The 52,772-nt window shown below is 36.6% G+C and overlaps 2 protein-coding genes across 3 annotated transcripts; both read left to right on the top strand.

The window, feature by feature from the left end:
- Positions 1-5,993: 5,993 nt before the first annotated feature.
- LOC140150458 (cytochrome c, somatic-like) lies at positions 5,994-14,001 on the top strand. Of its 2 annotated transcripts, none has more exons than XM_072172477.1 (3): positions 5,994-6,113; positions 10,926-11,134; positions 12,778-14,001. In XM_072172477.1, the coding sequence occupies exons 2-3, from the start codon at positions 10,942-10,944 to the stop codon at positions 12,927-12,929; spliced, it is 345 nt and encodes a 114-aa protein (XP_072028578.1). In that variant the 5' UTR covers positions 5,994-6,113; positions 10,926-10,941; the 3' UTR covers positions 12,930-14,001. The 2 variants fall into 2 exon arrangements, with proteins under 2 accessions (XP_072028578.1, XP_072028577.1); XM_072172476.1 differs by having other exon boundaries at positions 6,004-6,311.
- A 460-nt stretch (positions 14,002-14,461) lies between these two features.
- LOC140149618 (uncharacterized) lies at positions 14,462-51,916 on the top strand. Its single transcript, XM_072171698.1, has 11 exons — positions 14,462-14,501; positions 26,186-26,396; positions 29,119-29,297; positions 39,844-40,002; positions 40,505-40,780; positions 44,144-44,308; positions 44,881-45,156; positions 48,972-49,193; positions 49,796-50,080; positions 50,827-51,042; positions 51,618-51,916. Exons 1-11 carry the CDS (start codon positions 14,462-14,464, stop codon positions 51,914-51,916), a joined length of 2,328 nt encoding a protein of 775 aa, XP_072027799.1.
- Positions 51,917-52,772: the final 856 nt, after the last annotated feature.

Raw genomic sequence — 52,772 nt, 5'->3', positions numbered from 1 at the left:
AACACAGTCATATCAATACATCGGTGTGATTTATTTCCAACTACCGGTATCTCATATTTCCAAAAATTCAGTAGGTAAATTTTTATTGTTGTCAAAAATGGTTTAAATTACAAAAATTATGCATTTCCTCTCAATATTGCATACCCTTGTTTCTTATCTTGCAAAGTGTTATTACAGTATTTGTGATATTATCAAATTAACATATTTACTACTTATCATGGTTTGATGATAATATGCTGAGATACCTAGATATTATAGGCTTAATCGCATTTAAATTTGCTGATACGTTCGTACGCGTGAGTACTAATTATGACAAAAACACATTTACTTGATTGATTGACAAATTAATATCTATACATGCCTGTGCAAACGGGACATATATAGCTATTGCATTTGTTGTGTTTTAGTCTATCCCTTCTTCTTAAATGCGGCCCGGGAAACAGGGCAATAGGGCATATTGTATTTCTTGTGTCTAGTTATCTATGTCCGGACCGCGATATATTTTTCAGAAATTTTTTTATTTTTACTGAGTTTTGCTGTATTCCGTGTTGAATTATAAAAACGGGGGAATCAAAATTTACAAATAAATTATATATCGCACCCGGGCCGTATCTTAGCAAATAAAGCAGTCACCGGGTCCTAAGTCGATACACTGATAACCTTTAAGTATTAAACATTCATACATGAGCCCACAGCCCGGGGGGGCACTCCAACTTTGGAGGTGACGTATATGTAGGGCTGTTAAGACCCCCCTTTTCAGCATCGCTGTCACCCAAAGACCCCATATTTTTTTACGAACACATGCTCTGTCACCCGAAGACCCCCTATTTTTGGATTTGATCTGTCACCCAAAGACCCTTACAAGTTCAATTTGAACAGCAACTTTCATTTATCACTGATTTTGTTACTTATTTTGAAAAAACAATGAAATTTGAAGCCATTTAGAACTGGAAATTCGATTTTCGAGGTTTTTGCGGCGCTGTTTCGGCTCTCACCCAAAGATTCCTTTTAAAAAAAAGGTCACGTTCTCACCCAATGACCCCATATTTTTTACATTTTGCTCTCACCGAATGCCAAAAACCATGCTCTCACCCAATGACCCCATATTTTTTACATTTTGCTCTCACCGAATGCCCCTTAGTGCGAAAGTGCCAGCCCTACACCTATATCCATTTCATATTGAATTGCCCCCCCCGGGCCCACAGTGCCCCAAATGCTAACGAGCATATAAATCTTGTTCAAAGTGTATTGACATTGGTAATAAAATGTGGCAAATTTCACGAGCAACATAATGGTCTTCATTATTTCAATGGATCCTTCCAGTTTTGAGCCCATGTAAATAGGCTTTACAACATGTTTTAGACCAAAATAGGGTAACATTGCAAAATGCCCAAATTCATCTTCATTTTGGACTGAAATTGAAAAATATAATATTTTTGAAAATTTAAAACACCACCCAATGATCCTAATTCTTTTAGCAGTTCCCACCAAATAACCCTTATACTTACATGCATACGTATAGCGATTACCATTACAGATATATGGACATGGCAGCCTTAATACATTCAGATGTGTAATCGATCAGCAAAAGCATTCAATTTATTTAAATGAAGCGCCTAAAGTCAGGTGGGTGGTAAAGATGATTGCATCGACAGCTAAAGCCTCCCTTGTAGACTCCAGACCCAAACACGCACACATTTGGGATACATGAGAACAATGGTACCACTTTACACATGACTACCCTTACACATGACTGTATTGTGGTCACTTATTGTTGTGTAGAGCGTTAATATGATGCCGGATCAGTGACCAATTTAATGGCGGAACCCCTTTGTTCGAAACAATGGTACCACTTTTATGAATAGCCTGTCGCAAACTCTAATCGGCATCAAACGAACAAAGCATTACATAATCTATTGCCACTCTATTTCTATTAAAAGCTCTTTGGTCAACAGTGCTTATTATGTGATCCTGTGTCATATACTGGGGTACCCAAAAAGGGGGTTTTGTTACATTTTGATGTGCAGCTTGGACTTCAAAACAGTGTCGCTTGAGTATTCCTTCACTTAGAAGATTCAATTAGGTCTTAAATTGAGACTAATTTATTCTATATTACTCATGTTTTTATCCTGTTTTAAAATAATTTATAATTATTTTCTTATGACGTTTGGCATGAAATGTGCCAAGGGTGGTTGAGGATTAGGAGGAGGAGGATTAGGAGGAGGGATTCGTATCGTAAATTTGATCTAAAACCCCCATTAAAAATTTGAATCTAGTAAAAAAATGTCTAAATTAACTCCCAGACATCTAAACCAAGTAAATAAATACAGAGGTCATGTAAAAGACTAATACTTGCTCAGAATGATTGTAAATGTGGAAAAAAGAGGTGGGGTTAAATCCCACCTACTTTGTGATTGTTTTTGCCCGCACTCTCTCGTTTTTTAACCGATATCCATAAAAAAGGTGTCAAAATGCTCAGGAGGATGAACCACTTCAAATGAGACGTGTAGGTGAAATGTTTGAAACATTTCATTTTTTTACTATGTAACACAAAGGTACCCCAGGTTGTGACACAGGACCATGTATCATCTTGGTGTAATACATCTTTCAGACCTAGTCGTGATCAATACAATGTCTGTGTGGGCTAGCCATGTATACCTCTGATGGTATTGGTAAGAGGCTACATTTATGAAAGGTGTGAGGTTAAAGTGCATTTTTAGCTGCGGGTAGCAGCTCTATAAGTCACCATGTCTCTCCGTTAGTCCGTCCGTCCGTCCGTCCGTCCGTGCGTCCGTTAGTCCGTTAGTAACAAACGCTAAAAAATGCTGTTACGTCTACATTGTTTGTCGCATGGCTATGGTACTTGGTGAGGGGGAGGGCCTATACCGGCCCCATACTGGAAAAGAGTTTTGTCCCGAAATTTGGGAAAATGAGGGGAAATTGAGGGAAGTTAAGGGAAATTGAAGAGAATTAAGGGAAATTGAGATTTTTTTTCTTTTTTTGAATTTTTTTTTTTGAATTTTTTTTTTTTTTGAAATTTTTTTTTTCGAAATTTTTTTTTTTTTTAAATTTTTTTTTTCCGAAATTTTTTTTTCCGAAATCTTTTTTTCGAAATTTTTTTTTTTTTTTTCGAAATTTTTTTTTTTTTCCGAAATTTTTTTTTCCCAAAATTTTTTTTTTTCGACATTTTTTTTTTTTCAAAATTTTTTTTTTTTTTTTTTTTTAATAATTTTTTTTTTCGAAATTTTTTTTTTCCGAAATTTTTTTTTTTTTATTTGTTTTTTGAAGTAAGACACCATAACTGCAAAATTGAATTCCTTGTCCCGCAGCGACCGCTACGGATCCGACGGTACTTGTTTTAAAAACAACTTGATTGTATTTGAACTGTTTGTAGATTTAATCTGATCAAATATACGAACAACTCAATTTAAAACCATTGTATTTTGAAAACAAAAATAGAAAAATATGAATAATTTATAAATGTGTTTGCTGTTTTATGTTTGCAGAGGCGGAATTAAGGATTCATCAACATGCAACAGTTTCACTGAAAGTAATAATTATAATGTATATTTTTAATTTCACATGAAACAATAATATGAAAAAACACATTTTTTAAGTAGTAGGGCAGATTTTATCGACGTTATGAATATTCATGACCTCATGAATATTAATGAAGTGGGCGTGGCTAATTTGCATATTCAGGAAACAGGCGTGGTTAATTAGCATGAATATTAACGAAGAAGTTTGAAATATTTTTCCGTGTAATTTTAATTTGTGTAAAATATTTTTTCGTGTTGCGGTAAAAACGGAAATATTTTTTCGTGTTACGTTGAAAAAATTTGTGTAAAATATTTTTTCGTGTTGCGGTAAAAACGGAAATATTTTTTCGTGTTACGTTGAAGTTTGAAATATTTTTTCGTGTAATCTTTAATCGTGTCAAATATTTTTTCGTGTTACGTTGAAGTTTTAAATATTTTTTCGTGTACTCTTTAATCGTGTCAAATATTTTTTTCGTGTTGTCGTTAAGAAATATTTTTTCGTGTTTGGGGAAGTTTGAAATTTTTTTGTGTAATCTTTAATCGTGTCAAATAATATTTTTTGTGTTACGTTGAAGTTTGAAATCTTTTTTCGTGTTTGAGGAAGTTTGAAATATTTCTTCGTGTTGCGGTGAAGTTGAAAGTATTTTTTCGTGTTGTCGTTAAGAAATCTTTTTTCATGTTGCAATAAAGTTTAAATTATTTTGAAAATACTAAGAAGGAATCAATTACAGGAAGTAATTAATTAAATTTGATTTCCGTGGTTTGGAAACCTAAGACAGTCGGACTGAAATAATTAATTAGATGTCAAAACTTTTTAGCAGCATGTTCACGAGGTATTGAATGAGTTTGAGTACCTTTGTTTCTCACTTCAATCCTCATTTAACCGCTGTAACTTATCCGACATTATTAATAATGATAGGGTCTCTAGTATCAAAAAACGTACATAAAGAAAAACAATAGGCATAAGAGGGAAGAAGGTGTCAAATAAGGCTGTGTTTTGTCCCCTATCCTCTTTTGTTTATATATAAATGAATTTTCTAAGATGTCCATGCCAAAACAGACTGAGTGTACACCCATCCTCTTGGATTTTCCTCTCCTTTGGTTCAAAGATAATAATCCTGGTGTCGTCACTGACTTTCTTGAATTGTCATGTCACTCATTTATACACAGCAAATTGTAGTTAGCAAGTATCAGATTGTGGTTAAAGAAAAAAAAGTAAAAAAAAAGGAACAGTTATATATTTGCTGTTTACTCTTGATTTTTACTCTTGTACTTTTCACAGGGAAAGAAAGAGGCAAGGACAAAAAGCAATTGATAGCAACAAAAAACACCTCACTCCCTCCTCACTTTTCCAAAAAGTGAGGACGTGAAACAAATTGTTAATTTTATGTGGCGTTAATCTTTTATATTGAATAAATTGTCAAAATTTACATTTAATTTTTTCAGCAACAAATTAGTCATATAAATAAAAGTTATATTAAAATAAAACGATTTTTTGCTCAATTTTAATTATGCTTAGGAGTATTTCGTGATCCTAGCATCCTCTTTTTATGACATTTTCCAGTAGATATTCGCGAAAAAGCTTATTCCTAATTCTAAAATTCAGTTGATTCCCATTTTGCGAGTTATGCATGATAAATGTGTATTACACTGCTCCATAGGCCACTGTTGTAATTTCGTTCTGGTATACCAGAACGTAATTCAAATTTCACGATATTTTTGCGAAACGAATTAATCTGCAAGAAACATTTTGTACATAAACATTATGTAGCCAGAGGATTCCAGTGGAATAAAATCTCAACTTTTTTTGAGAAAATCGTGGGATGATGCCCGGGATGCGAACTTTTTTCCGTAGTAAACATTTGAATAGGGGGGCAATTTACAAAACCTTTATTAAATGTATGGTGTCCCACCTCCAGATTCAAGTATTATATAAATGTGTCCCCTCAGCACAACTGAGCCCGGATCATGTCGCCAGTGCCACTATTGAGATATGCTCCATCGAACTTAACAATAAACAATAGGAAACAAAGGATTTATTGACTGTTTTATTGATTTTTCACTACTTAAATGTCAAGTACTATAGACATGATATACATCATTTTAAAGCTAATTTCAAGCAGAATATTTTGGTTGAATATCTCAAAAATGATGATTGGCGACTTCAGGGCTCAGTTGTGCTGAGGGTCACAAATATTATGTCTCTTTATAATATAAATCCCATGTGATTTTGCTCTGTGTCTTGGTGTCTTTGGTGTCAAAACCTGGATTCAATCATCCTATACATAATTATAAATATGTCTTTATTATAAATATGCTGTGGATCACGAAATGATATTTTGCAAGGCAATCCAAGGCAAGGTAAGTGTACATTAGTACACACGTGTCTCAACTGCACGTTAATTCAACGGAGTGGCGTACGTGCAAATGTCGTAGCAGGTCAAATGTCTATAGCGTTTTGTATAGCCTTCGAAGGAGATAATAGTGTGTGTAATACTATTTCTAGCAACAATCTCATAGCGGACTACTCAGTGTATAGTAAGCTTCTATACTACATGTTCAATGTCATGACAGGTAAATGTAGTGAATAAATAAATCTACATACAATCACGATTTGCATCAGAACCAGTTTTGCGTGATCAAAGGTTGCGTTAAAAGCTGTTCGTAGTAGCCTACATGCATACAATCCTTATACTACTGCTGCTGCTGCTGATGCTGCTGTAACAGGTGGAAGTGTGTGTGATCACAAATTCTGTGTTAAGAAGTTTCCAGGTACGTAGCTATATATTATCCGGGGAAGCAATCAGGCCCGCCAGGATTTCTTTTAGGATTAGAGGGGTGCATAGACATCATCATAATTATAAAAAAGGGGGCAAGAGACATTTTTGACAGTCAAAAGGGTGAGGAGCAACAGAGGCTACGGATTTTTAATATTTAGGGGGGGGGGGGGCAAAATGTTAGGCCTGCTCCGAAACGCTGAAGGGGTGGGTGCGAGAGGGGGTGTGCACCTCCAGTGCTTAAAGGCATACCTAAAATTATGAATATTAGTTTACCTTAAAATTATGAATTTTATCCTTTTTTTTTAATTTTACCCTAAAATTATTAATTTTACCTCAGATTTTTGGGAGGGCCCTAGGTTACACGAGCCCCATTACCAAAATTATTGAGGGGGCCGGCGGGCCCCCCGGTTCCGGAGCCACTGGGCAAGATATTTCTGGCAAGACAAAATAAAGGGGGGAAGAGATTTTTTGGCAACATTTATGGGGCACCTGAGACACGAGCCCGTCCTCTATTGTGTTAAGGGATCTGGAATGAGCGTTTTGAGCGTTTCGACAGTATTTTTTGTGGGATATGAGAGCACATCAGACATATCGAATTGCATTCTGAATACGAAGAATGTCTTTCTGATATCAAATAATTTTCATTTTTGAAATTCACGATATAATACAAATTTTATGACAAATTATTAAAATGTGATATTTTTCACATTTTTGATATATAAAAGTCCTCGAGGTAAATTTTATGAATCTAATGACATATTCTTAAAGTGTGTGTAGCTGGGAGGAAAAGCCGATGATCAATTGAAAATGTTCACCTTTCATATTGAAGATACGGATTTTTTCCCAAAAAGACCTTTTTTTTTTTGGTGTTTTGGGAAAAAAAATCCATATCTTCAATAAGAAAAGTCAAAATTTTCAATTGATCGTCGGCTTTTCATCCCCCCTACATACACTTAAATTATAAATCATCAGATTTATAAAGTTTACTTCGAGTACTGTTAAATACCAAAAATATCAATTTTAATCATTTGCCATAAAATGTGTATTACATTGCGAATTTCAAAAATCAAAATTATTTGATATCAGAAGGACATTCTTCGTATTCAGAATGCAATTCGATATGTCTTATGTGCTCTAATGTCCCACAATAAATACTGTCCAAACGTTCATACCCCACCCCTTAATTTCTGTTGCATCAAATTTAAAAACGGAAATAGCAAAAACAATTTTGATACCTCATCTGTCTTGATAGGCCATCGAGGTCGCGTCACTGTAGTCATGATAAGATTGTTTGTATTGTTCTCAGAAAAAAACTCGTTTTTGTTCACGGAGTGAACATTTCCCCCCACTTGAACCCATATCTCATATGCACAGCTTATCCCTTACATACACTGTGTCTTGAATAACTATTGCAGCCCGTCAACCCATGGTTAAGAGGCTAGGAAATAATTCCTAATGTCTCATACCCAGGTGTGTATCCCTTTATCTAATCTTGCCCCACATGACAAGGACTTTTTAGCACATCTTATCTTGTATTGAGACAATGGCAGCCAGGACTATTTTTTTGCCTTTTTTCTAAGCATGTTTACTATTGGATTGAGCCATTACTATAATAGGCTTTACTGATTGGTGGGTAAGGTCAATGCTATTGTTTATTTTGGGATAAGGCTGAGCATATTACTGCATATATCATGTATATGACAAATAACACTGCTATTTTGATACAGGCGATTTACTCAATTTAATACTTCCAACTGACACAATTTAGTTCTTGTTATCTACCCGGTAATGTTTGCTCATCTTATTATTGGAACCTAAATAATTATTGGACCAAGGTTATTATATGCATGGTATATTAATTGAATTCCATGATAGTGATAGGCCTATTGATTTGAAAGTTTGTATTTCAATGAGTTTCTTGCTGGATGGAGAGTTATAAGCCAGAGTCAGGATGTAGGTATCATTATGCCTCAAATCACTAATTTATTGTAAGATCAGTGCAGAGTAGGTTAGATATGAAAATGGAAAGTTAGAACAAATTACTATACACCTGATCCGTGAACTGTGTCTTTTTGAAAAACTCTATTCTTGTTTCTATTTATGGCGCTCTAGCTGAAATACAATACAGCAAGATAATGTAAGATAAAGTAAAATCATGAAATGTAAACCTTTATTTTAGCTAGAGAATCTCGAGCTAGGGCACCTGTTAAATAAAATTCAAAATTCAATTATTGGCCCGTACCCTCTCCTCTTTTTTATGAGAGTAAATTATTGTTTAGTTGGTTGTTGGAAGTGGTTTTCTTTGCTATGTTCTTCGTCTTCCTTTTCCTTGTTAACTGCACTGCATAAATATTGTAAGACGCGTCTTTGAAGATGTTTTTGGGCCACTTCCTCATGCAATTCCCCAAGTCATGTCTTGCATATGGGGACATAAAGTCGTATCGACAGACGAAACATGCACAATTTCTTAATTTAAAGGACATAGCTATATGGCATGAAAAAGGTATGTAGCTAGACTTCAGTAATGCCTTAATTATAGGTATAGAATGGACATAATACTTCATGACCTATTAAAGACATAAGATTGAAATAATAACTTTGATTTCATCAAGACATGTCTTAGCGCAATTTAACTATAGACATAATTTCTACTAAGCATAACGTTTTGACTAACCACTTATGCCAAGACGAATTAAGACATGTCTATTAAACACATCTCCAGACTGGACTCAACAAGTCGCGCTGTATACTTTCGGAATTTTATAAAATTGTTCATATCAAAACACAAAATCTACATTTTGTCTTAAAACAAAGAAAATAATAGGAGTTGATTTTATATTGTTATAATGCCTAATAATATTAATTAGTACAACTTTACTATTAAAGTACATACTTGTGCCTACAGTCATGCAGAGGAAACAGATAATTCAGACCAAAGATATGCATGATATGAGACAAGAAGCGGAAACCTGTTCAAGGGAAAACAGATAATAAGAGCATAAACAAAGGTCATCCATAGATAATAGGCTAATATGCACGGTATTGTCCTTCATAAGTGAAAGAGTTTTTAACATACTGATCATTTTTATAAACATCTACCAAAAAGTAGGGGAGACCGGGGATGGACGTTACAAATTTTACATTTTGCCCCATATAATTCCAATGAAAGAACTCAAACACTCCATCTTGGGTCTGTGGTTAGCCCATTATGTTTACTAAAACTTGGGGCATACAAAACATGAAAACATCAAACAACTAATTAACTACTAATTAATTAATGAAGGTAATTTTTTTGTAACAACTTACCCCGCATACCGGGTAAGTTGTTACACCATGCCGGGTAAGTTGTTACAATGTTACAAATTTTTATGGACCTTTTATAGGCCTTTAGAAGCATTTAGATCATTTTTATTTTATAATAAGTTCATTTATATTAAACTATGATGCTCTTATATTATGGTCAGCCGCTGCAACTCGCAGAGAATCACCATATTCCAACACACGTAGGGCAGCAGCCTCCATTTACATTATATTAAGAGGTGTTTTCCCCCTCTCTGTCTTCCTTTTCCAGGTCCTTGGCATCTTTAACAGTAGAGCATTTGCAGCTCTAGGTAAAGCAAACTACACAGTTAACATATGAAATATTTAAACTGAAAATTGAAATAAAATTGATTTCAACACATGTAAAATGTAATTGGGGTAGGTTGTTACATGGGGTAGGTTGTTACGGTGTAACAACTATCCCCATAGGGAGTTTTGAACACATAAGCCATTATAACACAACCCTGAGGCAGAATTACAGGTCATGACTCGGAGATATATTAGTAACCTACACATACTATATTTACCATATCAAGCTAGCATTATGCACCTCCAGTTGTTGGAGTTATTACAATATTACAGTTTTGTCAGAAAGTTACTAGGGAAGGACAAAAAAAGTTTTTTTGACTTAACTTTTTAGTAGAACAATGGAGAAAGCTCGCGATTGGCAGTATACCCCTGTGATGTGTATAGGCAACATATGGATGTCAGTTAGCCTGCCCTCTCTTATTCCAGCTTGGCACATTGAGAGGTGTAACAACTTCCCCATGTAACTTCCATCCCCGGTCTCCCCTAATTACCCCTCTTATTATGAGATAATAACTAAAAATTTTAAAACTGAAATAACAAACATGACAAAAGAAAACCCAGTCTTATTTTACAAATTGTGACGCCTCATGTGTCTTAATAGCCCAAAATTTGTTGCCATGGTGACCCTTTGAATGAAAAAGATGCTCATTCAAAAGTTGCACCGAAACCAATTGACAATGTTGCTTTTGTTGCTAGAGTGCCTGGTCGTCACCCCGGGGGGAGGCACTCTCACTTTGGAGGTGACGCGTATAGGGCTGTAAAGACACCTTTTCATCAGCGTCGCTGTCACCCAAAGACCCCATATTTTTTTATGAACACATGCTCTGTCACCCGAAGACCCCATATTTTTCCATTGGCCACATTTTCCCACCGGGGCCCTGGCTACGACTCTGCTGTACAGTATACATATTCAATTCATACCGTAGTTTGTAAGCCTATGATATGATATAGACAACATGTTTCTGTCTTTTTTCAGAATCTCAGCCACTACTATGACTTTCGATGACGACGCGCCGGTGGGTGACCCCAAACGTGGAGCCATAATCTTCAAAGAACATTGTGCCTTTTGTCACAGCTTAGAGGAGAAAGGGGGACACAAAAGAGGTCCAAACCTATGGGGATTATGGGGTAGACAAGCTGGATCAGCACCAGGATTCAAATATGTACAATCTGATGAAAAGAAAGGTAGGTTCACTGTCACATCCGTGGGGGATTACACTGGTCCTTGAAGTACACTTTTATATAATTATCTATACTATAAAATAAATGGCAGAAAGCCCAGTACTCAGCAGCCCCGCGACTCACAAAATTCTGACGAGCGGACTCTCTGACTAGCAGGTCTTCTGAGGTATCTTTGATCAAATGTGGCCGTACACTACGAATGAGCCGTAAAGTCGGCAAATTGTATTCTGAGTTACAATATAAAATGTGCGTGAAGGTCGTATTCATAGGTACCTCAATTTGTTGCGACAAGTATCTCATTTACACCGTTTAAACCAATCAATAATCCTATTGCTGAATAGGATAATAAGCTTCTACCCATTTCTATAGAATCATTAAATAGTTCTAGTCTTTGTTTGCTTTGGCTAAATCCTGTTCAAGTGGAGGGTTACAAAGCAGTGTATTTTGTCTAGATAACCAACAATTAACAATGAGAGCTTTCCTGAACCTCTTTGACTTGAGGATGATTTGATATGACCAGCAATTATAACTGTTTGATATTTATTACCAGCAATGTGGAAAAAGAGACACACGTAGAACCGAAAAAAGGTACCATTTTGTTGAAGGAGCAGAGTTCAACAATCCATAACCCCGCTTCTGGATATCGTTTGAAGTCAAATGATATACCATTTTAAAGCTTATGATATATATTTTCTAAACACGAAATAAAACAAAATTGACCGGTGCCGACTTAACAGCTGATTCGTTGTGTACGATCACATATCTGTTTTGTGTATTGTTTAACATGAAATACCCCGTAAATCTGCAGCGAGTTTTAAATTATTTGTTGTGAGATTTGAAGATTAATCAAAGCAATTAATGAATGCACTGTGCGATCGACAGGTAATGTGCAGCCAGATTAGGGCCATTTGCCTGCTCGTCAAAGTGCCATCTGAGAGTGGACTGCACATTTCACCCTCCCCTCCCCAAGTCTCAGCTTTAGCCTCGTTGGCGAATAGAATTAAAATTTTAAAAAGATGTTATAATCTCATCAGATCACAAGATAATGGTATTATTTGTTTTTAAAGTGAATTAAATTCAAGAATGGTATGGTATTTTCTGCATGTGTTATAATCTACTTGCATGCAAAGAAATAACAGAAAGCGCAACTGATTTATACAAAATACTCTACTCAAAATCATCTACACACCGCACCGCTTGTGTCATGCATGTTTAAGGGTAGACGCGGTATTGTTGGTTGAAGCAGCCAAAAAATTCGATTTTCATTATCTCAATATATTATTGAAATGAAAAATAACACATTGATGTTTTGCAAAAGTTCTACAAATCATATACTTTGAAAACTTGCTTGATTTATTGTTGTTAATAAGTTATGTACGTTTTACAAAAGTGTTGTTGTTTCAGCCTTCTTTACCACATAACTCAAGGACCACAGGACCTACAAAAGTATATATGTGACATTTGAATTCTTCTACACACTTGCAATGCAATTTATGCCAAAGCTCACCACCATTCGCAAGATGCTGTGAACTACTAAATCGCAACAGTTTAAAATAGTTGCTAACCTTCATAGGCAAGCAGAATTTTCAGTAATTATATCTTGTTAATATGTAATTATATCATGTTCTTATTTATATTTTATGCAGGTATTTGGGGCGATAAAACTCTATGGCAATTCTTCACAGGACCACATATACCTGGAACTAAGATGGTATTCAAAGACCTGAAAGAAGACAAGCAAGAAAGGGCTGATCTACTGACTTATCTCAAAGAAAATACTGGAAGCAAGAAAGAGTAAACATTAAATTTATCAAGGCATGATCTACGGGAGTTTATTCAGAAACCAACCTCTCTCGGAGGCTGAATGTTTTAATTTTTCCCGACATCTGTTAATAATTTTATACGCCCAGCCCCAGGGCCACTTTGGCCCGTAGACATGGTAGGTCTACAAATCTACGAAGCCTCATCAATTTGTAGGAGTCCGAATATAAGGAGCATTTTGTGATCCTAGCATCCTCTCTTTATGACATTTTTTTAGTAGATATCCACAAAAAAAGCTTATTCTCAAAATTTCAGTTGATTCTGATTTTGCGTTTGCGAGTTCAGCATGATTATGTGTGTTACACTGCTCCATAGACAATGTGTTGTAATTTCGTTCTGGTGTTCCAGAACGTAATTAATCTGCAAGAACGAATTAATCTGCAAGAAATTTTTTGTACATAAACATTATGTAGCTAGAGGTTTCCAATGGTATAAAAATCTCAACTTTTATTGAGAAAAATGGGGGATGATGCTATGGATTACACATTTTGACTGTACTTTTTTGACGTCAGACTCATAAATCAACAAAATGGCATCACCGTATAAGGGCGGTAGGATATACACGAGCATCTGATCCGAGGGGCGAGGGCCCGACTTATTTCCAAAACTGTCCATGCCCCAGCGATGCTCGGCACTCATCCCCTGATATGATCCTTTATACGCAGGCCCAATGATTTAAAACAATGGAATTACCCATGCCATTCTTGATTCTTAATTAAAGCATCTAGCACTCTGACAAACTTTACTACCACGTTTCCAGCTTTGTGGTGAACTGTTTAGATCATGTCAACATTGTTAAGGCTGTAACAATTTCCATCCGTGTAAATATGAAATTATATTTTGGAATAGATGGTTTATAACAAGAAAGTTAAAATCATTATTCATTAATCAAGTTTTAAATGTCAATTTGATGACATTATATTAGAAAAAAATTAATATAATTATTTTGCTAACGATAAGCTTATCTATAAAATATATTCTTTCATTAAATTGTCTTGCTTTTTTGTGTGTCATATAATACAATTATGAAGAAAATAAATTATGTACTGATATACATGTTGATCGAGAATCTTCTCGAGTAAAACTCCTTGGTGTTTGTTTAATTTAATGGCAATTGGTAAACGACCAAATTTTCTAATGAATGTTAGGTTTGATACAAAAAGAAAAACACATGTACAAGCCAAAAAAAATCACTCTTGTATGCGGAAATCGTCATCCCCCACTACTAGCTCATAATGCTTATGCTTGTGAAGAAACTCGCCCATCATCACTTGTTCATATCCCCTGTACACTCAATCAATCCCACTCCCAACCGGTCACATCTGAAAACAAAACATTACTCCCATCCATCTTTTAAACAAATGCACAGTCATTGGTGAAGAAATTTGAGGAAGCGGAGATAATATTTGATCAACAAGAGGTGGACATTGGTGTTGTATCTGAATCGTGGTTTTCTCCGAACATTCCTGATGAACAGCTGAGCATAAGTGGTTACAATTTGTTCTCACAATGTCGGGACAGAAGACGTGGCGGCGGAGTTGCTATCTACGTGAGTACTGAGTTACCTGCCAAAGAGATTGATGTTCCTGTTCCTAATGAACTTGAATGCCTCTGGGTCAACATTCGCCCTAATAGACTGCTCCGTGGAATTTCTTCTTTAGCAATTTGCGCGGTTTATCAGGGATCGATACAAAGGGATGGGCATCCTAGTATTACGTAACAAACCGGAAGATGTAGTTTAAGTCTAGACAATAGGCGGATTAGCGGCCATTTTGTCTTCTACATGATTTTATTCACGTGTCCTTATACTTTAGTACACAAGTATATAAGTTAACAGGTTTACAATTTTAAAATTATATTTTGTGTATACAATATATTCTGTAGTAAATCGATCAAATGACGGTGATTGTTCAGGTATTATATGTGATGCGATCAAGCAAAATCAGTCGGAACTCGGCAATAATAAATTTTCAGTTTCTTACAGGATAGTAAAAAACATTTACAAAGCTGGATTTTGCAGAAAACCCCATTGAAATTGAACAACCAGTTCCAAATATATGAGCAATTAAAGAGTTTCCAAAACAAGAAGAAACAAAAGGAAATATTTCTTTTATTTGGCTATATCTCAAAATCAATATTTCCGAGTTCCGACTGATTTTGCTTGATCGCATCACATATGCTTGATAGAATTAAATTGTCTGACCAGCCAGTATTCTCCTCCGCTGTCATTGTGATTCCAGTCACTCCACGTACCGTGTTGCGAAGGTGGAGGAGACTAAAGCTGTATTAACGGAAACGGAAGGGGTTAAAAATGATGTAGTTTAAGTCGAACAATAGCGTGACGTAGTTTCCGGCATTGTTCCTATGCACTTTCACCCTCCTGGGTTTTTATTGTAACCGACTCCCCCTATCAGGATTTACTTAAGATGCATTTGTTAAAGACTGTTGACTATTTAAGAACAAAGTATCCTGATATTGGTATAGTTATCCTGATATTGGTATAGTTATCTTAGGTGACTTTAACAGAATGAATATACAGCAAATTGTTAATGGCAATGACTTATCAGCTTACTGACTTTCCAACTAGAGGGGATGCAACCCTTGACCTTTTACCTACAAACCACATGCTCAAGACTCACTACAAAAAAACCTGTTCCTTTGTCACCAATTGGTAAGAGTGACCATCTGTGTATCCTGTGGAAGCCAAGTGTTCACAACAGGTTGAAACACAAAAAGCTGCGGGGCCCGATCAAATTCCTCCTCGGTTAGTAAAAGAGTTTGTATATGAACTGAGTGTGCCCCTGACTGATATAATAAATAGTTCTTACTCAGAAGGTTAAGTTCCAAAACAATGGAAACAAGCAATAGTTGTGCCTATTCCTAAGCAACTACCCCCCCACTACTGAAAAACTGAGACCAGTGTCACTCACCTCTGTTGCCGAAGGTTTTGTTGCGGGGTGGGTCCTCGATGATATTCAGCATAAAATTGACGAGCGCCAATTTGGCAATGTTAAAGGTGTCTCAACATCCCATTACCTTGTTAGCCTTCTTCACCATCTGCATCAAGGCGCAGAAGGAAGTCACAATGTTGGAACGGTGGTATTAACGGATTTTTCCAAAGCGTTTGACTTGGTCGACCATACCATCCTTGTTGATAAAATAATCCGCTAGGTAGTCGGTGGGTCCATCGTTCCATGGATTTGTGATTTCCTTCATGATAGGCAGCAATGTGTTCGCTTTAATGACACTCTGTCAGATTATGTTCCACTTCATGGGGGAGTACCTCAGGGCACGAAACTCGGTCCCATTGGTTTTCAGATTCTCATAAACGATGCTGCTCACAATTCTACTTCTAGTTGTTGGAAATAGGTGGATGATCTGACATTGCAACCCTCCAGCTTTTTACAATCTTTTTGGAAGGAGATTGAAATGTGGATAAATGTAAAAATACACAGTCGTAGTCATATACAAATAATTATGGTAATGTTGGGACTAGAAAGGAAGGTATATGATTCGATTAATTATATTTATTCAGAAATATATTTTCTAATGAAGAACCATTATATTGGAGGTTTCAAAGAAGAAAAAAATGAATATTTCACGTAAGTATAGTTTGCACATTATATAGGGCCTCCTAAATACTTTTTAAAATAAATAGAAAAATATTTGAAATGCAAAATCTGGAGGTCAACTCCCCCAAGTTCTGTATATTTGCTGCTGTATACCGTTGAATCAGTACTGACCTATGGATGTTAAGCATGGATCATATGTAAAGACCTTGATAGAGAAAGACCTGGTAGACCTCCTCTCCCCTCTAACATATGTCGTACGTGTAGTATTGAAACAAGACACTGGACTGGATGTTATGGATTTTGGAATGGCCATGTAGGACAGAAAGATATGCATGGTCTGTGGCGTGCTATATGTTGTTCGAGGACACCTCTCATCTTAACCAAGCCCAGACGACTCTAATATTCCAATGTCAACTTGTCCAGCGAAGTCCATTGCCGGGGTCCATTGTAGACTTAAAGACAAAACATATATCCTTTAAACAAAAGTCTTTGTATATACATGTACAGGTGACTCTCTCCAGAACGGTATGCACCTCTTCTTCTATTGGGAACAGTTTCCGTGGGCTATTCCAATTTATTGACAGACGCGTTGTATCATAAACTAGACTTCAGCACGTCGAAAGAAGAGCCAATATAAAATCCCGTTTTGGGGAAGATACGCACTTTAAGCGTAATCCTAAATCTCATTCAGTGGCCAAATTAGTGGCACCTCGGCTACTTTAACTTGGTTTCAAGTACTATTTTGTATAATGACAGCAGTCCAGAGCGCGTAGCTTAAAGTTTCACATGTCACAGCACAACACTTGGTACGACTCTCCCAAGATTGTTGTTTTTCCTCAAACTATAAGCTTATATAATCAATTCCAAACGGGATTTTTCACTCGTGTATCTTTAATTAGAACATTATAATCTTGATGAAGAGAGTTAAACGGGTACTCAAACCTTTTCTCATCTTCTCTGTCAAAACATAAGTTCATTCGGTTGATGGATTGGAAGAGGGATTGGTGACTGATGCTTGTTATTGGGCAGAGATCGTCGGACCGTGACTGGAGTCACGTATCTGGCTCTAATATATTAGAGAGTTTGCGGAAAGAAGTTACTTTAAGGGTAGACGAGGTATTGTTGGTCGAAGCAACCTAAAAATCGATTTTCATTATCTAGATCAATATATTATTGAAAAATAACACCTTGATGATTTGCAAAAGTTCTTTCTACAAATCGTACACTTTGCAAACTTGCTTAATTTATTGTTGTTAATGAGTTATGTACGTTTTACAAAAGTGTTGTTGTTTCAGCCCTCTTAACAACGTAACTCAAAAACCGCAGCACCTATAATATCTGTGATATTTTAATTCTTCTACACCCTCGCTATGAATTGAGCAATGCAGTTTTTGCCAAAGCTCACTACCATTCGTAAGATGCTGTGAACTACCAAATCACAACAGTTTAAAATAATTAATAACCTTAACTGGAACGGCAACTTCAGAAATATCGATTGGATTTCTTGCTCAAATTTACTCCAACGCGAACGTATGGTTGGTTACTGCAACAACAGCGTCTTGTCGCTTAAACTCGGGACATGTGTATCAAAGTGGGTTCAAAAGAAGGGCATGTGTAAGAGCTTGTAACCGAATACATCCAAATGTCTCTCCTTTGTTTAGTCAAGTGGTTATTAGTCCCACTTCAAGACAAAAGACTCTACCTTAAGAGCTTCGTTTGAGTAAACATGAATGAACTCGCGATACCACTCAACATGGATTATGTCGGGACCCAGCGTTAATCTCCTTATCATATTATTTTGAAACTAGCTAGGCCCTATACGTTTCAATTAATATTCTTACGATAGTTATAGGCCTATATATATATAATATTATTTAATAAAGGCTCGTCAGCTTTGTCAATTTCATATTCCAATTTACTTCGCAAAGCCTAATGAAATACATATTCTTTATTTCTTTCCCTCCTTCTGAATCTCTCTCCCCCCCCTCCTGCTTCCCCTTCCCTACATTCTCCTTATTTTCCCTCCTTCTCCCCTCTATCTGTACTCGCTCTCTCAAACTTGACCCCCCTATAATTACCCACTCGCACTCCTGTTTCCCCCTCCACAGTGATTTTGTCAGGGTTTTTCTGTTAGGAGGGCGTGGGCCGATTCTCAAAGGGAAACGTTTTTACAAAAATGGGCTTAAAATGGCAGAAAAAGGCCTAAAAGCGTAAAATATCACGGCGGCCAGCATCCAAAAGGGAAGGGTCAAGAAGGAAGAGAAGATGTCCCACGGGGGAGCCCCCCCACACCTTGGCTACCAGCAAAGCACCTCCCTGTCCACTTCCAATGCCCTCCTCTCCTCCTCCCTACCCCTCTCTCTCTCTCTCTTACCAGGCACAACCTATGACATGTTATATATAAAAATGTTATGCACCTGATTTACTCTTCCAGAAGTATCGTACACTGCTGGCTCAAGTAAAACCAGACCATTTTACGGGAACTTAAGCACGTCTTTGAACCAAGTTTAATTTCTTTTCTAGATTAACTGTCTTGCCATTTTGTTTTGGAAAGCACTTGTTAATGAGTGTGAAGTACAAACACCCCCCCCTGTTTCAGTAGTAACAATTATGATCTTTTTGCATAGGCCTACTGAATATGCAGCAAAACGGCATCATGCAGATTAACAATGCCTATTAACTTTAAAACCCATTTTGAGCCTTTTGAAGATTTTTGGATACAATTTCTAGACTTTGCAGGCCCCTGCTCGGCCAATAAAGCATTTTTCCCAATTATAATTCATCAGGGTGACTTTTCGTAATTCTTGTTTATCATCATGATTGAAATAGAACACATTTCATGACGCGCATTTCTTATTTTAAGCGAAGAATGTAAAAAGAACGCGTTCATAATGACGGCCGTTACAAGGATTTAAAAGTTTTCAAAATCCACATTTGTCACTTATTAATTAAATTAGAGAAAATTTGTAGCTCAACACCGAAAATTTCATGTCTCTGCGACATTTCGTTCAAGAGATATGTTGTTTTAAAGATCAGTGCCGACACGCGGAAAATCGAATATTTCGACTTTTCCTCCAATATGCGAGAGTTTGCACAAAACTCACTAAAACTAGTGACAGACAACAATTTAAGCACGTCTTTGAACCAAGTTTAATTTCTTTTCTAGATTAACTGTCTTGCCATTTTGTTTTGGAAAGCACTTGTTAATGAGTGTGAAGTACAAACACCCCCCTGTTTCAGTAGTAACAATTATGATCTTTTTGCATAGGCCTACTGAATATGCAGCAAAACGGCTTCATGCAGATTAACAATGCCTATTAACTTCAAAACCCATTTTGGAGCCTTTTTGAAGATTTTTGGATACAATTTCTAGACTTTGCAGGCCCCTGCTCGGCCAATAAAGCATTTTTCCCAATTATAATTCATCAGGGTGACTTTTCGTAATTCTTGTTTATCATCATGATTGAAATAGAACACATTTCATGACGCGCATTTCTTATTTTACGCGAAGAATGTAAAAAGAACGCGTTCATAATGACGGCGGATTTAAAAGTTTTCAAAATCCACATTTGTCACTTATTAATTAAATTAGAGAAAATTTGTAGCTCAACACCGAAAATTTCATGTCTCTGCGACATTTCGTTCAAGAGATATGTTGTTTTAAAGATCAGTGCCGAAACGCGGAAAATCGAATATTTCGACTTTTCCTCCAATATGCGAGAGTTTGCACAAAACTCACTAAAACTAGTGACAGACAACAATTTAAGCACGTCTTTGAACCAAGTTTAATTTCTTTTCTAGATTAACTGTCTTGCCATTTAGTTTTGGAAAGCACTTGTTAATGAGTGTGAAGTACAAACACCCCCTGTTTCAGTAGTAACAATTATGATCTTTTTGCATACGCCTACTGAATATGCAACAAACCGTCTTAACGCAGATTAACAATGCCTATTAACTTTAAAACCCATTTTTGAGCCTTTTTGAAGATTTTTGGATACAATTTCTAGACTTTGCAGGCCCCGCTCGGCCAATAAAGCATTTTTCCCAATTATAATTCATCAGAGTGACTTTTCGTAATTCTTGTTTATCATCATGATTGAAATAGAACACATTTCATGACGCGCATTTCTTATTTTACGCGAAGAATGTAAAAAGAACGCGTTCATAATGACGGCCGTTACAAGGATTTAAAAGTTTTCAAAATCCACATTTGTCACTTATTAATTAAATTAGAGAAAATTTGTAGCTCAACACCGAAAATTTCATGTCTCTGCGACATTTCGTTCAAGAGATATGTTGTTTTAAAGATCAGTGCCGAAACGCGGAAAATCGAATATTTCGACTTTTCCTCCAATATGCGAGAGTTTGCACAAAACTCACTAAAACTAGTGACAGACAACAATTTAAGCACGTCTTTGAACCAAGTTTAATTTCTTTTCTAGATTAACTGTCTTGCCATTTTGTTTTGGAAAGCACTTGTTAATGAGTGTGAAGTACAATCACCCCCCTGTTTCAGTAGTAACAATTATGATCTTTTTGCATAGGCCTACTGAATATGCAACAAAACGGCTTCATGCAGATTAACAATGCCTATTAACTTTAAAACCCATTTTTGAGCCTTTTTGAAGATTTTTGGATACAATTTCTAGACTTTGCAGGGCCCCTGCTCGGCCAATAAAGCATTTTTCCCAATTATAATTCATCAGGGTGACTTTTCGTAGTTCTTGTTTATCATCATGATTGAAATAGAACACATTTCATGACGCGCATTTCTTATTTTACGCGAAGAATGTAAAAAGAACGCGTTCATAATGACGGCCGTTACAAGGGGGCGCAACACTAAATAAGCGTCCTGTAGGATAACGTGTGATTTTGGCCTACTTCGAGCGCCATTCCTGGCGTCCCTGCAATACTTGGCAAAATAAATTTAGTATCAAATTAAAGCTCTGTTTCTGTAGATTCCAAAACTTTTGTCGGCATATATCGATGACCGTTGACTTTTTCGCTATTTCGCGGTGCAAAAATATGGCCTAAAAATATACTAAATTCACCACTCACATTTCAAAATCGGAAGTTGTCTTCATCCGCCACAGAGAATTGCTTTTGAGATAAAATGTCCGGTTTTTTCTGCATGTTATCATTGAAGACACTTGTCGAATTCATATGAGCTGATATTGAGTGATTTAAAGTGAACATGTCGGTAGATATGGTCGCTACAATCTCATACTCACTATGGACTATATTAGCCGAATTTCGTTCTTACATAAAATGCGTAGTGATTTAGTGTTGCGCCCCCTTATAAGGATTTAAAAGTTTTCAAAATCCACATTTGTCACTTATTAATTAAATTAGAGAAAATTTGTAGCTCAACACCGAAATTTCATGTCTCTGCGACATTTCGTTCAAGAGATATGTTGTTTTAAAGATCAGTGCCGAAACGCGGAAAATCGAATATTTCGACTTTTCCTCCAATATGCGAGAGTTTGCACAAAACTCACTAAAACTAGTGACAGACAACAATTTAAGCACGTCTTTGAACCAAGTTTAATTTCTTTTCTAGATTAACTGTCTTGCCATTTTGTTTTGGAAAGCACTTGTTAATGAGTGTGAAGTACAATCACCCCCCCTGTTTCAGTAGTAACAATTATGATCTTTTTGCATAGGCCTACTGAATATGCAACAAAACGGCTTCATGCAGATTAACAATGCCTATTAACTTTAAAACCCATTTTTGAGCCTTTTTGAAGATTTTTGGATACAATTTCTAGACTTTGCAGGCCCCTGCTCGGCCAATAAAGCATTTTTCCCAATTATAATTCATCAGGGTGACTTTTCGTAGTTCTTGTTTATCATCATGATTGAAATAGAACACATTTCATGACGCGCATTTCTTATTTTACGCGAAGAATGTAAAAAGAACGCGTTCATAATGACGGCCGTTACAAGGGGGCGCAACACTAAATAAGCGTCCCGTAGGATAACGTGTGATTTTGGCCTACTTCGAGCGCCATTCCTGGCGTCCCTGCAATACTTGGCAAAATAAATTTAGTATCAAATTAAAGCTCTGTTTCTGTAGATTCCAAAACTTTTGTCGGCATATATCGATGACCGTTGACTTTTTTCGCTATTTCGCAAAAAAAAAAATATGGCCTAAAAATATACTAAATTCACCACTCACATTTCAAAATCGGAAGTTGTCTTCATCCGCCACAGAGAATTGCTTTTGAGATAAAATGTCCGGTTTTTTCTGCATGTTATCATTGAAGACACTTGTCGAATTCATATGAGCTGATATTGAGTGATTTAAAGTGAACATGTCGGTAGATATGGTCGCTACAATCTCATACTCACTATGGACTATATTAGCCGAATTTCGTTCTTACATAAAATGCGTAGTGATTTAGTGTTGCGCCCCCTTTATAAGGATTTAAAAGTTTTCAAAATCCACATTTGTCACTTATTAATTAAATTAGAGAAAATTTGTAGCTCAACACCGAAAATTTCATGTCTCTGCGACATTTCGTTCAAGAGATATGTTGTTTTAAAGATCAGTGCCGAAACGCGGAAAATCGAATATTTCGACTTTTCCTCCAATATGCGAGAGTTTGCACAAAACTCACTAAAACTAGTGACAGACAACAATTTAAGCACGTCTTTGAACCAAGTTTAATTTCTTTTCTAGATTAACTGTCTTGCCATTTTGTTTTGGAAAGCACTTGTTAATGAGTGTGAAGTACAAACACCCCCTGTTTCAGTAGTAACAATTATGATCTTTTTGCATAGGCCTACTGAATATGCAGCAAAACGGCTTCATGCAGATTAACAATGCCTATTAACTTTAAAACCCATTTTTTTTTTTTTTGAAGATTTTTGGATACAATTTCTATACTTTGCAGGCGCCTGCTCGGCCAATAAAGCATTTTTCCCAATTATAATTCATCAGGGTGACTTTTCGTAATTCTTGTTTATCATCATGATTGAAATAGAACACATTTCATGACGCGCATTTCTTATTTTACGCGAAGAATGTAAAAAGAACGCGTTCATAATGACGGCCGTTACAAGGATTTAAAAGTTTTCAAAATCCACATTTGTCACTTATTAATTAAATTAGAGAAAATTTGTAGCTCAACACCGAAAATTTCATGTCTCTGCGACATTTCGTTCAAGAGATATGTTGTTTTAAAGATCAGTGCCGAAACGCGGAAAATCGAATATTTCGACTTTTCCTCCAATATGCGAGAGTTTGCACAAAACTCACTAAAACTAGTGACAGACAACAATTTAAGCACGTCTTTGAACCAAGTTTAATTTCTTTTCTAGATTAACTGTCTTGCCATTTTGTTTTGGAAAGCACTTGTTAATGAGTGTGAAGTACAATCACCACCCCTGTTTCAGTAGTAACAATTATGATCTTTTTGCATAGGCCTACTGAATATGCAACAAAACGGCTTCATGCAGATTAACAATGCCTATTAACTTTAAAACCCATTTTTGAGCCTTTTTGAAGATTTTTGGATACAATTTCTAGACTTTGCAGGCCCCTGCTCGGCCAATAAAGCATTTTTCCCAATTATAATTCATCAGGGTGACTTTTCGTAGTTCTTGTTTATCATCATGATTGAAATAGAACACATTTCATGACGCGCATTTCTTATTTTACGCGAAGAATGTAAAAAGAACGCGTTCATAATGACGGCCGTTACAAGGGGGGCGCAACACTAAATAAGCGTCCCATAGGATAACGTGTGATTTTGGCCTACTTCGAGCGCCATTCCTGGCGTCCCTGCAATACTTGGCAAAATAAATTTAGTATCAAATTAAAGCTCTGTTTCTGTAGATTCCAAAACTTTTGTCGGCATATATCGATGACCGTTGACTTTTTTTCGCTAAAAAAAAAAAAAAAAAATATGGCCTAAAAATATACTAAATTCACCACTCACATTTCAAAATCGGAAGTTGTCTTCATCCGCCACAGAGAATTGCTTTTGAGATAAAATGTCCGGTTTTTTCTGCATGTTATCATTGAAGACACTTGTCGAATTCATATGAGCTGATATTGAGTGATTTAAAGTGAACATGTCGGTAGATATGGTCGCTACAATCTCATACTCACTATGGACTATATTAGCCGAATTTCGTTCTTACATAAAATGCGTAGTGATTTAGTGTTGCGCTCCCTTAAGCCAGTTGAATGCTGACTTGATGTATTAAAAAAAATCGCACGTGACCCATGGATGCCGCTATAAGGAAACTTACTATTGACCAAAATAATATCATTATAAAGTTATTAAATATTAACAGATTCTGATTTTAAATCCTGTGTGTAATTTTGGTTAATTTTGATGGACAGAATTTTAAGATACGACCTTGTGAAAAGTTATAAGTTTCTTTTTTGGCTTAGTGTATATCATTTTTTTTTAATTACCAGTCATATGTAAGACCTGAAACCTCGTGATTTCAGAAGGAAAACATCTTGCAAAAGCTTACTAGGCGGTACCGGTGAAACCCATAAGAAATGGCTAAATCTTGTCGTCATCATGCAACCGCTTGACCCATCACTACGGAAGTAATTGTGACCTCGGCAGGAAGTGACGTCGGACTACGATAGCGAATTAAGCCAGTTGAATGCTGACTCGATGTATTAAAAAAAATCGCACGTGACCCATGAATGCCGCTATAAGGAAACTTACTATTGACTAAAATAATATCATTATAAAGTGATTAAATATTAACAGATTCTGATTTTAAAAGTATTCACCGACGTTAAAAAATAAATTTCGACAGAAACTCTTACAATAACATTACATATTTCTATTCAAATCTAGAGGAAGACTACACACTGTGCAGAAGGTCTTTTATCATACTCCGGGGGGAGGGGGGGGGGGGTCACTCCCATTGTGGCCTGTACACCATCCGCGATAATCAACTTTTGAAAAGCACCCTCAACCAGGATTTAACCCTTGGCTAAAACTATACCCTAAACAGGTGTTTTCACACCCTAAACAGGGATTTTATTCCTTGCATCAAATTTCATACCCTAAATTTCATTTCCGCGTATTAACAATTGTAATTTGCTACCCTTTTTTCCAATTTTTCATGTTTTTGACACCCTAAATGCGTTACGCGCGTATCGTGCCTACCCACGAAAAACTACCCTTTTTACGCGTTTTCATTATCGCGGATGGTGTACAGGCCACAATGGGAGTGACCCCCGGGATCATACTTCATGTCTATAGACGCTGTTATGTCAGCGCCCATGTCCTTTGCGATTTTTAGTCGACTACTTTAATCGCCTTAGCTAGCCGGAGCAAAGGTCAAGGATCTTTGGCCGGAGTGAACGCTTGGGGCCGGTTTCTTGAAGCAAGGCATGTACCAATGCTTTCAATTTCACATCGTACATCATCTAGAAAGAAATTTCAGTAAAATGGATTCGATTGGTAGGGCTTAGGAAACCTGACCTCTAGCCAAGCTTCGAGAAATCGGAGCTTGGCGACTAAGGTCTATAATGAAAGTACTGGTACAAAAGAATGATTTTTTTCATTACACTTCTACTCTAATGAGCCTATGCATTGACGTATGTAACATATTCAAACTAATTTTCCAACTTTAATACTTTTGAATAACAAGACCATATGAATTTATCACCCGTTTATCGCAGGTCGAATATATCCTGGTCTACGAGAGTACGAAAGAAGTAAACTGGCTAACGTATTATTTACCAAAGAACTTGCGCGGCAACTTGAAGGATCTGGTGTCACTACATATTCGTTACATCCGGGTGCTATACAGTCTAGTGGTATTGCGACGATGAAGGAGGCTACCCAGAAGTCCCAACCCTATTGGTTACCTTTATTGAGTCTCTTCAATTGGTTAGTATAGCATCTGATCTTCTGGGGCGTAGCCAGCATTCTTGGTCAGGGTGGAGAGGAGGCAAAATAAAAATTTAGTGGGCAAAGCCGAAAAAAATGCCCGGTTGTATCATTTTGACCTGGTATTATCGGTGTCATTTTTTTAAATTTTACACATATTACGGTGTTTCTTTTAAAGCTGTACATGTAAATAAAAGCCTTCGTGCTTCTAAAAAGGGCTTTATTTGGAAAATAATGTGGAAAACAATTATTTGGGGGTGAATGTTAGTGCATGGGAAACGGGCTCCTTGCCCTTTTTCTTTGCCTTTGCCTATTTTCTCTTTCATATTTGGTCAGAAAGGCCCTTTTCTTTTTCATTTTTTGTTGGGGGAGCATCGCTGGCTACGCTACTTCTGATCTTGAAGAATAACAGTAAATTTCATGGTGTGGTATAGGCTTTCTGTTTTTTTAATTAGAATGAGTAATTTACAAACGGCTAAAGTTCTCTAGCATTTCTGGCATAGGGTAAATAGCTCATTTGGTTTAACACCTGTCTTGACTGTTTGGTCAAACAGATGAGCCCAAGGAAGCCAGTGACGTATCTATATTGATAAGAGGGCCAAGACTAAGCAACCAACAAACAAAATAACTAAATTGTCACTTTTACACTAGCTATTTTAGGTGAAATAAAGGTGACATTTTGTGTTAACTCGGCCAATTGTCAATTTTACATCATTTTAGCCCAAATAAATGTGTTTGGGGCCAATTTTCAGTTTTATAGGGGGTACGTTGAAATTTTCTTTGAGTTGGCAAACCAAATTATTGGAGGGTGTGCTAACACACCGCAAAGACCTTACGGCTAACTAACCAACTGTGCACCTTTGTTCCATAACCATTAAGGTATATATTTTGAGTGATTACAAAGATAACTAAATAATTTTTTTTAAATATATTCCTTGTACAATGAAATTTCACAATAAAATGTCCATTGGAAACAAAGGTGTGTGATGTGCCCTGAGTAATTTAATTTGATTATTTATATTTGTTTACTACTTCAAGCTATGTCATGAGAAATAATAGAAAGGGAAAACCAAGAGTTAGTGTGTTATGACATGTTTTAGGGAAAACCCCTTTGGGTACAGTAAACAAACTCGATCAGAGTTATTAATAATCTGGGAAAACCCTCAGTATTCCAGAAAGTTAAGTGTATTGCACCATTAGGGGAATCTCTGATAATATAAAATGGATTATGATGACATCATTTTTGGAAACCCCCAGGAAGTGAATGACAGAATGGTCTATTAATAGATCATAGTTTTTTTAGGGGTATAAAAATGGGAAAGCTTTGGTTTGCTCAGCAACCAAAGTTCTTGATATCTGATCCAGAAATTGCACTTACTTTGTGTACGTTTCAGCAACACTGTTGCCTTTGTCAACCGACGCTAGATGTATCTACAGCGTAGTCTTGGTGTTGCCCGTCGACTACGTGATCTGTTATTGCTGACTTGTTAACATGGTTAACCGTTGAGAGGGACTCTTTTCTACCAGCTCTGGTGACTACTGTGCTGTTGACCTTCTCCACTTATTCATCAAGCCGCGTACCAAATTTTCTTCCTGAGCCATGTTATAGGATGGAGGGGGGGGGGGGAGGGGCGCTGAGATCATTGGCACTGAACAAGAACGATTCACACGCTGCATAAAGGAAGCTATAGAAATTAGAAAGAAGAGGGGCACCACCATGAACAGAGACGATGGACAGTATCAACTCTCACACATTTTTGATGAGTTTCTAGAACTGGGATCAAGAAAATCCCCAAATGGAAAATCAACGGGCAACACCAAGACCTACGCTGGAGATACATCTAGCGTCGGTTGCCAGTAGGAATTACTCGTCATCAAGTGTTGACAAAATCAACAGTGTTGCTGAAACGTACACAAAGTAAGTGCAATTTCTGTATCAGATATCAAGAACTTTGGTTACTGAGTCTACTCTACCGATCCTGATGCATTTATTAAACCAGCTTTGGTTTGCTCTTGGCCAGAATATCACGAGAGTTTGTAATATGTTGGTCGTCAAAAAGAGGTATATTTAAACCAGTTTATACAGAGCTATTTTAATACAGCAACGAAGGAGATTTTGAGTACACGAATGTGCTCCTTCTCATCAAAGGATTAAAGTTCTTCTGCTGACTTGTTAACCGTTGAGAGGGACTCTTTTCTACCTGCTCTGGTGACTACTGTGCTATTGACCTTCGTAAACCAGTTTATACAGAGCCAATAATGTGCTATTTTAATACAGCAACGAAGGAGATTTTGAGTACACGAATGTGCTCCTTCTCATCAAAGGATTAAAGTTCTTCTGTTGACTTGCTGGAGTCTGGTTTATAAAACAAAACACCTGTCAATAAAGTGGAGCAGTGCAGAAAGAGAGTGATTGGTGAATTATACACCAGCCGTCCAGAACATTGCAAGAACTCTATGAATACTAAAACTGCTGGTTAAGTACTGATAGTTAAGATTATGATTGTTGGATGATATTGTATATGCAATTGTTGTTATGTATCAATCATATTTTACTTTCAATTAAAGACTTAGATTTTGTTAACTAAATCAAACTGTATTTTTGTTGTGCATTCATGTGAATTCGGGTAAAAGGTGATTTTGGACTTGAGTCATTAAGACTCGTAACAAAACTAACCGACAAATAACCTTATCTGCTTATTTTGCTCTCTTTATTTTGCAGGCTTATTGCAAGTGATGAGAGAGCCGGAGCACAAACGACCATTTACTGCGCTCTTGAGGAGTCTATAACGCACTTTTCAGGGCGTTATTTTGACAATTGTCGTGTATCTAAGGAGTCTAAATTGGCTTGTGATGACGGATTAGCAAAGAAATTATGGGATGTTAGTTGCCAAGCCACTGGTCTTTGACAAGACATATAATAAAACACAGAGATAAAAAGACTTTATCGCGTCTGTCGTCACTGTCAATCAAATTCCATATGATACGTAAAAGGAAGGCTGATTTATCTGATGCCGATCAGAGAAAAGGAATAGCAGAAAATGGCAAAAAATTACGTACTTTTACAAGGCAAAAAGCAACTTTTCTAGGCATTGTTGACATGGTGCCTTCGGGAAAGAAAGTTTCCTATTACTAAGACCTAACTTTTGAGATGGTTTGTATGTTTGAAGGTGCAAAATTAACAATAAGGCGCCCGGTTATACCGCCGAGTTATCAGCAAGTCATCATAACGACACTTGTAAACAAACCGTGTTCGAGATTATGACGTCAAACGCGATAAAGTCTTTCTGTCTTTGTCTTTCATTAAAGTAGAGAGTTTGCGATGTTACGTACGTGGTGCGTGGCACGTGCGTTGACACGACGTTCAAAACGGCTTTAGATATTGCTAGTCTCGGTTCCAAACTGGATTGTGCTGATTCGTCACGAAGGAGAACAAGGCGGCTGGAACAAAGACTAATATCTGATCTGGTCACCAGATGGCGATGCCTAATTCAGGACAGCACTGGTACCAGGTGGTGGTCGCATTGCATTCTCTAAATTCAGTAAATTTTCATCGTCAACCGTGTAATTGAATGGGATTATTTTGAAATTTTAAAACGCTTGAAGTATCACAAACAAATAGGCCTATGTTGATAAATAATATAAATACAAGCTAAAACCGTTGGGGTTCGATAATGAACCCCACAAAACAAACCGAGTATACGGAAAATGCCATACGGCCGGGCGGTTTCACAAGTTGCCGGCTCTATCAATTCATTCACCGCCTGACTGGTACAGCATGCTTTTGATTTCAAAGGCGGCAAATTTGAAATTGAGATAAAGGCAAAAAATAGGCCTACTTTCTGGAGAAAGGTTCATCAGATAATTTCACATCATACTTGCAGTGCAACTCTTTTAACTCTTTCCACGTGGGTGTCGACTACAGACGATTAGTTTCAAATTTAAAAAAAAATCATGACCATATTTGGAATCGGCATGAAAAATGCATTAAATGAATACAAACAAGCCTAGTATTGGTTCAGTGGTTCTCGAGATAGCGCTTGATATTTTGAGAAAATATAAGCTTGGGACTTTTTATGTTGAAGCCTATGACTAGCACACAGGGCATTTAGCAAGACGAAACATGTTTAATCATAGCAGCTAGACTTCGAAAATATGATTGTCAGCAAAATGTCAACACATGTGTTTTTGAAAATAAAATGAAAAACACAAAATATAACATATGGAATGATCGATATCCATTAACGCTCCAAAGAATCCCGTTCATTGAAAAATGGCGTAAGTTAGAAATTACCGCGCAAATGTTACATTATTGAATTATTAATACATTAATAGTCCTCCAAAGTACGCAGTAATCATGACATATGGTTCCTTTAAAAACCGAATATCAGGTCATTCCATGAGTGCATTCTATTTTAAATGTGTATAGTTTAGTTGCTCTATGAAAAAAGGACATAAAATTGTACCCCTGCTGATCTCTATAAGCTATCATCAAGGGCTTAGAAGTGTGACCACTAATTCAACAATTATCATCCTTGAGGCAATGAGCAATTAACTAACCAGACCAGTAACAGAGATCAAGCACAAGGTGACAGTACAGTGGAAGTGACACTAGTTAAGGGGGTAATTACCAGTAATTACCAATTATTGGGCATAGTGCAGTTATGCTGCACAGCAAACATGATTCGACCTTTGCAGTAACTTAAACCTGGTTAACAGGAAACTACTCCAGTAAAATCAATCGATAAAGTCTAGTCTACCCTCCACATTGAATGGTGGACTGCACTTATGCCCAAATATGACATTTGCCAATCAATAATCACCCACTTGAAATCCCCTGACTCGCTGCACTGACCAAAGTTATGGACAGATATGGGAGCTGTTTTTGCTGTTATCTGTCATTTACATATCAGGGAGGTACGAACATTTGCAGATGCCCCACCTACTCAGTTTTTAGCCAACATGTAATGTATACATTATTCTTGATTGACAGCAAGTACAAAAAATATCCGTCAAGTGGTTTAGCTTTAATGCCCTTCGGAAGAGAGCGGTCTACAAGTGAATGATAGTCACTAAAAGTTGCATTCGATTTACACAGGGAATTTTGCAGGCCACATGCCGTGCCCTTCCTTACTAAAACACCAAAGTGCAAATATTTCCAAACATCTAAATTAGCTAAAAATTTAGGACATGTTACAAAACTATATTTTCTAGAATTTCAGAGAATACAAAAAATATTGGCCGGTAATTTTTCACACAGTGACGTTAACTAGGAAATGCCCTACACCTCTAACATACACTGTTTGTTTGCAGAGGTCACACGTCAATGGTGAGAGCACTGTGCCCAATGGTAAATCCGGCTCTGTTTAGGGTATTAAAGTTTAGGATTACAGTGAGGATTATGATTAGGGTTAGAGTTAGGGTTAAGATAAGTGGGTGCTTAGTACTGTTAAACACTTCTCGATTTCATTTTCCCATTCTCACATGGGTATAAAATAAGTGGCCGCTGCTGGTACAATCTTGAAGGCCGTATATAATTTGGTTCACCTCAAGTTTGGTAGTGACGTCAATGCTCTTTCGCGTTTGCGCCGCTGTTAACCTTTTGGGGAATTTCCCATAATCCTTTGCAAAGTACTTTTTCGGTGATGCACACATCGCTACTGCGCATACGTTGAACTGCGTGGTAACGATATGCGGTGATGACGTATTCACGTTAAATTTGCAAAGGCTTTCGGGAATTACCTAAATGGTCTATTGCCAGGTGTGATGTGCAGTGTAGCTTTGCGTTTCTATCCATTAACCTAATTTGCATACTAGGGACTTTGAAATGAAACCACTTCCATTACCATTCGCACGCAAAGGCAATTAATTTGCACCTGTGATATCGATTATTAAACCAGAGAAACCGCCGACTTGTTTGATATAAACATGATACACTAATAACCTCTATATGGCAGCATCTGGCCCCGGCATCTGGCCTTCTGGGACAAACATACTGAAAGCATTTGGAACTATTTTTTTAGCAAAGCTTTGCTATAGGTCTGCTTTTGCTGGGTTCTTCTTTCGTCTTTTTTCACTGTTTATCACATAACGTACCCTCATAGCCGAATCCGTTGCCAAATCCAGCTTGACCATTGGTCACTATACACTAATCCGACGAGCCAAGTGATAGTCAAAATATATTCCGTCATTACTGGGGGCCAGCCGCACAAATCTGTTGTTGTAATTGTCCAATTGGGTGGAAAAGGGCTGGTTCAAAATCAATCTTATATTGTATTGCATTGTAAACTTCCAGCATCCTTTTGTCACACGGGTGATGGAACACAGTTTAAGATTCCCGCAAAGCCTGCATCACATTTCAGGTGGGATGTCCCAAATGCACATTGAGGTGTAGGAATGCGTGGAATCGGATTTGTCTATAGACGAATCCAATTTCATGCATTCCTACACCTCAATGGCAGCCATAGCTGGGTCCCCCCTTAGGTCTATTCCACCTAATTAATGTGAAATGAATGATATGGCCTTGGCGGGGATATTGAATTGCATTCAATCACCCGTGTTACACGTAGACAAAAGAATGATGAAAGTTTACAACACAAGTACAATTCAACATCGATTTTTAAGTGAAGTTAATCCACCCACCCAATTGGGCAGTAACAACACCAGTTTGGTGCAGACGGGACCCAGTAATGACCGACTGAATTCTGACCATCACTTGGCTCGTTGGATTCGTCTATAGGATTGCGTAGGGGGAAAATGTCACATGACAACTCGGGGTAAAATGTCACCCATCATGTCCAGATCCTTATGACCAAAAACATGATTTTCAATCAAAAAGCTACTCCTTCCACATAATTACATGACATATAAATGACATCACTCACATGCATCAGGTTTTATTGGGATTAAAGGTCATTTTGGGGTCATTTCTGGTATGTTACTAAATACAAAATGGTGCTGCTTCCGCAAATACATAGTACGATGATGTTACTTGATTATAAAAGCATCGGCTGGTGGCACAAATGTCACGTAAACAGTTCGAGGTCAAAGGTCATACAAAAATATTATGGCCAAAAACGTGATTTTTGTGCTTTTCACTAAAATGCTACTCCTTCCACACATTACATATATAGCATAAGTATCTATTGTTAATATAGAAATCACTGTAAGTGTGTAATGTATGCTGATGATACAACTCTTTTACTTAGTTCATCTGATCCCAATATTCTGCAAAATGATCTTAATGCTAACCTGAATAACATTGCTGATTGGTTCCAGGCCAAAAATTTAACTCTTAACATAAAGAAAACTAAACTGATGTTATTTGGAACAAGACAAGCTCTTCATAAGTTTATCAATGTTTCTCTTGTCTATGGAAATGAACGAATTGAAAGAGTGGAAAAGTATAAATATTTAGGAATTACCTTTGATTCACATCTATCATGGAATGAACATGTAAATTATTTATCTTCTAACATATCCAAGCGTATAGGAGTTATTCGTAGAGTAAAGCAATACCTTCCATGGAAAACTGTCAAAATGCTTTCGCAAGCCCTTGTCTTTCCTCATTTTGACTACTGCAGTTCTGTTTGGTCCAATTTCAGTGCCTGTCACAAAAATGAGCTCCAAATTTTGCATAATAGGCTAGCCCGTGTTTTGCTCTCTGCAGACATTAGAACTTCAGTAGACAATATGATGAGGGACCTAGACTGGGTTAAACTTGGCTGTAGATGGGAGCATCAATTACTTATTTTAACTTTTAAATGTCTCACACAAATTGCTCCTCATTATCTTTCGTCTCATTTTACTTTCACTCATTCTACGCATTCCAAATGTACAAGGGGTCAGTCTCAAAACAGTTTGGTTGTTCCAATATGGAAAACCTCTTCTGGAAAGAAAACTTTCCTTTACAGATCTTCAGTTGCTTGGAACAATCTTCCTCCAAATCTTCGTATCAATTTTAATTCAATGAGTTTGGGTGGATTCAAAATGCAATATTGGTCTGTAAGTTTTGTATTTATATTTTGAGCTCAACATTGCTGCATTTTGTTTTGTATCATGCATGTTTGGTTCTTTCATTTTGTATAATATATATATTTCTTATTTTGTTATTATCATGTTCATGTATTATGTATATATATAATTTTAATCAGGTCTTCCAGGGAGACCAGTACATTTGTATTGATGGAATTTCCTGAATAAATAACGAATAAATAAAATAAAATAAATAAGTCCCAGGTTAAAAAAATCAGACCCGGGAAATCAGAAAACACGTCCGCTTTTGGATAGTTTAATATAAAGTACGTGGGGTGGTGGATGTGTGTATTGGGGGTGTGGGTGTGTGTTTAGAGCAAAATGTAAGCGTTCACAGGAGAAGAGAAACAAAGAAAGAAACGACAGAAAACAAATTAAGTCGTAACAATGTACCTTAACCTAATCAAAACTCGATCCGCGGCGGTTAACCGCCGGCTCGGTCCGATTTCATCTGGTTTCTAATGTTCTAAACAATGGAAACCGGGCGGAATCTGCGGGAAACCGATGGTCGAGTTTTGATTTCATCCCTTACGGAAAGTAAAAATCAGAACAACAAGGACGTGAAACATATGTTTCCTAATTGTAACTAATACAGCACATAAATTATGCAAGAATGGTTCATCTGGTTATAGGGTACATTACTCTCAGTAAACGGTAAAGACCTGGCCAATGGGGTAATTAGTTTCATGCAGAAGACTGTTTGGTAAGAAAGAACGACCCATCTTATTGGTCAAAAATGAAGTGACGTCGAAAACCTGATAAAAATTATTTCCAGTTTTATTCGTATAAATATCACTGCATATAACCAGCTTCAGTTTAGTTGGAACATCTTTGTCCCGGATCTTTGTTTTCGACGAAGCATCTGAATCACCTCAATCCGTTGTCATGGTAAGTGTGAATTATATTATTTTGGTAATTTTTTAATATTTCGAAAAGGAATAACAGATTTCAGTGTTATTCATATCCATCAAATGTTTCCTTTAAAACTTCCCGAGATGTGAGACTGCTTCTTGAAACAACAAGATTGTGACATCATGCAGTTACTGTTAACTACATGTATGCACACAACACAGGGGCACTCACAATAGGCAATTGAACCCTACTGGTAGCGCTGTGTTGTAGATATACGGGATGAACTAGTTAGCATCATATATCAAAAAGTATAAAAGCTATGATTTTAGTACTTGCTCTATGTTTCAATTACTTATTCTTTTCCAAATATCTGAATCTTCAAGCCCGGTACAAGCTTTAATAACGGGGAACATACATTTTTATTAAAAAGAAATCCTACCATCTATCCAAACTCGCCGTGTTATTCCAATGCACATTTTGCTTCACCGGGCAGCCATTTTTTTGGTCGTATTGGAAGATTGGTGTCATAAAACCGCCATAGGTACAAATTTAGTACTCTCTGTCAATCAATTATGGCTTATTCTCTACATGTCAGTCTTTAAATAATTGGCATAGTCCTTATAATAACGGTGGTCCGCCTTGATGAGTAAATGACAGCACACAGCTGCCTTTCAGTGAAAAATACCCCAAAACTTAGTCAGTGGAGCTCCGCTCGTACATGTCAATAGCGTCATTATCGATTGGATTAGTCGTCCGTAGCGGACAATTCGGTCGCTCATTGGATCAATATTATCAGGTGGTAATAAATTTGCATTGGACAATAGATTATTATATAATGGTTTAGTACTGCATATATCGGTTTAATCTGCAATAAGCGTGTTTATGGCTGGAAAGGTCACGGTGAATTTGCCGTGGACGACACTGCACTATGAATTTTCGACATTGGTTCCCGTAACTATTGATAAACACTGTGCAAGAGAAACTAATGGTAAAGAGAACAATAAATGCGACTTCTTCGATGATTTGACCCACGATTCGGACTGATACTTATTGTGGCAACCTTCTCTAAAGTAGACATATTTAACGTGTTCTTTGACAAATGTTAAAATTCAAACGCTCTCTGTATGATGTTCCTCGATGATATTTTAATAATAAAAATATTTAAATAATTGACATTCAACTAATTCAGATTTAAATCAACTAATATCTTACATGTTTATTTAAATTGTAAACGTGGATTAAGTTATAACGTTGATATATTTTAAATTTATGATTTTATGGAGCCCGAGAACTGAACGGGTTGGGGTTAGGGATAGGGTAAGGGTTAGGGCTTCCGGCAAATACGGCCATCGTCACTCTCCTAGTTATGCATTGATTCCTGAGTTGAGCACTGTGTGCCTGGTACCCATATCCGATACTCGTACGGGTACGAGTCCAAGGCCATGAGTACGGGTACTATGAGGGTACGGGTACTGGTCCACGTCCGGGGTATGTTTATGGGTAAGGGTCCGAAGCCAAAATAGGGCGCGAGTACGGGTACGGGTAAGGATACGGATACAGGTCTGTGAAAAGTACGCGTTCGGAGCATGGGTACGGGTACGGAAATTGGGGTACGAGTACGGGTACGAGTACTTTAAGTCTGGACAATGCAGTTTCAAACCTTCTGTAAACCTTGTACTGAAGCACGTGCAATAGCAAGCACCTGTTACGGCTTGCCTCCGGAATTAAACATTTATTTTTATTCTATTACTCTTGCGACCCATTGTTCAAAATCGCGCACTGTGATTACACGTCACGTGAGAGCCCATTATTCTGCAATAATGGGGCAAGCGCCGTAACACATTCTACGCACAACATTACGCTTGGTTACGCGTGCAATATTTCCGCGATACGCATTGTCACTTACGCGTACGCGCTCCACCTTGAAGTAAACAACTTAAAATATTTGTGCCAAAAATGATATTTTCTCTTTAAATCGCACTATTTTCTGGTAATAGAATAGAAATAAAGGGTGCAGCATTATCCTTTACACGCAAATAATGTGTCCTCGGCAGTAGACTATGCCATAGTCGAAAAATAATAAAAATATGTTATTATTAGTCATGATGAACCCATTTCGTTGAACTCAAAATTATACTGATGTTTATTAAAATTAAAGTATTCAATAGTAAAATGGTCATAAAGAGTTAAAAATATCAGATGATTAGTGACAATAAAAGTAATTGAATGCAACATTATCTTGCATAATTATAATGGCTCACTTTAATACTGAACAATTCTGATTTTGGAATCTACCAGTTTATTGATAGCGAACCCCGAAAATCCGACTATGGTGAATTTTAAGCAGAACTTTACCCCGGGACTTTGCTCTCTAAAAACACACTGTCAAGCATACTTGTTTATCAGTCCATTAACCACAAGTACTAAGCATGGTATAGTACAAGACGCGCTAGATGCTTGATGAGAGATTAACTTTCGCGTCAACACAAAAGCGCCGCAAATACCACATATAGTTGTGTACGGTGTAAATTTAGTTAATGGTAATGGCGCGGGCCCGGAAGATTTAAACCATAGCGAGATATGGGCGACCAATCATAAGGCAGATCCATTTAAAGATGCATTACATCATGGCCAATTTTAGTTAGGCCAGAAATTGGCCTAACTCTCCATAGAGTCCCGTGTTAAAAATCTTAACCGCAAGGCAAAGTCAGTAGTCCACTTGGGAAGCTAACAAAAGAGAGGGAGTGTGGTGACTGAAAAGATCAGATACAGATGTGAAAATCTATCAGTTGCACACAAATCAATATAAATCAGAGTTTTATGCTTAAATGTAATAGCCAGAGTATGCAAAATGGGCAAGTGGACTACGGAGAAGTCTACCTCGGCAGTAAAAACGTTTAAATAATGGGTGAGGCGCACGTTTTTACTGCCTCGGACACATTATTTTGATGTAAAGGATAATGCTGCACCCTTTATTTCTTAAGTACTAAACTCAAGCTCTGTCGCGAGATACTCTATAATACCTCATGGTCACATCTTTGGATATCCAGATACTTTTTTTTTCAACCATATTTTTTCAGATAAATTTGAGTCTCGTTTTTATTTTCCAGACAAGTACTAAATTCCAGTTCTGCTGTGAGATACTCCATATAAGTCACGGTCACAATCTTTGGATATCCAAGTACTTCAAAAGTTTATAGGCCTCTGTTGTTGAATTCTCGGTATTCGCAATAAGGGCGATGTATTCGTGATGTTGCCCGGGCAGGCAATAGGCCTATGATATCCCCCAATGCAATGCTCTATTTCAAATAGAATATTTTAATAGATCGTTATTTCTTGTAATAAAGAAGTAGGTAAAATACATAATATTGTCAATAGATGTACAATCAGTGGTATTTTTTCATCAATTTTAATTAGAATAAAGGTAATTTGCATATTTAAATTAAATTTTCAAAAAACCTTTAGAAATGGTTTTGGTGTTTAAGTTATTTTCCTCCCGGTGAAATTTTATTTCTCCCGGTGAAAAATGGGCAAATTATATATAGCTCATGTGTGTACAAGTAAAATATTCGCCGATCTTTTATAAAATCACCTTAGCCAATTCGGAAGAGTTACCAAAATCTATATTTTACCTGGCCCAGCAATGTTTCCTGGGCAGTCAGTCGGACCGGACTGTTTAAGTCAAGGTATATGTGACCGTCCACCACGAAACGCTGGTAAAGTCGGCCCCTGGTCAATTTTGTTTTCTTCCTTGTTTAGACAATATATAATTTATCATAAGCTTTACAATAATGATATATAATTTGATTTCAAACGATATCCAGAAGCGGTGTTATGGTTTGTTTAACTTTGCTCCTTCAGCAAAAAGGTACATTATTTCGGTGCTACATTATTTCTCTTTTTCCACATTGCTGGTATTAAATATCAAATGGTCATAATTGGCGGTCACTTCAAATCATCTCCAAGTCAACGAGGTTCAGGAATGTCCTCTCACTGTTAATTGTTGGTTAACAAACCACTTGAACAGGATTTAGCCAAAGCAAACAAAGACTAGAGCTATTTACGAATTCTATACATAAGTAGAAGCTAATAATCCTCTTCATCAATAGGATTAAAAGGTGTTTGACTGGAACTAGCAAAATGAGAAACATGTAGCACCAACCTTAACTCAGAATACAATTTGCCGACTTTACGAGCGGTTTGGGGTGGACGGTCACATAATATTATATGTGAAAGTCTCACCACTGTACAATGCAATATGCAGGAAAAGATTCATGTGAGACAAGCTCTCACCGAATATAGACCACCCACCCTTTTTCTTAAAAATTGACCAGAGTTTTGTAATTTGTTCCCAACGATTTTCAAAATTGTACTCTTTTAACGATATTTTGACACTCTTATACATCGGCCCAAATTATTGAAAGTATTTGGTCAATGACTGGAAATGTCCCATGAAACACCTTTGACCACAAATCGGAGTAGGCCTATAATAGCGTAAAATGCATACGAATTTTGATGCTGATTCCCCCTCAAAATTTTCATATTGTTTATCGTTGAATAGCCTGCCAACCCATTAACACACCGAATGACTATAAATACCAATACCTGGGGCCTGTACCAGAAGGAGCGACGAGCTTTACGTTTAGTGTTCGTGCTAACAACGATGTACATATCGCCTTGTCGCCGATCGAAGGAGATGCCGAGACCATGTATGAAATTGGTAGGTTTTTTTCTGCGTTTGGGTATAAAAATAGAGTTCAACAGCAATAGAGTTCTCATGCTTCGAGGAAGTACAGGTTGTATGAAAGTGATTAGTACCAGTCAGTTTTGATGGTTATTGAAAAGTCTCTTTCTTCCAAATGTCTGTTTAATTAATCAACAAATTATGAGAATCCTATGTTGCATTTTGCTGTGACAGTAATGTCCATATCACTGGAAACTGATGGGTACCAATCATTTTGATACAGCCTGTATGCAGACATATCTATAAAATGTTTATAATCCATATTCCCTATCACTTTTTTGAGAGAGATTGATCAATTATCATGATTATTGTAACGACTAATATTCCCCTCATTGTTCACTGTAAACTGATGGCTACCAATAATGCAGACATATCTATAAAATGTTATAATCCCTATTCCTTATCACTATTTGAGAGAGAATAACCAATAATTTTTACGACAGGATACAATAATATATTTCCTTCATTGTTTCTGCAGTAATTGGAGGTTGGGGAAACCAGAAATCATCTATTCGTCTTTGCAAACAATGCGAAAACCTAGACTTTCCGAATACCCCCGCGATTTTGAGCGCCACAGAATATCGTCAGTTTCGTGTGTCATTTGGAGACGATTTGGTGGAGGTATTTAGTGATGAGACATCTGTCATGAGATTCCAAAACACAGGCAGCATTGACGTTAATTATGTCGGAATATCTACTGGCTGGGGAAGCGAAGGCAGCTTTATGTTTTGTGGGGACTGGGGCTTTGAACCGGGTAAGTCGTGATAACACTCCTGATATTTATTGAAAAATAAATATCAGGAGTGATTAATGATAACGTTGCATACAGTTCTATCTCGGTCTATCCCATATAAATGTTCATCATAATACTGGCCTATCTTGGGGCTATCTCGATTTCGCGAAAGGTGACGTGATTTTATACGCATCACATACATGCATACTGGTCTATCTCTAGATGAAATGCACTTTAAATACGATATCAGGAAAATCATAGTTTTCACATACCGAATTATCTAAGATAGTTCAATATGTGAAATACGAAAATTATAAAAATTATAACTAGTTCTAGTTTAACATTTTATAACTAATTATTTAGGAAAAATTGAGGTATGTAATTTGTTGAATTGGAAGAGCTCCATAAAAAGAACGATATCAGGAAAATCATAGTTTTCACATACCGAATTATCTAAGATAGTTCAATATGTGAAATACGAAAATTATAAAAATTATAACTAGTTCTAGTTTAACATTTTATAACTAATTATTTAGGAAAAATTGAGGTATGTAATTTGTTGAATTGGAAGAGCTCCATAAAAAGAACGATAACACCAATTTTCTCAGAAATGTCAAAAATTCAAGAGAACCTAGTGTGTGATACACCCGACGCAGTGATCTCATAAACATTCAATATTCATTTGAAATTGGGGTTGGAAGATACCTTCCCCTAAATAACAGCTAATAACAGTATTGCGAACCTTCAGCATCCATGGTTCGATGTAGAGAGTCTGTCCTATTCAGAGGAAATATTGCAATTACACACCTTATTGCCTTTTAACAATAACCAATGACACTAGCACGTAATTCCAGTCAAGCACCAATCTTTAATCCTATTGTTGAAGAGGATAATAAGCTTATACTTATGTATAGCATTAGTAAAAAGCTTAAGTCTTTGTTTGCTTTGGCTAAATCCTGTTCAAGTGGTGGGCTAACCAACAATTAACAATGAGAGGACATTCCTGAACCTCGTTCAGTTGGGGGTGATTTGAAGTGACCGCCAATTATGACCATTTGATATTTAATACCAGCAATGTGGAAAAAAAGAAATAATGAAGTGCCAAAATAATGTACCCTTTTACGGAAGGAGCAAAGTTTAACAAGTTATAACTCCGCTTCTGCAGTACGAATGTCAGCGGCGAATGTCAGGTTATTATTTCCCAGTCTTTAAAAAAATTACAGGCAGAGGTGGGAATCGATCTCGGTACCTCCCGGTTAAAAAGCACTGTGCAAAACCACTATGCCAACTAAATATCTGCTGTGAGATGCTTGACATTAATCTCTGATATTGCTTAATGGAACAAATCGCGGAATTAAATTAGTAATAAAAGAAGTATATAGATTCTTATTTAGCGGTCAAATTGGATAAAAGGGGAAATATTTGTCCCTGCTCTGAAGAAAATATAGGTTAGAAAATTATCAAATCAATTTAAATTAAAAATTGAGATTTTATATTTATTTCTTTCACGAGGCGGCATTATCACAGACAAACACTATATAAGCTAAAAACTCGACCCTCATCACTAGATGCTGTCATAACTCAATGGTAGAACATCAGACTGCTGATGTCAATATCGTTGGTTCGAGTCCTCCTGCCAGCAATGGTTATATTTATGATTTTAATGCTACGCTACAATTTGTTCAATTTGTTCGTTTATTTATTTATTTATTTATTTATTTATTTATTTTTGTTTATTTATGTAAAAAATTGATATATTTGAAAGAGGTATTTGAGCAATTGAAATTTTGATTTTATAATCCTATGGGGTCATTTTGAACCCCACCCCTCCCAAATTGCCAAACGCACAACACCTATGAGTTTGCATCATACATGTCATCATCATAAAAAAAACCATTCTATGTATACCTGACGCCGGCAACTAGACTACTATACAAAAAATAGTATCACATCTTTCCTGCTCAATCAATATATTATAATACTTGCAAATAGATCATAGTTTACTAATCTAATAGACCTGTTATATCACCTGTAATATATGTGATCATTGTATACATGGTTTGTTATGGTAGGGATTAGTGTTCGATCTCTGTAATGTAATGTAAATGAAGCATATTGATATGCAGGAAGAATCGATCAGGGCGCTATCTATTAGGGAAAGATAAACACTATTCAAAATATCAATAGACAAGAAGAAAGGGATGTAGAGATTTGTAATTGAGTCATGCATGATTTAACAGAAGGTTCTTTCCAAAACCCAAACGTAATGTTGTATACTATAATAATAATACATTTTGACACTGTTTTATATAGTCCAAAATTAGGCCAAAAAAAAAAATTGTTGTGTTGCCCTCAACCGTCCGACCCTAAATCCTGAAAAATCAGGGTCGCAATTTTTTTTTTTGGAATGATGATTTTTACAGATTTGTTCAAAAAATCAATGTTTTTCACTTAAAATTAATATTTTATTGAAAGACTAGTCTTTAATTGATGTCTAACAGGTATCCAGAAGTCAAAATTGACAAATGTCCCTAATTGAAGAAGCATTATTTAATATTTGAGGGATTTTTAAAAACTGAAGGTTTAAAAAAAATTAAAAAAAAAAAAAAAATACGACCGTCCGACCCAACTTTCCCATTTTCCCACTTGAGGGCAACACAACAATATTTTTTTTTTTGCCTAACGTACAGTAAGCCAAAAAATTAAGGTATCAGTTATGGTCACCCCTGTATATCCTAAATAAAGACAAATATGTCAAAATTAAAACAAGCAGTCAATACCTGTCCTCTTTAGCTCTGATTTAAGACCTTATTTGTTGAAATTGGTTGAGAATTAAAGAAACGGTGATCTAAAACCTAATGAAGAAACGAAATCAAAAGTTGCACTTTTGTGTTCTAATCAATGAAAGCACGACACTAGCTAGTTAATGGAAGAGCAGCACTTGTTCTCTCGTCCACGAACACTTTGTGTATAAATCAATAGGGCCTTTTAATGCAGCAAACTGCAACTTTTAAATTGGTATCGTCCTTGGGTTTTGGGATCGCTGTGTCTTTATTTCTTGAACAATTTCAACGAATGAGGTCTTTTGCTGAAAGATGCAGCTATTAGCTGTTGGTTCCAATTATGACATATATGTCTTTGTTTAGGATATACAGGAGGTGAACACAGCTGGTACCTTAAATTTTTGGTTTACTGTATTTGGTTAATGACTGGAAATGTCCCATGAAACACCGTTGACCCCAAATCGGAGTAGGCCTGTGACATTTGTGCACCAATGCATATGAATTTTGATGATGATTCCCCCTCGCATTTTTCATATTGATTATCTTTGAATAATATCAATCAATCTTTATTTCATTCAAAAATACAACAATGCAACAACAGCAATAGACTGCCAACCCATTAACACACCGAATGACTATAAATACCAATACCTGGGGCCTGTACCAGAAGGAGCGACGAGCTTTACGTTTAGTGTTCGTGCTAACAACGATGTACATATCGCCTTGTCGCCGATCGAAGGAGATGCCGAGACCATGTATGAAATTGGTAGGTTGAAAATCAGCGGACTTTTTCTGCGTTTGGGTATAAAAATAGAGTTCAACAGCAATAGAGTTCTCATGCTTCGAGGAAGTACAGGTTGTATGAAAGTGATTAGTACCAGTCAGTTTTGATGGTTATTGAAAAGTCTCTTTCTTCCAAATGCAGTACAGAGTCTTCTTGAAATGATCACAATATATACCGTAGTTAGGCCCTATATGTCTGTTTAATTAATCAACAAATTATGAGAATCCTATGTTGCATTTTGCTGTGACAGTCATGTCCATATCACTGGAAACTGATGGGTACCAATCATTTTGATACAGCCTGTATGCAGACATATCTATAAAATGTTTATAATCCATATTCCCTATCACTTTTTTGAGAGAGATTGATCAATTATCATGATTATTGTAACGACTAATATTCCCCTCATTGTTCACTGTAAACTGATGGCTACCAATTATGCAGACATATCTATAAAATGTTATAATCCCTATTCCCTATCACTTTTTGAGAGAGAATAACCAATATTTTTTACGACAGGATACAATAATATATTTCCTTCATTGTTTCTGCAGTAATTGGAGGTTGGGGAAACCAGAAATCATCTATTCGTCTTTGCAAACAATGCGAAAACCTAGTCTTTCCGAATACCCCCGCGATTTTGAGCGCCACAGAATATCGTCAGTTTCGTGTGTCATTTGGAGACGATTTGGTGGAGGTATTTAGTGATGAGACATCTGTCATGAGCTTCCAAAACACAGGCAGCATTGACGTTAATTATGTCGGAATATCTACTGGCTGGGGAAGCGAAGGCAGCTTTAAGTTCTGTGGGGACTGGGACCTTGAACCAGGTAAGTCGTGATAACACTCTTGATATTTATTTTAAAAATTATGTGGCTGGAACGGTTAATACAAAGATAAACTATTGCAATGATCGTGGTTGATAGAAAAACCAGCATCAATGATCCAAACCTGACATGTGACACGAGCCATAAATATTAAGTTACCAACTGGAGTTCAAAGGTCATACAAAGGTCATTATGAAATGTGAGTCAGTCCTGTCACATGACAGGAAATGTGAGTTCCTGTCATGTGAGTTCCTGTCATTTCCTGCCAGTGTCTAAAGGTTATTATCAGGAGGGCGAGAGTTCATAAGGCAATGTCGAGACCCCGGTCACGCTACTGTTCGACCGGCGACCTAGGATGCACACACCCGTCAATTAATTATTAACGTTTGTTACGCATTTTAAGGTTTGCATCGAATAGTCTGTGGTTAGTCTAAGATCACCTTGTGCTCCTCATCCATCAGGAAGGTCCAGTCTCTAGCCTTCTTCAGGATTTTTTTGTGTCAGTTCCTGCAGAACTGACACCTCGACGATCACGTGACAATTCGAATCATCATATCGAAATATCACGTGCTCTGTAAAAATATCAATATCGATATCGATACTATTCAGCCCCAAACCAAATCGCCCACATGCCAATTCGAACCCTGTATATTGATGTACAAAAAATTGGCCAAATGATTTTCTCCATAACCAAATCTGTATATTTGATGTCTTGCATTCGGTCACAAACCAATTCGTTGTACTTTGTGCAATAGCCCTCTATCTTTTAAACCAAATATCCTAAAGAGTCGTGTGATATGTCGAACTTTTCCTCTGGTCATAAAGAACAAAACAAGTCAGCGTTCGCGTTTCTGTACGTAGCCGCAGTTTGTGGCCCTCACAACACGGGCTTAAAAGTGGAGAAAATCACGAAATAGTTAAATTTGGCCAAGAAATTGACTTGTGTGAACTGTGGAATGTCTATTAATAACCTTGGTCATAAGGAACGAAAAAAAAAGTCAGTGGTCGCATATCTGTAGGATCATTGGTTAATAAGATATAGTCACTTTTTTTTAAATATTTTTAACCAAATATCCTAGAGAGTCGTGCCATATGTCAAATTTTTCCTCTGGTCATAGGGAACAGAAAAGTCAGTGGTCGCATATCTGTAGGATCATTGGTTAATATGAGATATAGTCACTTGTGCACTTAACCCTCTATCTTTTTAACCAAATATCCTCGAGTCGTGCCATATGTCGAACTTTTCCTCTGGTCATAAGGGAAGAAAAAAGTCAGTGGTCGCATATCTGTATGATCATCGGTTAATGAGATATAGTCACTTTTTTGTACGTTGTGCACTTAATCCTCTTTTTTTTACTTCTGGATATCGTTTGAGTCAAATGATTTTTCATTTTAAAGCTTATGATATATTAATTTCTAAACACGAAATAAAACAAAATTGACCGCGAGCCGACTTTACAGCTGTTTCGTGATGGACGGTCACATATATTCATTAACATATTAAATCGTTTATCCCTTTTGGTCAATATCGAATTGTTTTGTGGCTGACTTAGCTTGGGGCCAAATGCATGAATTGGCATATGGCCAAGTCAACTGGGGACGAATTGGTTTGGCCGAATCGACATGCTTCCATGCTGATAGCAGGAAGTGGCGAAAAAATTACGTACTTTTACAAGGCAAAAAGCAACTTTTCTAGGCATTGTTGACATGGTGCCTTCATAAAAGCAGTGCACTGAGTCCGAAAATGAAAACCATTGCGCTAGTCCGAAATTGAAAACCACTGCGCTAGTCCGAATCTGGAAAACACTCCCTCAGTCCGACACTGCGCTAGTCCGCAACTAAAAAGTAGTGCACTAGTCCGAAACTGAAAACCATTGCGCTAGTCCGAATTTGAAAAACACTGAGCTAGTCCGAATCTGAATTGTGGAAACACTACGCTAGTCTGATATTCGGACTAGCGCAGTGTTTTTCAGATTCGGACTAGCGCAGTGTTTTTCAGATTCAGGAGAGCACTGTAGTTTTCAGTTTTGGACTAGCGCCATGGTATTTAGTTTCGGACTAGCGCAGTGTCGGACTGAAGAAGTGTTTTCCAAATTCGGACTAGCGCAGTGTATTTCGGATTCGGACTGACGGCGTGTCGGACTGAAAACTGTGTCGAAATCATGCGTGACCATTGGTGACCAGTGCAGCCGGCCCTGTCCATATCCATTAATAATCGTCTAGTGATCATGTGATGTTTATTTATTAATGCAAAACACTGTTTTGTCTTGCAAAATATTGAAGCCAATATAAAAAGTAATATCACCTCATTATACGGACGTCAAATCAGTTTTAAAATGATTGTTATTGAGTGAGACTCTGAATAAGAAACAAGGTTGCAAAAAAGCACGAATATTTTGTAGCAGGCTGTTGTGGTGAAGTGGTTAACACATTTGCCTTTAGTACCAGAGCTTCAAGGTTCGAACGAACCCCTACCGTTTTGTTTTGGAATCTTTTTCTCTCTTGTTTTGTTATGGGGTTGAGGGTGTTTGTGTGTCATTTATAGTTATTTTTCAATATCAATGCAATACATTTGTTAACACTGTCTTCCCTTCAATTTTTTCTATGCGTTTATCAAATCATGAGATTCAGCCATAAATGCACGAATGATTTTCCTTTAAAATCTGATTTTATGGCATATTTGTCATTTCTTGGAATCAGCCAAATTTGAGTGCCTCTTTGATGTCTTATTAAGACATTAAATTCCCCGTAGAACAGCTGTAATGGTCAACATAATTGGTGTTTTCTTTTTCTTTCACTTTATCTGCTTCAAATGACCAGAAAAACCTCATGGCAGATATTTTCATAATTTTTGGCCAAAAATAACGAAATTGAAATAAGGCTTTAACGAAATTATAAAACCTAGGATTAAGAAAAAAAAAAAAAAAAACCAGAGAAAAAAAAAAATAAAAAAAAAAAAAAAAAAACCCGAGTTAAAATAAAATCAAAAGTAAAAGAGAAATACCCTACCGGGGTTTCTAACCAGGAGTGTATGGTTTTAGCGTCCACCGCTAAGCCATACGAGAGGCTAAATTGGGTTTCAAAGCAATCTTATTGTCACTCAGTGGCTCACTCGTGTATAATATTTCTGGAATTAATTAAAAATTTTCAAAATAATGTAATACCAACATTTATGCTGACTTTAAAATTGTTTGAACGTTGGTAGCATTTTTTTTCAAGGTAGATGACCAACAACGTTTATTTATAGGGAAAACAATCAGCCGTATAATATAAACGGGAGCGATCACTAAAACGGAAGAATCACTGAACAGGTCACCTAAGACTGTGGCGATTTATATCATACAGTTTTTCTACTTTTCAAAATGAATCAAAATTTAGCTCTTTTTAAAAAAAATTTTGACCAAAATTGTGGATATTTTAAGGTATATTTTAAAACGAATTTGAGACAACCTGGTCTAGTTTTGTGTCTTTAGAACGCAAATATGCAATTTTGGATTTTGGATATTTAGGGTAAGTTGTTATGGTGGACCCCAGGTGGGCCGAAAAATTGGCGTGGAAAATCAATTTTGGCGCTTTTCTCATAACTTTAACAAATATTGAATTCAAAATGTGTAAGTTTTATTAATTTTAATTTTTATATAGTAGTGACATTATATTTTATTTTATTATTGATTAGTATTATAGTATATTATTATTTAGTATTTTATTATATTGCATTATATTATATTATATTATATTATATTATATTATATTATATTATATTATATTATACTATATTATATTATACTATATTATATTTTATATACATTTTATTGCAGAAACAGAAACTGCAGAGACGTGCTTAGAACAAACTGTCGAAAGTTATGGGTCAAGAAGGGTACAGAACTCGGATTTTCAATATCCCTTTCCACAACTTCCTCCTGGTACTGAACGGATTACCTTTAAAGTCACAGGACATAATGATGCTTACATTCTTTTGTCTCCGACAAACGACGGTCTAGCCAATGATAGAGAACAAGACAAAGGTGTAATAAAAATAGGTAGGTTGTATGAGGTGAAATATTTCATCGCGTGTCAATTAGTAATCGAATTGCTAAAATTGGCGGCAGTATACTGGCTTGAGAAAAAAAAAGTAGTTAAAGCTATCTGGCCCGAGGTAACTGGGAATTTATGTCACCAAAGACCAATAGTCTTAACACGGAGCCTCGAAAGAAGCATTACATTTTTTTATATCCTTCATTTATATATATGTTTTGTTCATTGATAGTTAAAAAAATTGCATGGGAACTCAAAAGGTCATCATACACTGGAATTAGCCTCACTATACGTCCCTTCTTTCTTGCTGCTTTTACTGTAAGAACTGGCAACAAAATCCATTGTTTTATCTTCTTCAAACAGCTGAAATCGAGGATCTTCTTCAGTAGTAGGCTCCCGGAGTAGGCTATCAGCCATGTTTGAACTGTCATCTGCTTGTACTCTCGTCTAGTCACAGCCTGTAGTCTCGACGTTCAATTTAGCGGCAAATATAACGGATCGTTGCCAGTGGCGTAACCACTACCAGTGGGTTCCGTTTAGGAACCTTTCTATTCTGCACATTGTAAATGTTGTGAACTATTATTGTTATTGTTATTTTTGTCTTAAGTTATTGGTGGATGGAACAATCAAGGATCGGCAGTATTATGCAATTCACACCAGCAATGGACCAGATTCGACACTCCCAATGTGTTGAGTACAACCGAGGCAAGAGAATTTTTCGTTGAATTTGTTCCCGGCACTAATCTACTACTAGTTGGTCGAGTTGGGCAACCTGCATTTATATCCACGCCGTATTGTTCAGAGGATGTGAAACCCGAGGATGTGAAATATGTTGGTATAGCATCTGGTTGGGGTAGTAGCAACACTCAATGGGAATTTTGCAGCACGCAAGGTAAGAGTACTTGAATTGTCAGACGTTTGAAAAGGCTTTTTCTTCAACAAAAAATACAGTATGGTTATTGATGTTCTCTGCATGCTTTTGGAATGGCGCATAATATAAACATGTGACACCCAGGCAAGCAATGAATACCTAAGAGGAAGATGGCGCTGCTTCCGCAAATTACATAGTACAATACTGGCACTTGCACATATCGGCTCTAGCCCGTGTCTATATGTTGTACAAAGAATTGGAGTCAAAGGTCATTTAGGAGCCACTTCAGCTATGGGACCTGACTTCAAAATGCCTCTTCTGTCACATATAACAAGCAGTGGTGACGCATCTTGCGTACGTACACGTGCATTACTCACTGTCTATAGGTGGGGTCTTTACAAATTTGGGATCCTAACCCCAACCAACAGACAAAATGTTTTTTCATGGACATTGATAAAATGTATTATAAATTTCGGTATTGTTTCTTTAAAAAGTAGACCTCATACAACAAATAAGAACATTAACTGGAACAGATATTGAATTCAAATTGTGTAAGTTTTATTTATGTTATTTTTATATAGTGGTGACATTATATTATATTTTATTATTAGTTAATATTATATTATATTATTATTTAGTATTATATTATATTATATTATATTATATTATATTATATTATATTATATTATAATATAATATATATTATATTATATTATATTATATTATATTATATTATATTATATTTCTCTCTATATATTTTATTACAGCAAGTGCTGAAACGTGCTTAAAACAAGATATCGAAAGTTATGGGTCCAGAAGGGTACAGAACTCGGATTTTCAATATCCCTTTCCACAACTTCCTCCTGGTACTGAACGGATTACCTTTAAAGTCACAGCACCCAATGATGCTTACATTATTTTGTCCCCGACAAACGACGGTCTACCCAATGACAGAGAACAAGACAAAGGTGTAATAAAAATAGGTAGGTTGTATGAGGTGAAATATTTCATCACGTGTCGATTAGTATTCGAATTGGTCTAATTGGCGGCAATAGTATACTGGCTTGAGAAAAAAAGTAGTTAAAGCTATTGGCCCGAGGTAACTGGGAATTTATGTCACCAAAGACCAATAGTCTTAACACAGAGCCTCGAAAGAAGCATTATATTTTTTATATCCTTCATTTATATATATGTTTTGTTCATTGATTAGTTAAAAAATTGCATGGGAACTCAAAAGGTCATCATACACCGGAATTAGCCTCACTATACGTCCCTTCTTTCTTGCTGCTTTTACTGTAAGAACTGGCAACAAAATCTTCTTCAAACAGCTGAAATCGAGGATCTTCTTCAGTAGCAGGCTATCAGCCATGTTTGAACTGTCATCTGCTTGTAATCTCGTCTAGTCACAGCCTGTAGTCTCAACGTTCAATTTGCGGCAAATATAACGGATCGTTGCCAGTGGCGTAACCACTACTAGTGGGTTCCGTTTAGAAACCTTTCTATTCTGCACATTATAAATGTTATGGACTATTATTGTTATTGTTATTTTTGTCTTAAGTTATTGGTGGATGGAACAATCAAGGATCGGCAGTATTGTGTAATTCACACCAGCAATGGACCAGATTCGACACTCCCAATGTGTTGAGTACAACCGAGGCAAGAGATTTTTTCGTTGAATTTGTTCCCGGCACTAATCTACTACAAGTTGGTCGAGTTGGGCAAGATCCATTTATATCCACGCCGTATTGTTCAGAGGATGTGAAACCCGAGGATGTGAAATATGTTGGTATAGCATCTGGTTGGGGTAGTAGCAACACTCAATGGGAATTTTGCAGCACGCAAGGTAAGAGTACTTGAATTGTCAGACGTTTGAAAAGGCTTTTTCTACAACAAAAAATACAGTATGGTTATTGATGTTTTCTGCATGCTTTTGGAATGGCGCATAATATAAACATGTGACATCCAGGCATGCAATGAATACCTAGAAGCAAGAAGGGCTTAACTCCTTCTCATTATTCTCAATAAGGCCCTACTTCATGGAGTTGGGCCTTTCTTCCATGAAAACCATGATCGAGTGTACTGGAATATTTAGAAAGTGGATTTGAGCCTTTCTTTCACACCAAAGGAAGAACTTTCTCCTAGCGATAAAATGCTGGATCTTACTCATTCATGTCATTATTGTGAAATGGTAGAGTTGGGCACTTTTTCCACTAGGTATTCAATAGTGTATTTGGTGATCCATGTCTAGGGATGTTCAAATAGCTATAGGTGGACCAAGCAGGGTGTCCCATCGTAATTAGTACCCATCCAAGCCTTGGTATTTGTAGGCTTACACCAACATAAGAATATTTTTCTCGACTTACACTAAGCAAGATCCATATTAATATCATAAACTTACCAGTCCCAAAACCATACATTAAGGGGCAGGTAGGATCACTCAAAGTGGGAAATTTTAGACATTGTTTTGTATTGTATCTTTAAAAGTAATGATGATCGATAACTACATAAAAGTATTTTCAGAAAGGCAATGATGCCAGGAATCCAACTAGCACGGAAGATTTTTGCAAAACGACCAGTTTATGAAAAAAGCGCCAAAATTGATTTTCCATGCCAATTTTTTTCGGTCCACCCTAAATATCCGAATTGACGAAAATTGCATATTTGCGTTCTAAAGACACAAAACTAGACCAGGTTGTCTCAAATCGTTTTAAAA

Source organism: Amphiura filiformis, chromosome 4, assembly GCF_039555335.1.
Source record: "Amphiura filiformis chromosome 4, Afil_fr2py, whole genome shotgun sequence".
Taxonomy (NCBI): domain Eukaryota; kingdom Metazoa; phylum Echinodermata; class Ophiuroidea; order Amphilepidida; family Amphiuridae; genus Amphiura; species Amphiura filiformis.
Note: the sequence above shows the minus strand (reverse complement) of the source record. Positions and strands in the feature narration are given on the sequence as shown.

Excerpts from the sequence above, each read along its gene's own strand:
- LOC140150458 (XM_072172477.1), top strand. The coding sequence starts at position 10,942 with ATGACTTTCGATGACGACGCGCCGGTGGGTGACCCCAAACGTGGAGCC. Across the intron at positions 11,135-12,777 it reads ACAATCTGATGAAAAGAAAG|GTATTTGGGGCGATAAAACT; the intron begins GTAGGTTCACTG and ends TATTTTATGCAG.
- LOC140149618 (XM_072171698.1), top strand. The coding sequence starts at position 14,462 with ATGTCGGGACAGAAGACGTGGCGGCGGAGTTGCTATCTAC. Across the intron at positions 40,003-40,504 it reads CGAGACCATGTATGAAATTG|TAATTGGAGGTTGGGGAAAC; the intron begins GTAGGTTTTTTT and ends TTGTTTCTGCAG. Across the intron at positions 44,309-44,880 it reads CGAGACCATGTATGAAATTG|TAATTGGAGGTTGGGGAAAC; the intron begins GTAGGTTGAAAA and ends TTGTTTCTGCAG.